The sequence below is a fragment of the Anomaloglossus baeobatrachus genome, chromosome 8 (genome assembly GCF_048569485.1).
Source record: "Anomaloglossus baeobatrachus isolate aAnoBae1 chromosome 8, aAnoBae1.hap1, whole genome shotgun sequence".
NCBI lineage: Eukaryota > Metazoa > Chordata > Amphibia > Anura > Aromobatidae > Anomaloglossus > Anomaloglossus baeobatrachus.
Window position 1 is genome coordinate 57927372 of NC_134360.1, and position 71438 is coordinate 57998809.

Here is a 71438-nt window from a genome sequence, read left to right on the forward strand (position 1 = left end):
CGCTTGGTTCTCGCTGCTCTGTGGAGGAAGAAAGCTTTCTAATCATGCTAAACTTTACATAGAAGTCCAAGAATCCACAGCACAATAATCTGTGAGGTCCTTTACAAGGGTGATTCCATGTCCTGGCACTCCGCAGTTATACTGACCGTCCGCTCCTCTTATATACGGCAGCTTACCTCTATGTAGTGAAGGACGTCCCGAAAGATGGAGCGCTGTTTCCTGCGGTCGGTCTTCGCTCGATATTTGTTGCTGTCAGTGGCTAATTGCTTTAGCATCACACAGAGAGCATCCGTGTCCTCCGAATAAAAATCCTCCTGTGGGAATACAGGGAGATCATGAGATTCACGGGTCTGACATATGTTCTGCCATGTACGCAGCCCAACAGAAGCGACCTACATCCAGATCACGGGCCAGCTCATACAGAAGAGCGAGCGACTCGCCGGCAGCGATACGGAGACTGACGCTCTCACAGGCCAGAACCTCGGACAGGCGGGGAAGATGACTGCGAGACGGGAAGAAAAATCACATATATTACAATAGCATAACATGCCAGGATTATATCGTCATCACAATATAGATGACAACATACCAACTGTACAAATATATACAGGAGATACCCAGGTTATACCTGCTATATATACAGCTAGGTTCACTCACGGTCTGATGAAGCGTGCTACCTCTTACACGCGAAACGCGCGTTACCCTTCCTAGGGGGGTATCCAGACCTCTGTCCTCTGCACCGCTGGCACTTTATTTTGTTACTCTTTGACAAATAGGCTGCACTGGGTATGTTTTTGGATTGAATACGTATTTATGCTGTTACTGTTTTTTATCATCCTAGCTACTCGTGCAGCCTTTTGTATGTATCTTTGTGTATTAACAATCTTTGTGCAATTCATTGTGCCAGCTTGATGTCATGCCTTTCTACCTTCTCCACGATACTTTCTTGTAATGATGTGTTCACCATTTAATAAATACTTGTTATTTTCTGCATACTAGCCACCTTTGTCCTCCTGTCTTTGAATGCTGCCTGTGGTTTGCATCTCTTTCCACGGTTCATTCCTATTGGTTTTTTCCGTGGTTTCCTCCATTTGAGAATATGTTTCGAGCCTAATGGATTGCTATTGTATATATACAGTTAGGTCCAGAGATATTTGGACAGTGACAAGTTTTGGCATTTAGCTGTTTACCAAAACATATTCAAGATCCCAGTATATAATCAATATTGGCTTAAAATGCAGACGCTTAGCTTTAATTCAAGGGTATTCACAACCTAATTGTATTGTAGTAAGGGTTTAGGAATTACAGCTTTAATATGTAGCCGCCTCTTTCAAGGGACCAATTAGACATTTATCTCAAAAGCTCTTTAACGGGTTGCATGGGCTATTCCCTCATTAATCCACCACTAATTAATCCGGTAAAAGGTCTGGAGCTGATTCCAGGTGCGGCATTTGCATTTGGAAGTTGTTGCTGTGAACCCACATGTGGTGAAAGGAAGAAAAACAGGCCATCAATAGGCTAGAAAAAAAAGAAGATGAAATCCATCAGAATGATGGCAGAAATGTTAGGAGTGGCTAAAGCAACAATTTGGTAAATAAAAGGGTGAGTTTGGGAACTCAAAAAGGCCAAGGCATCCACAGAAGAGAACAGTGGTGGATGGTCGCATAATCCTTTCCATGGTGAAGAAAAACCTTCATAACATCCACCCAAGTGAAGAACTATCTCCAGGCAGTCTGTGTTTCAGTATCTAAGTCCTCCATAAAGAGAAGACTTCATGAGAGCAAATACAGAGGGGTCACCACAAGGTGCAAACCATTAACCAGCCTTAAAAGTAGAATGGCCAGATTAGACTTTGCCCAAGATAATTTATAGAAGCCACCTAGTTCTTGAAAAGCAGAAGAGGACAGATGAGACTAAGGTCAACCTGCACCAGAATAAATGGGAAGAAAAAAGTCTGGAGGAGGCTTGGAACAGCTCAAGGTCCACAGCACGTCCTCTGTAACACATGGTGGAGGTGGTGTGATGGCCGGGCATGCAGGGCTTCCAATGGCCCTGGGGCACTAGTGGTTATTGATGTGACTGAAGACAGAAGCAGCCAGATGAATTCTGAAGTGCACAGGGGGAGACTTTCTGCTGATTCAATCAAATGCAGCAAGGTTGTTTGGATGGCGCTTCACAGACAGATGGACAATGACCCAAAACATCCTGCGAAAGCAAAGAAGAGGAATATTCTGCAATGGCCGAGTCATCACCAGATCTCATCCCATTGAGCTGCATCTCACATGATTACGACAAAACTTAATGAAGAGACCCAGAAACAGCAACAACTGAAGTCGCTGCAGCAAAGGCGGCAAAGCCTCACACAGGAGGAAACCAGCGATGGTCACGTCCATATCTTCCAGACTTCAGGCCGTCATTGCTGCAAAGGATTCTCTACAAAGTATTAAAAGTGAACAATTTATGGTAAAGTTAATTTGTCCAATTACTTTTGAGCCCCTGAAATGAGGAGACTTTGCAGAAAAAATGGCTGCAATTTCTAAATGTTTCACAGGATATTTTTGTTCAACGCCTTTAATTAAACCTGAAAGTCTCCACTTCAATTGTATCTTAGTAAATTTTAAATAAAAAAAAAAAAAGTGGCCTGCAGAGCCCCAGGTTATATCAGCTGAACACATACACAATTAGTCATGGCCAATAGTTTTAGCACCCTTGACATTGTTCCAGAAAATGAAACATTTCTCCCAGAAAATTATTGCAATTACACGTTTTGTTATACACATGATAATTGTGTATTGTTTAAACACACAAAAAAAAAAAAATCAATATCGGCCAGACAATTGTTGTCCCCTCGCCTTAATATCTGGTTGCACACCCTTTACCCTTTCAAACAAGTAACTGCAATCAATCGCTTCCTATAACCGTCCACAAGCTTCTTACTCCTCTCACCTGGAATCTCGGACTCTTCTTTATAAACTTCTCCAGGTCTCTCATACTTGAAGGTGTCTTTTCCCCAACAGATCCGGACTCATTGCTGCCACTTCAGAACTCTCCAGAGCTTTGTTTCATTCATTTTTGGGGGCTTCTTGAAGTATATTTGGGGGGTCATTGTCCTGCTGGACGACCCATGACCTAGGATGCAAACCCAGCTTTCTGACACTGGGCACTATATTGCAACCCAAAATCCTTTGGTAATCTTCAGATTTCATGAAGCCTTGCGCGCGCACACAGTGAAAGCCCCCAGTGCTAGAGGCAGCAAAACAACCACAAAACATCTCTGACCTCCACCATATTTGACTGTAGGTGCTATGATCTTTTCTTTGTAGGCCTCATTCCATTTTCGGTAAACAGTAGAATGATGTTCTTTACCAAAAAGCTCTACCTTGGTCTCATCTGTTCAAAAGATGCTTTCCCAGAAGGATTTCTGCTTACCCACGTACATATTGACAAACTGCAGTCTAGCTGTTCTATGTCTCTGTCAGCAGTGGAGTCCTCCATAGTGATTCATCTCTGATGGATAGTTTGTGCTGATACTGACGTACCCTGAGCCTGCAGGACCACTTGAATTTCTTTGGAACTTGAGTGGGACTGCTTATCCACCATTTGGATTATTCTGCGTTGCAACCTTTTATCAATTTTTCTCTGCCATCCACGTCTAGGGAGATTAGCTACAGTGCCATGGGTTATATACTTGATTATGTTGCACACCGTAGTCAAAGGATCATCAAAATCTCTGCCGATGGACTGGTAACCTTGAGACTTGATATTTTTCAACAATTTTGTTTTTCCAAGTCCACAGTTCTCTTTTCCTCTTTCTGTTCTCCATGCTTAGTGTGGCGCACACAGACACAATGCAAAGATTGATTCAACTTCTCCCCTTTCTATCTGGTTTCAGGTGCGATTTTCATATTGCCCACAGCTGTTACTTGCCACAGATGAGTTTGAACGAGCATCACATGCATGAAACAGTTGTTTACCCACAGTTTTGGAAAGGTACCAACAATTTTGTCTGGATCATTTTTGGGGTTGTGTGTGAAATGTCCAATTTGCCTTTTTTTGTTGTTCATATGAGATACAAAGGAAATAAAACATGTGTATGACAAAACATGTGTAATTGCAATATTTGTCTGGAACAACTGCAAGGGTGCCAGCACTTTTGGCCGTGACTAATGAGATGCCCTGGTAATATATATATATATATATATATATATATATATATATATAAAAAAATGTGTATGTATGTCTATATATCTATACACACACACATATACATACATATACACATACATACACATATACACAGGAGATACCCAGGTTATACCCCCATGCGCAATACCACTATATATGGGATGTGTAATATCTTCTTGTCTGTGCCCATTGTTGCCACTCACCTCTCCAGTGTCTTCTGAATCCGGCTGGCAGGACAGATGGTTAGCAGCAATGCCCAGGACTGCATGGCCGCACAGACTAGGGCTTGGTGTGATGGCGGGGTCCCATTGTTCTCGGCGTACAGTACAGTTAAGATTCCCTCTAGGACGCTCAGACATGAGACCAGATCCTGGAAGAGACGCAGCGCCTTCCAGTCACATCATTTTAATAAGTGCATACAAGCAGCGTGAGATCGGGCCCCAAGGGACCGACATATCACCCGAAATAGCAGAACCCCACTGAACTTCAAAATGAAGGGGGCAAACAAGGGCACTGGGCTTAGATTCTCATTATTATCTAAGCTGTATGCATCTTGAGAACCCGCAATTTTACTTAACCCCTTCAACCCTGTAGTAGTGTGTTATATATATATATATAAAAGACGAATGATGTACCTCCACATCCGCAGCAGCGATAAAGCAGCATAGGCCAAGGGCAGAGGCGCACTGCAAGGAGGAAGAGAGCGATGAGGAACTGCATATCTGGGTACGTAATGTTCACCAAAACCTGGTCCCCTACTTACACCCTGCCGAGCCGCCACCCCAGCGCTGGAGTCAGTCAGGATGCTGACGAGGATAGGTTTCATACAATGGAAGACATCTTCCCCCTCCGAACCAGAACCCAGCTGTACACATAGAAGAGAGAGTACAGCGGCTGCCAGAGACTGCTCCTCATCCTTCCCTACAAGGAAAGCAGACAGGAAAGGGTTACAAAGAGCACAAGGTCACCGCTGATCTCTAGTGATGGACAGGCGGCATTCTCAGTGATGTCACCGCTGATCTCTAGTGATGGACAGGCGGCATTCTCAGTGATGTCACCGCTGATCTCTAGTGATGGATAGGCGGCATTCTCAGTGATGTCACCGCTGATCTCTAGTGATGGATAGGCGGCATTCTCAGTGATGTCACCGCTGATCTCTGGTGATGGATAGGCGGCATTCTCAGTGATGTCACCGCTGATCTCTAGTGATGGATAGGCGGCATTCTCAGTGATGTCACCCCTGATCTCTAGTGATGGATAGGCGGCATTCTCAGTGATGTCACCGCTGATCTCTAGTGATGGATAGGCGGCATTCTCAGTGATGTCACCGCTGATCTCTAGTGATGGATAGACGGCATTCTCAGTGATGTCACCGCTGATCTCTGGTGATGGATAGGCGGCATTCTCAGTGATGTCACCGCTGATCTCTGGTGATGGATAGGCGGCATTCTCAGTGATGTCACCGCTGATCTCTGGTGATGGATAGGCGGCATTCTCAGTGATGTCACCGCTGATCTCTAGTGATGGATAGGCGGCATTCTCAGTGATGTCACCGCTGATCTCTAGTGATGGATAGGCGGCATTCTCAGTGATGTCACCGCTGATCTCTAGTGATGGATAGGCGGCATTCTCAGTGATGTCACCGCTGATCTCTAGTGATGGATAGGCGGCATTCTCAGTGATGTCACCGCTGATCTCTAGTGATGGATAGGCAGCATTCTCAGTGATGTCACCGCTGATCTCTGGTGATGGATAGGCAGCATTCTCAGTGATGTCACCGCTGATCTCTAGTGATGGATAGGCAGCATTCTCAGTGATGTCACCGCTGATCTCTGGTGATGGATAGGCGGTATTCTCAGTGATGTCACCGCTGATCTCTAGTGATGGATAGGCGGCATTCTCAGTGATGTCACCGCTGATCTCTAGTGATGGATAGGCGGCATTCTCAGTGATGTCACCGCTGATCTCTAGTGATGGATAGGTGGCATTCTCAGTGATGTCACCGCTGATCTCTAGTGATGGACAGGCGGCATTCTCAGTGATGTCACCGCTGATCTCTAGTGATGGATAGGCGGCATTCTCAGTGATGTCACCGCTGATCTCTAGTGATGGATAGGCGGCATTCTCAGTGATGTCACCGCTGATCTCTAGTGATGGACAGGCGGCATTCTCAGTGATGTCACCGCTGATCTCTAGTGATGGACAGGCGGCATTCTCAGTGATGTCACTGCTTCTCTCTAGTTTCGGGTAGGTGGCGTTCTCAGAATTTCACTACACCTTGGAGTTATTACCTTTTTTCAGACAACGTTCCAAGGCATCGGTCAGGGTGACTCTTCTCTCTGCCAGAAAATCGCTGAGGACCTGAGAGGACAGAGCGAGCCTCAGGCTGCCCAGGGCCGTCACTCTGGTTTTTACGCTGCAAGGAAATAATAGTGATTAGGAGACACGAGAGCCCAGACGCCCCCCTGCACTACAGTCCCGACACCTCACCTCTTATCAGTAAGATTGTCGATGTCTTCCTTCAGCTTGTCTTCTCGCTGCTCCTGAGCCGACAGCAAATCCTGCGCGTCACTGCCTGATGGGGGTTATAATCCATTATATTTCACGCTGTGAGCCAGAGTACGCTGTGTGTAAGGCTGGACCTGCACACTCACCTGACCCATCCTCCGCCACACTAACACACTCACTGGTGCTGCTGCAGTGACTGAGGATATCACTGGCACCTTCATCCTCGCTGGCCTCGGAGTCTGCCCGTGTGCCGGCCCGAGATCCTGAAAATGTAGGAAATAATATCAGGACTGATATGAAATGTGTACATGCAAAGCTACAAACATGAGGGGTGCCCAACACAGAGCCCCCCTCCCCCACACTGCTGCAAGTCAGTGACGGGCTGGACTCTGGCATCAGCTGTTATTTCAGGTGCGCTGTTTCTTTAATATCCATGTTTGCAGATGATTCGCCCCGAGCCTGATCCGAGCTGCAGGCGTCATATGAACCTCGTGACCTCTCTGCAGAGGCACACGGGCCCACGACCTGAGCGGAGGTCACTGAAGCCTTCCCATAATAGCAGGTGGTTATTCTGGAAGCACGGCCGCACCCGGGGGATCAGTACAGACAGCAGTCTGTATGCAGGAACCCTGCAGAGCAATGTGTGCAGCTCTAGGGAACAATCAATAGCTCATGTGTCACTCACCACCCGCTCAGACAGAAAATGGGAACATTCTGGTCCTGCTCACACAGCTGAGCGGCTGCTACAATGTATCAATACTGGTCAATCCTCTTCTGTACTGGACCTAATGATACATAGTAACAAATCTTCAGCTGTGAGCAGGACGAGGTCAGGAGAGATTTTTAACCTCTGGATGTAGATAATTCACTGGCAGTAAGCATAGGTCTCATATGGAGAGGAACTAAAAACCCAAAGGGTACAATTCTATTAAAGCTTTGCGCCACTTCTGAGAAGTGGATGGATATAGAAGGGGCGGGGCTACTATCGGCCTGACGGATTTATTGAACTTATGGCTATAACTGGGGTAAACTACAGTACAAACTGCGCCCGGCTGCGGCTGCTCATCCAATATTAATACTATCTCCCCCAAAGTTATTAAAATGCTGCAAAACACTATTTGGTGACTATTTACAGCAGGAAGGTCTTCAGGCAAAATGTGGCCAGATCCTGCAGGGGCCCCCTGTACCTCCCGATATTAGGGTGCATGTTAGGAAAACTTGTGTCCGGAGGCGCCACAACTGCAGCTCCAAAGTAACAGTCAATGTGTTCCAAGGACGCCACACGTGGGGAGTGAAACAATGGAGACACGGCTGCAAGACCTAACAATGCAATCATATGCCGACGCTGCTCCGATCGGATACTGGATGCAAAGACAGAAGGCAGTGGGATGACACAGGTGGTGGCGACAGACGGCAGGGCAGCCCCCAGGCACCGCAGGGGTGGCGACAGACGGCAGGGCAGCCCCCAGGCACCGCAGGGGTGGCGACAGACGGCAGGGCAGCCCCCAGGCACCGCAGGGGTGGCGACAGACGGCAGGGCAGCCCCCAGGCACCGCAGGGGTGGCGACAGACGGCAGGGCAGCCCCCAGGCACCGCAGGGGTGGCGACAGACGGCAGGGCAGCCCCCAGGCACCGCAGGGGTGGCGACAGACGGCAGGGCAGCCCCCAGGCACCGCAGGGGTGGCGACAGACGGCAGGGCAGCCCCCAGGCACCGCAGGGGTGGCGACAGACGGCAGGGCAGCCCCCAGGCACCGCAGGGGTGGCGACAGACGGCGGGCAGCCCCCAGGCACCGCAGGGGTGGCGACAGACGGCGGGCAGCCCCCAGGCACCGCAGGGGTGGCGACAGACGGCGGGCAGCCCCCAGGCACCGCAGGGGTGGCGACAGACGGCGGGCAGCCCCCAGGGGTGGCGACAGATGGCGGGCAGCCCCCAGGCACTGCGGGGGTGGTGACAGATGGCGGGCAGCCCCATGCACTGCAGGGGTGGGGACAGATGGCGGGCAGCCCCATGCACTGCGGGTGTGGTGACAGATGGCGGGCAGCCCCCATGCACTGCGGGGGTGGTGACAGATGGCGGGCAGCCCCCATGCACTGCGGGGGTGGTGACAGATGGCGGGCAGCCCCATGCACTGCAGGGGTGGGGACAGATGGCGGGCAGCCCCATGCACTGCAGGGGTGGGGACAGATGGCGGGCAGCCCCATGCACTGCGGGGGTGGTGACAGATGGCGGGCAGCCCCCATGCACTGCAGGGGTGGGGACAGATGGCGGGCAGCCCCATGCACCGCAGGGGTGGTGACAGATGGCAGGCAGCCCCCATGCACCGCAGGGGTGGTGACAGATGGCGGGCAGCCCCATGCACTGCAGGGGTGGTGACAGATGGCGGGCAGCCCCATGCACCGCAGGGGTGGTGACAGATGGCAGGCAGCCCCATGCACCGCAGGGGTGGGGACAGATGGCGGGCAGCCCCATGCACTGCGGGGGTGGGGACAGATGGCGGGCAGCCCCCAGGCACCGCAGGGGTGGTACAAGCTGCGGTACCTTTGCTCAGGTTCAGTTTATCAGACACCTTCAGCTGCAGCAGCTCTTGCCTCAGCGACCCTGTGGTGGGGGATGGGTACAAACAAGAGGTCACAGGGAGGACAGGAATGCAGAGACCCCGCATTAATGAAGTACACAATCCTAGAAGGTGACCCCCCCCACCACAGCCATACCCCTGGGCTACAGCTCTCTGTACCCCCCTAAGCCGCCCCATACTGGCTCCACTGACAGGGGGGCTTCTCTTGTCAGAGGACGAGGGGCTTCTGCTGTCGGGGTCATTGAGGGTCTCGCAAGCTCAGGTGTAACACCTGTTACCAGTGAAGCATACAGTGTTAGCGCCGCCCTGCCCCACACACTCCCCGTACTGGGCGCTCGCAGTTCCCGGCTCTCACCGCGGCTGGCGCTGCCCTTCTTCGTGGCCGCTGCACTCCTCCGGGCCCGCGGCATGGTTCTGAGCAGCTGTTAGCGTGTGCCACTCCAGACTGGGGCTCGGCCGCCGCACAGACTCCCGGGAAGTGTAGTTTTCTGAGTGCAACCAGCAGTGACTGAGCCCAGCACAAGAACCACAGTTCCCGGCAGCTCTTGGGACTGCGAGCTGCGGCGCGCAGCCCTCCTCGCCGAGCATGCCGGGAACTGTAGTTGATGTTCGACTGAACTAACTATATCGACCAGAGTGCAACGCGACACCACGGAGCGTCTCCTAGCAACAAAGCGCGGGAAAACTGTAGGAGAAGAAGATATGGGAAGAAGCGTCTTGAGGCGAAAGCAATGTCTGCGCCCTCTGCACGGTCCTGTCCGCTCGTCTTCTGGCAGTCTCATTTTTTTTTATCTCATCTTTTATTTCATTGTCATATAATTTAAATCTATGTTCTTTTCTATTATATAATCACTATGTTAGAGAATTATTGATTGTACGTCAGGGCTTCGGGCATCCGCCCTAGGGCTGTCAGGTGCGCGCGTGGTGTCCACCATGGGAATTGCGTCAGGGGTGGGCGTCCACCATGGGGGTTGCGTCAAGGGGGATGTCCGCCATGGGGCTACGTCAGGGGCACACGTGTGTGTCCGTCATGGGCCTTTGGGCGTCTGCCATGGGGGTTGCATCAGGGGTGGGCGTCTGCCGTGGGGCTACGTCAGGGGTGGGCGTCTGCCGTGGGGCTACGTCAGGGGTGGGCGTCTGCCGTGGGGCTACGTCAGGGGTGGGCGTCTGCGTGGGGCTACGTCAGGGGTGGGTGTGGCGCCCTGGACAACCCAGGGGCCACAGGTAACAACACACCCCCACCCCCAGCAGTTCACAGCAGTCATCCCCAGTGAGACCTGATTTCTTCCCTTGGGTTCAGTCAGACACACCAGGTGGGCAGAGTTAAGCAGATAGACACGCCCACCGAGGAGTCTAGCTGGCCTGAGGCAGGAAACAAGTTCAGACAAGTCCAGGCAGAGGAAGAGAGAGGAGGGCTGCAGAGAGGCAGACGCAGACTGGAGCCTAGGTCCCTCGTGTAGCCAGTGAGGCAGACGGTAGTGGCCGTCTGTGGGAGCCGGGAAGACAGTCTTGGTGGAACCGTAGGTAGCCGGGGTTGGGCGGTGGCCCACCGGTACCGAACCGGGGAGCCAGTTGGAAACCGGAGCGCAGGAGGAGCGTACACGAAGGGGCAGGAAAGGACTTACACTACTCAACTGGGTCAGGGGAAAACCACCACAGCTGCCTGTGGGACCTGTCCATCCAGCCGTTTGTTTTACCGGAGACTTTGCATTCATCGTTGGCTGAGTGAGTACCACCGTGCCGTGCGGCACCGCGCTGCCCCCACGACCATGCACGTCAACAGGCCCCGTAACCCGCCTGCCATCAATAACCCTCACCGGGCCCCGGGACAACCAACCCCCCTACCCACGGAGGGGAAAAACAACATCCAAGCTGCTCCCTGTCATCGCTCCCGGGATCCCCGTCCGGAGCAGCGGTGGTGTCACAACCTCACAACAACCGTGGGTGGCGTCACGGACAATAAATCCCCAAAACCATTCCCCTTTTCACTCACGGGCGAGGAGCGCCGCTCGAGTCCCCGGGATCCGGCCCACCGCTCGAGCCACCGAGCAGCAGCAGCAGCCGGACCCGAGCAGTGGGTGAGCTCAGCGTCCCCTCCCCGCCCGCGACATGGGCGTCTGCCGTGGGTCTACGTCAGGGGTGGGCGTCCGCCGAGGGGGCTACGTCAGGGGCGGGCGTGGGCATCCACCACGGGACTGCCTTAGAGGCGCGTCCGCCATGGGGCTGTGTGGCCTCAGAAAAAACTGACCTTAGGACAGACTTGCAGAGTTTTAAATTGTGTTGTAGATGCTGCTCCTAAATCTACATTAAGGCCCTGTGCGTACACAAAAGTTATGTTTCTTCAGCAAAAAACGCACCTCTAGCCAAAAAACGCATAAAAAAACCCGCATGCGGCTTTACCACGGTTTGGTGCGGTTTTGTCTCTGCGTTTTTTTAACATTGTCATTGGCAAAACACGGGAAAACGCAGGCACCTGCAGAAAAGAAGTGACATGCTGCTTCTTTTTTCCTGCAGCAAAACCTGTAAGGATAAAAGAAGGAACGTGCGCACAACATTTTGGATTTCTCATAGACTTTGCTGGGGAAGGACTGCATGAAGCTTATGAAAAAAAACTGCACCAGTTCTGCAGTAAAAACGCAGTGTGCGCACGGGGCCTTAGGATCGTTTGTTTGTGATTGATTTCTTATCCCTATAGTGCACACAGTGCTGCTTCGTTTAGGGTGTAGAAAGAAGCTGCAAGACAGTTAGGCTATGTGCGCACGTAGCGTTCTGTCCTGCAGAAATTTCTGCAGCGATTTGAACAGCACACGTGCACTTCAAATCGCTGCAGAAAGAGTCCGTAATGGAAATAAAAAAAAGCCGATTCAATGCGCTCTGAGTGCAGCTCCTGCCATAGACAGAGCAGGAGCTGCATGCAGAGCGCAGGATAGAAGTGACATGTCACTTCTTAGAACGCGCGCTTTGGGCAGCAGCCGAAGCGCTGCGCTCTAATACGCCACGTGCGCACTTCTCCTGCATAATCTTCATAGATTGTGCTGGGGACGCAGGACGCATGCAGTTACGCTGCGGTGCAGATCGCAGCGTAATTGCAGGCAAATACCCAGCGTGCGCACATAGCCTTAAGAAGGTTTTGTGTGAAACCCCCCCCCCACACACCAAATTGAGCACTGAGTGATATATAATAACACAAGAAATGCAGTAAAATCCACACTACAAATCAGGCCAAAAACTAGTTTATTTTGCTGTATCTTTTTTTGTTTTGAGAATTTTAAGCTTGTAAAATCCACACCAAATATCTGCGTGAAGATGTCCTTAAAACTCAACAATTTATTTTTGTCATGCTCCATCATTTTAGGGAAAGTAAGTAAATGATTGTAGTAAATCAATCCATGGTGCTCACTATCTCTAGAGTTTATCTGCTCAACACTCGTTTATCTTTGATCTTTATCCTGATCACCACTAGGCGGCGCTGCTGTATTACTATCACAGTCAGCCATGGATGATGATTTAGCGCTATAGATAGATAAAACTTTATTGATCCCACAATTAGGAAATTTTCACATTACTGCTGCTCATTACAGGAAAGGGTAAAAATAGAATTTATACTAGAATACATATTAGCAATGGCTATGTAGTTGAATTATCCATTTAAAGATAACTACAATTTTCACAATTTATTATACAATCTAACTGCAGTCGGAATGAAGGACCTACGAAAGCGCTCTGTCCTGCAGCGCGGATGTATAAGTCTTTGACTGAAGGAGCTATTCAGGCCCTCCACAGTTCCATGCAGAGGGTGGAGGGGGTTTTATATGATAGCTGTCAGCTTTGATAACATCCTCCTCTCACCCACCATAGCCACAGACTCCAGAGGACAACCCAGCACAGAGCTTGACCTCCGTACCAGTTTGTCGATCCTGTTTCTGTCCCTTTCAGTACAACCAACCCCCCCCCCAACAAACCACTCCATAAAAAAAGGAAGATGCTACCACCGTGTCATAGAATGTTCTAGACAGAGTCCTACAGACACCGAAGGACCTTAGCCTTCTCAATAGGTGGAGTCGACTCTGGCCCTTCTTATACAGTGCATCTGTATTCGTAGTCCAGTCCATCCTTTTGTTGAGGTGGACACCCAGGTACTTGTAAGAGTCCACTGTCTCAACGTTTTTTCCCTGGATGTTCACCAGAACTATAGGGGGTGACTTCCTACCAAGGTCAATAACCATCTCCTTCGTCTTGTTGATATTTACTTGTAGAGCATTGGTCTCACATCAGCCAACAAAGTCACTGATGACACCCTTATATTCCTCATCATTTCGTCAGATACGCATCCAATAATTGCCGTATCATCCGAGAACTTGTGAAGATGGCAGTGGTCCGAATTGTACCTAAAGTCTGACGTATAGAGACTAAACAAAAAGGGTGAGAGGACCGTGCCCTGTGGTGCCCCAGTGCTGCAGACCACCACATCAGACACACAGTCGTGGAACCTCACATACTGTGGTCTGTTGGTGAGGTAGTTGGTGAGGATATCCATGTCGTCAATTGATTGTCCACTCCTGCTCCCTCCAACTTCCCTCTCAGCAGAGCAGGCTGGATGGTATTGAAAGCACTGGAGAAGTAAAAAAATATGACCCTCACAGTGTTTCTTGCTTGCTCTAGGTGAGAGAGACATCGATGCTGCAGATAGATGACAGCATCCTCCACCCCAATACCGGGCTGGTAGGCAAACTGCAGGGGGTCCAGCACTGGGCCCACCACAGGACGGAGATGATACAGGATAAGCCTCTCCATGGTCTTCATCAGATGAGAAGTCAGAGCCACAGGTCTATAGTGGTTAGGCTCCCTGAGATGTGAGATCTTCGGCACTGGAACCACACATGACGTCTTCCACAGATCAGGAACCCTCTCCAGACACAAGCTCAGGTTAAAGAAGTGCAGGACCACCTGACAAAGCTGGTCCGCACAATCTCTGAGCAGTCTGGGGCTGATTCCATCCGGTCCTGCTGACTTCCTGATATTCTCCTAAGCTCACTCCTCACCTGATCAACTATGAGGTGAATGTGAGGCCGAGTTTGAGTGTAAGGTAGGTCTAATTCAGTTTGGGGTGAAGGTGAGGAGAGAGCAGAAGTTGTGCAGAAGTTTCCTCATTTTCTTTGACTTTAGTGACTTTGCTTGAGATTTATCTATGTTTTTCTGCCTGGTTTACATAGAGGGGCTCAGTACTGAACAGTGAAGATATCAGAGCGGCCGGTAAAACCTCAGATGCCCAGTATTTGGCACCATGAACTGGGCAAATGATACCTGAAGCTTATTGTGCTGTGACAGGTCTGTGTGACGAGTATTCTCATTCTTGACGTGAGTGCATGTTCTCAGTTATCGCACTGACCCCATTACATGTTCTGTGTTCCTTTCTTTCATCAGATTGAGTTCCTCTGTTACTATGAGCCGTCCTTACACAAGAGGATTACAACACCGGGACGTCTAGAACAACCAGAGGATTTCACCATGGAGTCCTGTTTAGTACTTCTTTCCTCCACCGTTGTATTCGTACTATATATTGATATATGATTAGTCGCCTTTTACATTGCATTTCCTTTATAAATTTCATAACCAGATTTCCTCCTTCCTGCAGAAACAAATGGAAAATAAAATTCCCTATGGCCCAGCAGTGATGACAGTAGATTCGGCTGCTCGCATTCAGGCAATCACATCCTGAAGTTCTTGCTTTTGATGGAAATGCTCTGCTTGGTCACAATGGGCTCGATTAATCAAAACTATTATACCAATATTTTAAAATGATAAGCTTTCAAAAGTCGCATAATTTCGACACAACTCAAGGCTGCAAAAAAATTGAGACTTTTGAAGTTCTAATTTTTGCCCAGTTCCTGGCGAAGGGTGAGCTGGGATGGAGGCATTGCGAGCACCGCTTGTCAAATTTATGATAAGCAGGGCGCTTGTAAATTAAGTGACTTGAGGCTATGTGCGCACGTGTGCGCTCTGCACCGCACCGAAAATATGCGCTTCAGAGCGCAGCTGAAAAGCTGCGTTCTGAAGCGCATGGTGCCGGCAGATTCGTGCGCTCTGCATGCTGCCTCTCCCTATAGACAGCATGCAGAACGCACGAAAGAAGTGACATGTCACTTCTTAGAACGCAGCGATTCGGCAAGCAGCCGAATCGCTGCGTTCTAACATGCCACGTGCGCACGGCCCCTGCACAATCTCCATAGATTGTGCAGGGGACGCAGGACGCATGCAGTTACGCTGCGGTGCAGAACGCAGCGTAACTGCATGTAATACGCACACGTGCGCACATACCCTGAGAGTTTTGTCTGCTACCTGTCTGCAGTTTCCAGGACGTCTTCCTGGCTGTCTGTGGCTTTCACTTCTTGAGCTGCCTATGTGCCTGAGGTTTCCAGTACTTCAGCAGTTTACCTGCCTGTGGTTTACAATTCTTCAACTGCCTATCTGACTGCAGTTTCCAGTTCTTCAGCTGGCTATCTGCCTGTAGTTTCCAGTTCTTCAGCTGCCTACGTGCCTATGGTTTCCAGTTCTTCAGCTGGCTATCTGCCTGCAGTTTCCAGTTCTTCAGCTGGCTATCTGCCTGCAGTGTCCAGTTCTTCAGCTGTCTACGTGCCTGCGGTTTCCAGTTATTCAGCTGCCTACCTGCCTGTGGTTTCCAGTTGTTCAGCTGCCTATCTGCCTGTGGTTTCCAGTTCTTCAGCTGCCTATGTGCCTGCAGTTTCTAGTTCTTCAGCTGCCTACATGCCTGTGGTTTCCAGTTCTCCAGCTGCCTACCTGCCTGATTTTTCCAGTTCTTCAGCTGCCTATCTGCCTGTGGTTTCCAGTTCTTCAGCTGCCTATCTGCCTGCGGCTTCCAGTTCTTCAGCTACCTACCTGCCTGTGGTTTCCAGTTCTTCAGCTGCCTATCTGCCTGTGGTTTCCAGTTCTTCAGATGCCTACCTGCCTGTGGTTCCCAGTTCTTCAGCTGCCTACCTGCCTGCAGCTTCCAGTTCTTCAGCTGCCTATGTGTCTGTGGTTTCCAGTTCAGCAGCCTACCTTACCTGCCTGTGGTTTCCAGTTCTTCAGCTGCCTATCTGCCTGCGGTTTCCAGTTCTTCAGCTGCCTATCTGCCTGCGGTTTCCAGTTCTTCAGCTGCCTATCTGCCTGCGGTTTCCAGTTCTTCAGCTGCCCATCTGCCTGCGGTTTCCAGTTCTTCAGCTGCCTATCTGCCTGCGGTTTCCAGTTCTTCAGCTGCCCATCTGCCTGCGGTTTCCAGTTCTTCAGCTGCCTATCTGCCTGCGGTTTCCAGTTCTTCAGCTGCCCATCTGCCTGCGGTTTCCAGTTCTTCAGCTGCCCATCTGCCTGCGGTTTCCAGTTCTTCAGCTGCCTATCTGCCTGCGGTTTCCAGTTCTTCAGCTGCCCATCTGCCTGCGGTTTCCAGTTCTTCAGCTGCCTATCTGCCTGTGGTTTCCAGTTCTTCAGCTGCCTACCTGCCTGTGGTTTCCAGTTCTTCAGCTGCCTACCTGCCTGCAGCTTCCAGTTCTTCAGCTGCCTATGTGTCTGTGGTTTCCAGTTCAGCTGCCTACCTGCCTGATTTTTCCAGTTCTTCAGCTGCCTATCTGCCTGCAGTTTCCAGTTCTTCAGCTGCCTATGTGCCTGTGGTTTCTAGTTCTTTAGCTGCTTACCTGCCAGCGGTTTCTAGTTTTTCAGCTGCCTATCTGCCTGCGGTTTCCAGTTCTTTAGCTGCGCACATGCCTGCAGTCTCCAGTCCCTCTGCTGTCTGTGTCTGGGTGCTTCACCTGACTGCTGCACGGACACCCATGCCGCCTCACCTAGTGAGCACCTTGACAGATGGGATCTGCACCATGACCTTTACAGCCAGGTGTAGCATATATCACCCAGTAGAAAAGTATGAGTGGCACCATCTGAGCCCAATGAGTCCACGTGGATGTTCCTATCAGCTAATACTCTTGTATGGCACTTTCCTTTGATTGGACACTTGTGTTCGGCACCACCTGTCAGTTTTATGGTAAATCCATAGGAAGCAGATTTGCTGCAGTAATTTCACTTTTTTCTCAGTAGGTCTTGTAGGAATCCATGTAGATTTAGACATTTTAGTAATAGATCTGCCCTGTATGAATATCCGCTAGGCCTCCTTTCATCTTTGTGCTAGTTCTCATTCATGCCTCGTGTTGCTTGTGTGTCGTAGTTCACGTCTTTCTCCATGTTTGTGACACAAAAATTCAGCCGCTTGTGTGGTTATGAAATCCCAATCCAGGCTTCTAAAATCCTAATTAATCCTCTTTTTCTCTTGTTACATTGATTTGGTCATTAGACCTCAATGTTGCCAAAAGAACATTGCACGAGCGTCACAGGGAAGCTGGAGCAAGGTCACAAGTAAGTCATGTTTTCCAGAGCTTCTCCAGCAAATACGATCATACCGTATAGTGCAGACAAGTAATTAAGGTGATCAGATCCGTATCCATTGCACAGCTGTATAGCGCGCGGTGTCCCAGAGTTCATGAACGCAGCACGTCTGTATACACCCCGGCATGTGTCATTCTACAGACCGGTCTCATGCGCTGTGACACACCATAGTCCTCCTGAGAAGCAATACTCGGAAATGAGTGCATTGTAATCACATGCATTGTCACTAGTTCTTTAACCTTGGACCTGAGGATACTGCCACAGGGGAACTCATAACATATTTAATACTCTGAAAGGGGCACGTTCTGTGATGTAATGAACATGATACAGATTTTTCAGTACGCCCGCACGTGGCTGGTACTGAAATCTGCAGCGTTTCTGTCCTGTGTGAATTTACCCTTAGCTTGATGATGATTTTTACTCAGTGGTCATTGAAATAGTAGAGGTCATTGAATTAGAATCAGCAGTCACCGCATCTTACAAGACTGCATGCCAAGACCAGACATGAATTGGGTAAAATCACAGAACATTGACGATTACTTCATTGCCCGGGTCCGTCTCCACCACATATGGCATTACCTATGCAATATGTTTTCACAATCACCTGGTGTACATGTGATGGCACTGAGCCGCTTTCCTCTACGTGTTTGACTGTGCCACACAAACATACATGTTCCTTGGAAGATGTTCTCTGCGTGTCCGGTCCAGAGCGCCCTTTGATGTGAACATAGATGAGTCAGACTTACTTTTGAATCCAGACATTTGTCTTTGAACTGCCTCCAGCTCTTTATTCTGACATGTGCGGACTTTGTGGGCTCCAGACGTCCGTGAAGGAGACATGAAAGCTTTCAGCTCTGAAATATTCTCTGAAATCTGCCATTAAAAAGAACTGAATGTTATCACCAAAGACCTACCTCCAATATCCCTGTATGATCTGGGTCAGGCTCCTCATCAGCTGTTATACCTGCTATGTATAGGAGTGCTGATACTCGTAGCCCTGTAAGGGGTGAGTTCAAGCCTCCGATCCTAAGTGAAAGTGCATTAACTGTGTGGATGACCAACACCTTGCAAGCTTGTAGTGTTTGCTGTGACTTGTGTTTCTCTTACACAGGTTCTTAGTGTAATCATCAAGATACAGCACTTCTTATGCAGCCCGGGTCCATGTAATAGTCTTGTCTGGTTATAACCGTATCCTCATGCTATGTAAGATGTCACCTCTATACAGCACCTGCAAATATTATTGCATGTTGGCCTGCCACAACTTATGCTGCTATCTGACTGCAGTGACCTGAGTTTGTGTCAGTGACAGAAAAAACACAGACTGAGAAAGTCAGGCACGGGGACAAGTGTCCGCGGGACGGCTGCCTTCCGGTTCTCTAAACCTGGCTCATCTGCAGTTTTCTCCCGATTTGCGTCCTTCTCAAATAGTGGTTCCACCTAATTCTACTCAGTGATCAAAGTATTTTAGTGCGCATGCGCAAGCAGTATTTGACCTTTCCCCGCACCTGCGCATTACAGTACTTTGCTCTGCGTGCAGCAGGGTAGATCTAAGTTCAGGAGCGCAATGGAGGCCTCTGTCTGGATTTCGTAGGACGCGCCATCCACACGGAGCAGGGAAGAAGGTCAAAGTATTTCAGTGCCCTTGAGCGGGTGGTCTTTGACCTTTCCCTGTGCGTTACAGTACTTTGCTCTGCCCTCAGCAGGGTAGATCAAGGTTCGTATGTGCAGGAGCGCATTGGAGGCCTCTGTGTGGATGACGTAGGTCGCATCATCCACACGGAGCAGGGAAGGAGGACGACAATGGAAGGAAAATAGGAGGTACCGAAACCAAACTAGCGACGCCCGTCGGACCCAACCGCGCAGCAGGTGAGTATAATAAAACATGGTTTAAAGATTGTACAGAGCGGCCTGGGCTCTTATATACAGTATTCTAGTACACTGTATATAAGGGCTGACTGATGCTGGCCGCAGCTCATAAGGGAAAAACCTGTTGACTGGTTTCCTTTAAACATGACTCACCAGAGACAAAAACCAGTGTGAAAAACTCATGTAAAAAAAAATGCACACAAAAAAACGTAAATATTTAAATAATAGGTGCAGAAATTCTGCAATACCAAAATCTCATTGTGTGAAACGTAGCCTAAGGGGTACTTTGCCGATGCTTGCAATGCCGAGCGCGATAGTACCCGCCCCTGTCGCACATACGATATTGTGTTATAGCTGCCGTAGCGAACATTATGGTTACGGCAGCTTCACACGGACTTACCTGCCCTGCGACGTCGCTCTGGCCGGCGAACCGCCTCCTTCCTAAGGGGACGGGTCGTGCGGCGTCACAGCGACGTCACACGGCAGGCGGCCAATAGAAGCTGAGGGGCAAAGATGAGCGGGACGTAAACATCCCGCCCACCTCTTTCCTTCCGCATAGCCGGCGTGAGCCGCAGGATATGTTCCTCGCTCCTGTGGCTTCACACACAGTGATGTGTGCTGCCACAGGAACGAGGAACAACATTGTAACATCGGTCCTTCTGAAATTATGGAAATGACCGACGCTACACCGATGATACGATTTCGGCGCTTTTGCGCTCGTTAATCGTATCAAAAACGATTTACACACTCCGATATCGACAGCGATGCCGGATGTGCGTCACTTTCGATTTGACCCCACCGACATCGCAGCTGCGATGTCGTAGTGTGCAAAGTACCCCTTGGGCCTTGTGCACACGCTGCGTTTTTTGCTGCGTTTTTGAGCGTTTTTTGGGTGCATTTTTTGGTCTCAAAACTGCATACACTTCCTTCCCCAGCAAAGTGTATGAGATTTCATTTTTGCTATCCGCACAGTGCAGTTTTGTTTTAGGTGCGTTTTTGTGGTGACCACAAAGATGCAACATGTCAATTATTTCTGTGTTTTTGCCAGCGTTTTTCACCCATGCAATGCATTGGAAAAAACGCAGCAAAAAAAATGCACAAAAACGCTGCATCTTTGTGGTCAGAAAAAAAAGGCAGCGTGCACACATAGCCTAAAAGTGTTTATCTTCCATTCATAATATAAAGGATAACGTTCTAATCACTGAGAATACAACCGCTTTTACCCCCCAGTAATCCCGTGAAAGGGCTCTCCATCTGAATGGAGCAGAGGTCGACCTTTGCTGCATTCAGATGAAGCTGTGTGAGCCCCTTTCTCTGGATTGCTGGGGGTTCCAGCTGTCAGACCACCAGTGATCAGTTTGTTGTCACCTACATTACGGATAGAGTAAAACTTTTCATTTTGGGATATCCCTGTAAACTCCATAGCATTTCAGAGGAAAACATAGGTTATTGTAATTAGGTATTCTATCACTATTTCATGTTGTTCTGGTTCCCTTTATGGGGATTTCAAGATAGTTCCTGCACATACAGTGGGTACGAAAAGTATTCAGACCCCTTTAATTTTTTAACTCTTTGTTTCATTGCAGCCATTTGGTAGATTCAAAAAAGTTAAATTTTTTTCTCATTAATGTACACTCTGCACCCCATCCCCCATCTTGACAGAACCCCCCCCCCCCCCCCCCGGAAATGTAGAAATGTTTGCAAATGTATTAAACATGAAAAACTGAAATATCACATGGTCACAAGTATTCAGACCCTTTCCTCAGGCACTCAGTACAGAGAGATCCTGGAAGAAAACTTCTTCCAGAGTGCTCTGGACCTCAGACTTGGCCGAAGGTTCACCTTCCAACAAGACAATGACCCTAAGCACACAGCTAAAATAACAAAGGCGTGGCTTCAGAACAACTCTAATAATATTATTTATTCATTTATATAGCGCTAATAATTCCATAGTGCTTTACATATATCAGCAACACTGTCCCCATTGGGGCTCACAATCTAGAGTCCCTATTTGTATGTCTTTATAGTGTGGGAGGAAACCGGAGAGCCCAGAGGAAACCCACGCAAACACGGGGAGAACATACAAACTCCTTGCAGATGGTGTCCTTGATGGGATTTGAACCCAGGACAACAGCGCTGCAAGCCTGCAGTGCTAACCACTGAGCCACCGTGTGACCATTCTTGACCGGCCCAGCCAGAGCCCTGACCTGAACCCAATTGATCATCTCTAGAGAGACCTGAAAATGGCGTCCACCAACGTTCACCATCCAACCTGACGGAACTGGAGAGGATCTGCAAGGAAGAATGGCCGAGGATCCCCAAATCCAGAATCCATCATTCCCAAGAAGACTCATGGCTGTACTAGCTCAAAAGGGTGCTTCTACTCAATACTGAGCAAAGGGTCTGAATACTTATGACCATGTTACATAGTTACAAGGTTGAAAAAAGACCTAGGTCCATCTAGTTCAACCTTCCTCCATGTGAAATTTAAGTTTTTCTTTTTTAAAAAATTTGCAAAAATTTCTACATTTCTGTTTCTTTTTTGTCAAGATGGGAAGATGTGGTGCAGAGCATACATTAATGAGAAAAAAATGAACTTTTTTGAATTTACCAAATGGCTGCAATGAAAGAGTGAAAACTTTAAAGGGGTCTGAATACTTTCCAAACCCACTGTATGTATTTTAGTGACATAATAATTATATTATTAGTAGCAGGACTGTAAAATTGTGGGCATTAGACACCTGAAGCTTCAATTGCAGCATTTTAAGACCCCTAAAGTTAGACCAGATACTTCCCACTATCCGTAGAAGTGAGCACGGCCCAGAATAATCCACACTTCTCTAAATAATTGCTTTTTATTGTGTTAAGTTAATAGTTCGTCTTTTCTCTCCAGTTCACACACAATATTATCCAATAGTTCTCCAACCGTGCCAATGACCAGCCTGGGCTGGACACTTGGACCTGTAGCAGCAGAAAGGGTTAATTTATATTTCAAGATATTTACACTAATAAAAATAATCTGTACTGGGGGAGGGGCTGGCTGTGGGGGGGGGGAGGGGATGGGGGTCTCGGTAATCTCACTGGATGCTCAAGAGTTGTGTGAAATGTAATGGACCAGTAAGTGTGTATGTGTTTATATGGCCAGTCAGCGGGCACCGTGTGAAGCCATTGGTACAAGATAAATTACTATATTTTACAATAAGAGTTATAGGCTCGTGATGTCTCCAGACCGAACCGTAACAGAGGTGAGCAAGAGCTGGGAGCTTGGACTCTTGCCGACAGACATCATCATTTTATAGGGCAACAGAGGCGACCAGGCACGCAGCCATGTAACAGTCCGAGGATGGTCACCTGCTCATACAGATGCAGCCGGTCAGTATCCAGGAGAACAGACCAGTGCTTGCACCTCATTGTTTTCTTCACGTCGCTTCTCCGCCTCCACAATGGGCATATGTAAAGTTGTCTTCAAATACTTTTTAATTTTTTGAACGGTGGAGAAATTTGCTGTAATCCAAAATATGGAGATATCGGATACAATCTGAGATAATCAGTTCTGTAATGTTAGAAATGTCTTTAATATGGAGGCAGTGAAAATGTTGCGCAACGAGAATAATATTTAGCCAGCTTCCATTTTGTCCCCCGGTCCCAGGCAGTTGGTCCAGTATAGGCATTGGATTGTCAACGGTATCTAGTATATAAAGCATCGGCTTGCTTTGCTGTGTCCGTCGAGTTGTTGCCGCTCTATCGATTGGGTTATGCACCACGGCTGGTTTAGGACTCTCTCTACAGAAATATTTATTTCCCTAATAAACTTGGGTCCGGCCTTGGAATGATCTAAGCGGATGTTTAGCTGTCACATGGATTTTTTTTTTTATTCAACATATGTTGTCCAGGTCGGGGCCAGAGCCCTTCGTCTGCTTACTCAATGACATTGCGGCTTGCTGTACTAAGATGATTGGAGTGCTCATAAATAGGGGGTCTGGAAGGTGACCCAAGGGCTGAGCTTGTGTATCACATGTTTTGTATTTCCACGTTGACCCAGAGTTATGGGGCGATGATCTTTGGTAGGATGCAGGGTTATGGAGAAATGAAGCCTGTATGGTGTTGCATTACTCCTCATAACAGTGATACAACCCACACTCCACCCCTCCACAGGTTACCCCCTACCAGCTCCGGCACCATGTACAATTTAATGGTTCATAGGTCCACGAAATATACCATCTAACTTGGGGCACTTCTGGGTCCACGTTCAGCCCTCTGGTGTTCATGCGTTCGGCGACTCCGCACTTTTATCTTTTCTTCCAGGTGCTTCCATTTTTGTGCTTTTGCTTTCATACTGAGTGGGGGCATGGGCCTTCCGGGACCCTTAAAGGCTGGTGGTACCTGTGGTGCACCCTGGGGCCCGGGAGGGTGGGATGTGCGGCTCCTACGTGCCCATAGCTCCTCACACATTTGCTCTCCTTTGGAGCCTGGCTGCTGAACGAGACGCATAAAGTCATGATACCATCTCATCTGTGATCCACGGTGAGAACCCAGCGACTCCTCTGCCCGAGAAGGTGGAACGACCTCGAGATCCAGCTGAAGTAGAAGCTGTGTAAACCCATGCTCTGAGGAGTGGCACAGATAAACCCCAGCATCGCGCCTCATTACACTGCGCAGGAGGACGCCACGGTCCGTCTTTATGACTCGTTCATCAAACTGCACCTGGAAAGAAGGAAAAATTATATTAGGAGCGGTAGAGAGCAAACCGCTTAATGGGGACATCGGGTCTAAAGCTTTGGAAGTGACCCCAGAAACTGGACGAAAAAGAGCTGTGCTGGCCATGGAGATAGAGAGGACATAGTGCCACTGATCATACTGAAGGTTTTGTCAATTATCTAACTACATGACAGCAATACAAGGGATTGTATTTTTTTACCTCTTTCCTTGGCGTTTCTGGTGCTTTTTGGTGGACCCATGTGACTTGAGCTCGTAAAGATTTGGGGAGACACTCAAGGAAGACCGTGCTCCCCTCTACTCCGTACAGGCGCTTCTTCTGGATGCTGAGCCTCTGCTGCTCTGTATGGAGAAATGGTGATAAAAGAGCAGTCATCAATCAAAAGGTCATCACACACAGTAGAACTAATACTACAGAAGTCCGGGATGACAGAGCCTGAGCGATGACCCACAAAACCAGTGTGGTCACACGTGGAGACATCCGCCCTGTGTACAGCCTCATCCCATGATTACCTAATGATATAGGGTAAATGATTGTCCAAGGGGTGGCCTTGAATTGCCAAAACCAGGTGACATAATACAACTTGACCTGTGTATGGGCCAGATGTAGAGGGGTGCACAAAACTCACCTCCTGAACACAATGTATTGGGGTCTCCATTCCTGACGTCCTGACGACGAGACCTCCTGTGTGAGACATAATGAGCACTTGGTCATTATGGGAGCCCGTCTACCCTGGCAATAATAGTTGCTATACAGGTATGTTCGGGTTGGCAACCTAATCTGGAAAGTGGTATAGTTTTCGCAAGAGTCTTTTACCTCTTGGTGTTGGGCAGATAACGGGTACAGCTGACGCCATCCCAGGCACAATAGGGATCTCTGGCCAAGCAACACTCCGCACAAGCCTTCCCATAGATTCCACAGCGATGCAGGGGCACCTGGGAGATGCCACTCGCTGACCCCACATACAGTTGTTGCTGTGGAGAAAGTAAACGTTATGTTAAGTCAGGAGTAACAAACATTGACTGAGAGATTTGCAGACACGGCAAGGAGCCTTCTTACCCGCTTAGATGAGAGCTGCATGCTTGTTACGGGGGATGCGTTCTGCACGAAGAGAGGAAGATGCAACCATGTCAGGAATAACCAAACACCAGACCTTACCACCTCCCCCAAATTGTCATTTATCCTTCTAGCACCCCCAATATGCAGACCAAGAACGTAAGTCGGACACCCCAAACTTGTGTGATGGTGGTACGTGAGCACTTCTAACCCTTGTGTCTTACCTTAAAGACCTGAAGCTCCTCCAGCACCAGCTCTTCCCGCTCCTCCCCGCTCTGTTTAAGCACAGAAATCACTTTCAGTACGGTGCCCACATCTAGCAGAGCGAGAAAGGACAGTGTCAGAGGTAGAGGGGCAAGGAGACATTACTGATATTAAGAGACGGCGCCCTGATCTTTCACCTGTGCCAATGAACATGACGTCATAATCTCCATCAGCTGCCGTCACTCTGTCCACGGCAAGCTGTGTAGAGGTGAAGTCAGCATGACTGTGCAGGAAGATCGGCTTCCTAGTGCCAGGAGTTACAGGGTTAAACATGAGTGGGTGATTCCGGGCGAACTGAAGCACGTCGTCTGGAAAGTTCTTCGTGGATTCAAAACTCCCGAATGTCTTGCTGGGACACTAGAAGAAGAGACCTTTTAACGTGAGAGCTGTAAAACCTGCATCCCAAAGACCATCAGTCTCCATCGGATGACTTACCATTCCTGGGCGAGGATAGGGCACCCTGCCTTGATATGACACCCACTGGTAGTTGGGTCCTTCTTTGTGTGCAAAGGGCCCCAGGAAAGCTCTGCGGACGTCAGTCATGGTGTAGACACAGATTGCTGAACCACGAAATACAGAACTGAGGGGAAAAATTAAGGATATAACTCAGAACCAGTAATATATGTACACAGTGACTGCACCAGCAGAATAGTGAGTGCAGATGTGAAGCCCCGCCGGTGCTGTATCGGTGCATACCTTCAGGGACTCCACGTAGCTGGTGCTGGTCACAGGTAGGAAATCTTCGGTTTTGATCGTGACGCCACTCTCAGTATTGCGGTCAGTGGGGACCGCCACTGCAGGTTAGGGGACGCCTGGGGCTGATGGTGTGTGCAGTTAGTTGGAATAGCCTCCTGAGAGTGAGGCAAGCCCCAGGGCCCGGTGTAGGTTTGTAGTACCACAAGGCGCAGAATAACTCCACACAGACAGAATTGTCTTTCAAGGGCTTTACTCACATTTGATGGCAGGGTGAGTAGCCCGGGCGTAGCTGAGATGAACCAGATGGGAACCAGGTATCCTTCAGGCTGACTTTATGAGGGTGACTACTGACTCGCCTTCCTTAGCCCTTGGTGGTTTGGGGTGACCCCGACTTTTAGTCCCTATGGGGGTCGCCCAGGGAAGATGCTGCAGCCTCTCTCCCCCTTTTGTTTGCCGTTTGCTTGTTCCCCGGACCAGGCCACTCCAGCTTCTTGCCTCCTGTGACCTATGGGCCCTCACTGCGGTTACGTGGCTGCGGCTTTTGTGGTGTTGTGGTGTGGGCTTTGAGAGCCCCACACCGGCAGGTTTAGCAGAAGAAAGCTGGATCTATCTTCGCTTCGGGATCTGCCGCCCGGTTGGGCCTGGTGCTCTCTAGCAGTCTCCTTACTTCCCACTCCGTGCTTTCTCTCTAGCTGAAGCTGGCTTTCAGGCAGCACTCCTAGTTGACCGTTCTCCCCCGTCAGTAGCCACTGCGCGGGCGCTGTTAGACAGCATCAACCCCACAGGTCTGCTCCTCACTGAGCCCTCTGGAGTTCTCTTCTAACTGACTCACTGCCCCTCCTCTCCTGTTCTTGCCTACGCCACCTAGCAACCAGATTCTCCACCACACCCCTTGAGAGGAGATGGAGGCTTTTGACCCCCTGCCACTATTCCAGTGGAGGTATAGGCTTTGCCCCCTCCTGGGATCCCCAGGGGTCCTCTCATGGGTACATGTGTGAGACCTGATCACTATGCGCCTGTGTTCCACACCCCGGTCAGCCTTCTGGATTACCTGTGTTGTACTGTCCCCAGCATGGGTGCAGTACTCAGTGGTGCCTGACCAGGTCAGGGGCGCCACATTCCCCCTTAGTTATCACCAGCACGTCCTCGGGCTGCAAGACAACATTTTAAAATGCATAAAACATTAAAACATGTAAAACATTTTTAAAAGCACCAGGTACCATACATCACCACCCTCCACCCACAAGTCCGTTAACCCACCCAAAACCCTTTCACGTTGGCCGCGGCTTCAGCCACTTCTGGCAGGATGTAGAGGCGGCCTTCATGGGCTGGTGGTTTTCAGGGTATACCTGGCCTGGTGGATCCGCGCCTTCAGCCTCTTCTGGCAGGATGTAGAGGCGGCCTCCACAGTTGGTGCTGACCAGGTACCCTCTTTGTGGTGGTGAGCCAAGGCCCCATAAACAGGCGTGCTCTCTGGTTGCAGGTGAGCCAAGGCCCTATATACGGACGGGCTCCTCCTGGTTGCAGACGAGCCAGGCCCCTAAACAGGCTGACTCTGGTGGTGGTGGTGCCCTTTTGGTGTAACTATTTACACTGCGAGAGTTTGTGGCTATAGCCAGTTCATAGCCTTAAGGTTTATGGTTTTCTCACAATAGTTTTTGTGGGCACATGCTTAAACTTGAGAACGTTGCAAAACAAACTTTTTCAAAACTTTAACTTCTGTACTTCTTACTTTACTTTACTTTACTCCTCTTTACCAGGGCTTGAGCCTGTATGGCGGTGGCACCTGCTGCTTTCCTGCTCTTTGTCGTCGTCTGTGGTCGTCTCATCTGTAGGTTCTTTGTCTTTTCTTTCTTGTAGCATGGGGTGGCTGTAAGGTTTGCTGGTACATAGTGCTACGTCAAGCGCATACAATCCTCTTTCGCCTTCATGCATAGTAAACTGGACTGAATCTCCCATCTTTAGATTTCTGCCAGGGTGTCCTCTGGGCAGATTAGCTCTGACGTCTCTCCGATTGACAAATATCCCTTCTTTGATACCAGGGGCTACAATGAATCCATATCCACTTCTCAGATTAAAATCCTCCACTACTCCTCTGAAAAGGGGTCCTCTGGCCTGGGCTTTGGACCTTCTCAGGGCTCGTTTTTCTTGCAGGTCTCTGACGGTGACTTCTCTCTGCTCTGGGGATGACGGTGCAGGGGATAGTTGCGTTCTGTTGCGGTGTGTCTTACGGGCTGGATTCTGTAGGGTGCAGCTCACAAACTCCCAGGTAAGGCTTTTGGGCAGTTCTTCTTCTGCAGATGGTGTCAGGTCTTCCTCATCCCAGCGAGAATAGGGCAACATCTCTGGCTCTGGGTATGGCTCTGGAGTCAGCCCCTCAACCTCCTGGCCTCCTCCCCCCCTTAGTTCTTCCTGGCACTCCTTGGGTAGCAGTGCTGGGGATGGACTTCTTTCTGCCGGCCCAGGTGGGGAACTCCTTGCCGTGGTTGCTGCAGGAGCTGTCGGGACACTCTTTGGGGTGTGCGGAGGGAGCAGGTACCGCTCCACCATCTCCCGTGGGAACTTAGCTTCCAGGTCGGCTTTTAGCTGCCAGTATGCGGAGTCCTCACCTACCAGGGATGGCCTAGCAGGGACTTCCTGAACCTGGGGAGCCTTGTCTGCTCTGGCCTTGCGGGCCGGGGTAAATGGTACGTCAGCCTTGTCTTGGCGGGCCGCGCCTGGCATGGCGGCGGCCTGGTCTTGGCGGGCCGCGCCTGGCATGGCGGCGGCCTGGTCTTGGCGGGCCGCGCCCTGTATGGCGGCGGCCTGGTCTTGGCGGGCCGCGCCCTGTATGGCGGCGGCCTGGTCTTGGCGGGCCGCGCCCTGTATGGCGGCGGCCTGGTCTTGGCGGGCCGCGCCCTGTATGGCGGCGGCCTGGATCGGCGTCGCAGCTGCGATGGGGTCTGTGCAGGCTGGGCTGGGCATCGCTGCAGGGACCGGGTCTTGGTGGGCCGAGCAGGGCATCGCTGCGGCGGCCGGGGCTTGGCGGGCCGAGCAGGGCATCGCTGCGGCGGCCTGGGCTTGGCGGGCCGAGCAGGGCATCGCTGCGGCGGCCTGGGCTTGGCGGGCCGAGCAGGGCATCGCTGCGGCGGCCGGGTCTTGGCGGGCCAAGCAGGGCATCGCTGCGGCGGCCGGGTCTTGGCGGGCCGAGCAGGGCATCGCTGCGGCGGCCTGGGCTTGGCGGGCCGCACCTGGCGTGGCTGCGGCTTGGCTCAGCGTCGCCGCGCCGGGCGCCTCTTCAGGGACCGCGGGCGTGGCAGTAGGGGTCGGGGCACTTGCGCTAGCCGGGGCATCACTCGACTCACCCATCGTTGGCAGCATCGGGGTCTGAGTTGTCACCGCCCGATCTGGCACTCGGTGCGCGGCTCTCTCCTCGTAGGCCCGAACCGCCGCGGTCATCCATAGGAACTCCTCGCGTCCCTCTCTGATCAGCCTTCCGACCCTGGCTTCCAGTTGATCGCAGAACTCGGCAAGCTCCCGACACCACCAGGCAGCGGAGCCTGGCTCTGGATCTCTGCTCTCAGACGCCATCTTCATTAGCAAGCTGCTGGCTTCCCTTCTGCTCCGCCGTCTCCGGACGCTTCCGCTCTCTTCGCTGGCAAGCTCAGAACTCTGCAGGGGATCTCTGGGTAGCCACACCTCTTCGTGGGCGGTAACTTCTTCCAGCGCGGGCTGCTGTTGTTTTTCAGCGCGCTTTTCATGGTGGCAATATGGCGGCGCTTCCAATTTTTCAAGCGGACCGCCCAGGCACATGGTCACCTGTCTGAACAGGTCTAGTCCTTATCCTGTTCGTGACGCCAGATGTGAAGCCCCGCCGGTGCTGTATCGGTGCATACCTTCAGGGACTCCACGTAGCTGGTGCTGGTCACAGGTAGGAAATCTTCGGTTTTGATCGTGACGCCACTCTCAGTATTGCGGTCAGTGGGGACCGCCACTGCAGGTTAGGGGACGCCTGGGGCTGATGGTGTGTGCAGTTAGTTGGAATAGCCTCCTGAGAGTGAGGCAAGCCCCAGGGCCCGGTGTAGGTTTGTAGTACCACAAGGCGCAGAATAACTCCACACAGACAGAATTGTCTTTCAAGGGCTTTACTCACATTTGATGGCAGGGTGAGTAGCCCGGGCGTAGCTGAGATGAACCAGATGGGAACCAGGTATCCTTCAGGCTGACTTTATGAGGGTGACTACTGACTCGCCTTCCTTAGCCCTTGGTGGTTTGGGGTGACCCCGACTTTTAGTCCCTATGGGGGTCGCCCAGGGAAGATGCTGCAGCCTCTCTCCCCCTTTTGTTTGCCGTTTGCTTGTTCCCCGGACCAGGCCACTCCAGCTTCTTGCCTCCTGTGACCTATGGGCCCTCACTGCGGTTACGTGGCTGCGGCTTTTGTGGTGTTGTGGTGTGGGCTTTGAGAGCCCCACACCGGCAGGTTTAGCAGAAGAAAGCTGGATCTATCTTCGCTTCGGGATCTGCCGCCCGGTTGGGCCTGGTGCTCTCTAGCAGTCTCCTTACTTCCCACTCCGTGCTTTCTCTCTAGCTGAAGCTGGCTTTCAGGCAGCACTCCTAGTTGACCGTTCTCCCCCGTCAGTAGCCACTGCGCGGGCGCTGTTAGACAGCATCAACCCCACAGGTCTGCTCCTCACTGAGCCCTCTGGAGTTCTCTTCTAACTGACTCACTGCCCCTCCTCTCCTGTTCTTGCCTACGCCACCTAGCAACCAGATTCTCCACCACACCCCTTGAGAGGAGATGGAGGCTTTTGACCCCCTGCCACTATTCCAGTGGAGGTATAGGCTTTGCCCCCTCCTGGGATCCCCAGGGGTCCTCTCATGGGTACATGTGTGAGACCTGATCACTATGCGCCTGTGTTCCACACCCCGGTCAGCCTTCTGGATTACCTGTGTTGTACTGTCCCCAGCATGGGTGCAGTACTCAGTGGTGCCTGACCAGGTCAGGGGCGCCACACAGCTCTGGAGTATAATACAGCATATATAACTCGTACGGGATAAGTATTGTATGCACACAGTGATTCCACAAGCAGAATAGGGAGTTCAACTCTGGAGTATAATACAAGATAAGAAATATGATGTATGTAAACAGTGACTGTCCCAGCAGAAAAGTGATTGCAGCTCTGGAGTATAATACAGGATAAGTAATGTATGTACACAGTGATTCCACCATCAGAATAGCGAGTTCAGCACTGGAGAATAATATCGGATAAGAAATGCGATGTATGTACACAGTGACTGTACCAGCAAAAAAGAGAGTGCAGCTCTGAAGTATAATACAGGATATAACTCAGGATCAGTACAGGATAAGTAATGTATGTACACATGGACTGCACCAGCAGAATAGTGAGTTCAGCTCTAGAGTATAATACAGGATGTAATTCAGGATCAGTACAGCATAAGTAATGTAATGTATGTACACAGTGACTGCACCTGCAAAATAGTGAGTGCAGCTCTGGATATAATACAGAATATAACTCAGGATCAGTACAGCATACGTAATGTAATGTATGTACACAGTGACTGCACCAGCAGAATAGTGAGTGCAGCTCTGGAGTATAAGACAGGAGGTAGCTCAGGATCAGTACAGGATAAGTAATGTAATTTATGTACAGAATGACTGCACCAGCAGAATAGTGAGTGCAGCTCTGGAGTATAAAACAGGATAGAACTCAGGATCAGTACAGGATAAGTAATATATGTACACAGTGATTCCACCATCAGAATAGCGAGTTCAGCACTGGAGTAGAATATAGGATAAGAAATGTGATGTATGTACACAGTGACTGCACCAGCAAAAAAAGGGAGTGCAGCTCTGGAGTAGTAGTAGTTTATCTTGGATTACTTCCCAGGTTTTGCTGGCCCCTTACCTGGAGGTGGAGAATAGGGCATATATCAGTGGGTTCCTCCTGTCCCGCGTTTGCAGCAAGAATACGTCCTCTGTAGGAGATAAGCACAAACCTCAGTCAGTTCTATCACTTTAATATTAATGGCATGGTGAATAATAATTGTACTACAGGCAATCAATGTTTAGCACCGGCTGCATTTTTGGCCTTTTCTCGTGTTGACTTCACATTAAAAATGTATTTAATATCTGTGATTGCAGTTTCTCATCAGCTGAAACTACTGCAGAAAATTCTTCCATGATTTCTTCATATTCCTTCATGGCTATCGCTAAACTACAAGTCCCATCATCACAGCATTGTCAGGTGAGCCGTCTTGTAATCTATTGTTGGCGATGCACTGCAATCGCTGCTGTGGTTATTATATGTGCTCCATAAATAACGTGAGCATGTAAGTAATGTTTAACCGCGGCGTCATAAAACCCATCACCCGCATCCTCGCAACATTGTATTACTTAGTTACTGCCAACAAACCCAAGCAACCAACTCACTGAGCTCATCAAAGTAAGTGTCGCCCCCTGCCTCTTTCCCAGGCACACTGCAAACAAGGCGTGCCTTTAGGAACGTGGTCCATTTGTTCACAAGGGTCCGCTGGCCGCCCATGTCGTTCTGTAAGACACAATGGACTCCATAAATGTCGGCGGCTACATAAGAGCTAGACGGAGCAGGGTGACAAGCCGCGAGGTTACATAGTAGTAATAGATTAGATATAAAGTAATTACCCGGCAGATCTGCCCTATCCGGGCGTAGGACTGTTTGACCCCTCCCAGGCCCTCAACTGGCGTCTCCCGAAAGAAGAAGTAGATTTTATCATCGTCAGGGTTTTCACTCTCCGGAATCCAGAACACTTTTACAAACTTTGGTTCTAGAATAACAATATTACACAGATTGTCTTACAGAACCGTAATGTATATTATGGCATGTAGTATTCACCTGATCACTTCTAGACAGTAACATCCCCTCCCCCATATAGCACTCAGTCAGTTAAGAGCCTCTCCGGCACCCACTCCATAGTGAGGGCGCTCTCCAGTACTGCGTCAGCCACATTCCAGTATACCACCGCCCCTATATGCAACCTGGGGCCACGTTACTCTCCCAGGAGCGTGCTGCATATTCCCTGCAGATATTATCTGTAAACACAGGAGATTAGAGCTCACCATTCAGCCAGCGGGAGTCGTGCTGCTCGGTGCGCAGAGGGGGTCTGCGGCCCAGGCTTCTGAATATGGTGAAATCTCGCCCCATTAGATCAGTGGCAACCCCAGAATACAGCTCATCTCCTATGGGGGACCAAAAGCAGGAGAGAAATGGTTAAATCAGCTGTGAAACTCAGGAATCCAGAAAAGATTAACATTCTCATCGGTATATGTAATATACATTGTATTACTGTACTACATGTATATAGGTAATACACTGCAGAGTATATATGCAGTGCCTAGAAAAATGATTCATACCCACTGAACTTTTTCACATGACACCCACAAAGTTAAATGTATTTTATTGGGATTGTAAGTGATATGCCAACACTAAAGGGGGCTTTACATGCTACGACATCGCTAGCGATTGCTAGCAATGTTGCGAGCGATAGCACCCGCCCCCGTCGTACGTGCGACATGTGGTGATCGCTGCCGTAGCGAACAATATCGCTGCAGCAGCGTCACACGCACATAGCTGGTCAGCGACGTCGCTGTTGCTGCCGAACAATCCCTCCTTCAAGGGGGAGGTGCGTTTTTCGTCACAGCGGCGTCACAAAACGGCCGTCCAATAGAAGAGGAGGGGCGGAGATGAGCGGCCGGAACATGCCGCCCACCTCCTTCCTTCCTTCTTTTCCGGTGGATGCAGTTAGGATGATGTTCGTCGTTCCTGCGGTGTCACACACAGCGATGTGTGGTGCCACAGGAACGACGAACAACCAGCGGCATGCACCACCAACGATATTATAAGGAGCAGCGTGTCAATGATCAACGATTTTTGCCGTTTTTGCGATCGTTGATCGTCACTCCTAGCTGTCACACGCTGCGATGTCGCTAATAACGCCGGATGTGTGTCACAAACACCGTGACCCCGACAATATATCGTTAGCGATGTCTCAGCGTGTAAAGCCCCCTTAAGTACAAGTATTTGTGAAGTGTAAAAGAAATGATACATGGTTTTCAAATATTTTAACTATATCAATTTGAAAATGCATATTCAGCCCCCCTGTAGTCTGATGCCCCTAAGGGGTACTTCACACACAGCGAGATCGCTACTGAGATCGCTGCTGAGTCACGGTTTTTGTGACCTCATTAGCGATCTCGCTGTGTGTGACACTGAGCAGTGATCTGGCCCCTGCTGTGAGATCGCTGCTCGTTACACACAGCCCTGGTTCGTTTTTTTATTGTTGCTCTCCCGCTGATAAGCACACATTGCTGTGTGTGAGAGCGAGAGAGCAACAATCCTGCATGTGCAGGGAGCAGGAGCCGGCATCTGACAGCCTGCGGTAAGCTGTAACCAAGGTAAACATCGGGTAACCAAGGTGGTTACCCGATATTTACCTTCGTTACCAGCTTCCACAGCTCTCACGCTGCCAGTGCCGGCTCCTGCTCTGTGCACACGCTAAGCTAAGCGGTGTGCGCTGGTAACTAAGGTAAACATCGGGTAACCATACCCGATGTTTACCTTAGTTACCAGTGTCCGCAGCTTCCAGACGCCGGCTCCGTGCAAGCGCAGCGTCACTTGCACGTCGCTGCTGGCTGGGGGCTGGTCACTGGTCGCTGGTGAGATCTGCCTGTTTGACAGCTCACCAGCGACCATGTAGCGATGCAGCAGCGATCCTGACCAGGTCAGATCGCTGGTGGAATCGCTGCTGCATCGCTAAAGTGTGACGGTACCCTAAATAAAATGCTGAGTGACCAACTTCCTCCTGACATCACCTAATTAGTAAATTGAGTCTACTTGTATGATTTATTCTCAGTATAACTACAGATGTTCTGTGAGGTTTGTTTGAGAACATTGGAGAGCAAACCGCATCATAAAAACCAAGGAACACACCAGACAGGTCAGGGGTAAAGTTGTGGAGAAGAGTAAAGCAGGGTTAGGTTATAAAAAAAAAATAGTCCAACTCTGAACATATCACAGAGCACTGTTTAATCCATCATCCAAAAATTGGAAGGAGTATGACACAACTGCAAACCTCCCATGACATTGCCATCCACCTACAATGACATCAAGAAGAGCACTAATTAGAGAAGCAGCCAAGAGAACCATGGTCACTCTGGAGGAGCTGCTGAGATCCACAGCTCAGATGGGAAAATCTGTCTACAGGACAACTATTATTAGTATACTCCCAAATCTGTCCTTTATAGCAGAAAGGCAAGAAAAAAAGCCAATTTTTTAAAGCAAGTCATAAGTAGTCCTATTTGCAGTTTGCAAAAAGCCATATAGGGGACACAGCGAGAATGTGGAAAAAGGTGCTCTGGTTAGATGAGAGCAAAGTAGAACGTTTTGGGCCGTTTGCTGTCATAGAAAACTAATCCTGCATATCATCCTGAAAACACCATCCCCACCATCATACATGGTGGTGGCAGTTCATGCTGTGGGGAGACTTTTCTTCAGCAGAGGCAGAGAAGCTGGTTAGAGGTGATGGACAGAAAACCTGTTAGAGGCTGCAAAAGACTTGAGACTGAAGTGTATGGTCACCTTCCAACAGAAAAACTACCCTAAACATCCCACCAGAGCTACAATGGATGGTTTAGATCAGAGCATATTCATGTGTGTGAATGTCACAGTCCAGACCGAAATCCCATAGAGAATCTGTGAGAAGACTTGAAAGTTTCTGATCACAGACGTCTCCATCTAATCTCACTGAGCGAGAGCAAAGAAGAAGGGGCAAAAATGTTACCTCTAGATGTGGAAAGCTGGTAGAGACTTACCCCAAAAGACCTGCAGCAGGAATTGCACCGAAAGGTGGTCCTACAAAGTATTGACTCAGGGGGACTGAATACTAATGCACGTCACAATTTTTCTGATTTATGTTTTTAAAATCTTTAAAAAACCGTGTATCATTTTCTTTACACTTCACAAATACTTGCTCCTTAGTGTTGATATATCACAAAATCCTATTAAAATACATTTATATTTGTGGGTGCAATGGGAAAAAAACGTGGAAAAGCTCACTGGGTAAGAATAATTTTTCAAGACACTGTATAAATGTACACACCATGGTACTGTACTACGCGTGTGTGTATATATGATCTATAGATGATCGGTACAGTTATATATTTGATCATTTGTTCTCACCAGCAAGTATAGTGGCTGCTGCGTGTTTGGGGTCATATGGGCAGCGTCCCTTCCCGTCCTCCAGCCTCTTGGTGTCCAGCTTAAACACAGTGTCCTGCAGAGAACATGACACACGTTATCATTGCACGTTCCTACATCCCCGTAGCTAGGCAGAATGGCGACATTTCTTTGTAGTTGTCCTTTGTTTCATTTCTTTGTGGTGTTAATGCTACAAATCACTGCAGCTCACAATGTTATAGAGCAAAGGTCCCCAACCTTTTGAGCCACATTCAGCTCTGAGAGTGGGTTGCGGGCCACATCCAGCCCCCCTCCTAACAGTAGGGACTCCCAGACCCACCACTAATGGTATAATGACTGACAGCCCAAGCTTTTCCATAGCAATCCCACCGAAGCAGTATACCAAGATCCAGGAATTCCTACAATACCGCCATCCAAGGCTAGACACAAAAGTCACCATCTGAAGACCTGCTCTTCATAGCGGTTTAGATCTGGTACAAATGCACTAAGCTGGCAGAGAGCTGTGAGCCACAAATCACAGGCCCACGAGCCACTTGTGGCTCCCAATCTACAGGTTGAGTACTCCTGTTATAGAGTTACATTTCTGAATTTCCTTTATAGGCGCAGTCGCAAGTTTGGCCACTTACATCGGCTCTCTGTCCCACGTGAAGGAAGCCACAGACTGGGTGAAACGCGCCCGTCCCACAGGTGAACAGGTGAGTGCGGTTATATAGCTGCAGGACTTTTACATAGTTCATACATTCCAGCTGCAAGAGAAGAAATGTAATGAGGCTGCAATGTCACAACATGTACAAAATGACAATTTACAAGCCCAGAGACCCAGCTGGTGCCATATATCCCTCCCCCACGTCTTACACGCAGATAACTGGCATAACTCACAGATGGAAAGGACCCCACTGATTAAGAAGAGGAGGGGGAGTCGCACCTTCAAGCTGGAATGCACTAAATCACAAACACCCCCCATACTTGACCCTGAACGTTCAATTCTGCAGATTAGCAATGTGAGTCTGTGCAGGGAATACAGGATGCTGGGGGCTTCGCTCTACCCCATACTAAATATTAGGGAGGAGGACACCTGACCGCAGCACTGCTATGTCCTGCACATTTTAGTGAGCACTGCCAGGTATGGGGAAGCGGTAGGAACAATTTCCGACTCTCCTTCATCCAGTGTCACCTCTGATATAATATTCAGCGTGTCCTAAATGGGACTTGCATCCCTTCTTCCATCTTCTCCACCTGTATTTAATCGCACTTTAACCCCACTAAACCCATTAGTGGCTCAAAAAGTAAACCGTCTGGGAGCAGGCTGCGGAGCATGCTGGGAAGACGGGGTGTGAGCTGCTCGTTCAGGCCGCGCAGGATGCGATAAACGTCACCGCACCAAACCGCAGAGTCACAGCGGCGTCACCGGCAGAAGTGGAGCAAAGGGGTTAGTCCTGGTTTATGCAATGACAAGATCTGAGACATTGTGTTTGTATTCTCACAAGTGTCAAGATCTCTGCTTGCTGCCAGGTCGTTACCAGAAAACTCATGATCAGGATGGGTTTGTAGCTTTTGGATCTAATCAATCAATTGTTCCTATTTTTGATAAATGGGGAGCCCCCTCCCAAAAGTTTGAGGAAGTTGCAAAACGTTTATATTATCAAATGATTCAGATGCTCGACTACTGATTCACCTCCGCCGGTGGCGATGCCATAACTGATATCTGGGGTGTGTGAAGTGACTGGACGAGCCCTAGTATGATGAAAGGCTCTCTGGGCATGATGGGAGTTGTAGTCCTGAAGCTGCTGGAGAGCCGCCGGGTGGGAACACTGATGTACAGTGCTGAGTAGGGCTGCTTTCACACATCAGTTTTTTGCCATCAGGCACAATCCGGCAAAAACATGAAAAAACGGATCCGGCGTCTGTTGCCGCCGGATCCGTTTTTCCCCCATAGACTTTCATTAGCGCCGGATTGTGTGATTCCATTTTTTGCAGGCAAAATTTACTTGTCCGGCGGCCGGATTAAACGTTGAAGTGAACGTTTTTGTGTCCGGCAAAAAAAATGGATCATGCCGGATCCGGCGCCGTACGGCGTGTTTTATAATGGAAGCCTATGGACGCCAGATCCGGTGTAATGGCGGCAAAAAACGGATCCGGCCGCCGGATCCGTTTTTTGAACTGCGCATGCTCAGAATCACACTGGATCTGTCAAAAAAACTGAAGGAACTGATGGAAGAAACTGATGCAACTGATCTGTTTTTTCGCCAGATCCGTCGCATCAGTTTTTTCGCCGGATTGTGCCTGATGCCAAAAAACTGATGTGTGGAAGCAGCCTTAGAAACTATGCCAAATCTGGTAACCCATAGAATATATCCTGCCAGGAGAGGGCGCCGGCGTTTGCTGACTCACATTAATGTCCTTTCCTGCCCAATTGCACTCTTCCCTCCACTCCACGGGCGCGTGCCACGGAATCTGCAGGGGAGAAGAGACCACGTGACAGTCACATTGTTACATTATTAGGATGTTTACCAAGCATTGGAGGGTTTTATTATTGACAATCGGTATAGCACTTGTACGACTGACAGACAGTACTATGGAGGAGGGAATATACAGGCTGCTTTGGTCATACCACGCTGTCTTCCAATTCATAGAGTAATACATGACACAGCGGCGGATCCGGGATCTATTCCTATGTGGGGGCAACTACACGTGAAAGGATCACTAGTAATAATGAGGCAAGTGGATCTTACCACCAAGTCGTTGTGTGTGATGTTATCCAGACTCAGCGACAGCAGGTAATTCTTACCGCCCACGAACAGGCGGCTGCGCTCCTCATCCAGTAACAGGGCATCGAAGCAGCAAGAGCGATTAATTGTGTAGGTGCGCAGCCCGTGGAGAGACAGATCTGGGGGACACAGACAGAAAAATCACAAGTTTCATGAAATCTGTGTACTGGGACATCATGACTATTGTTCTGAGGGAATTCATCATATTAATATACTCCAGTCACCTCCAGAGCTGCACTTCTGTGTTACATTGTGTGAGATGAGGCACCATCGGTAGTCGTCACCATTACTGATTTATGTCGATGTTGTATTTGCTAAAACAGTGCTGCAGTCCGGGATGTGACTGGAGTATCAGACATAATGTAACAGCAGGATAGTGACTGCAGCTCTGGAGGTGACTGGAGAATAAGACATGAGGTAACAGGAGAATAGTGAGTACAGCTCTAGAGGAGAAGACCTGATGTAACAGCAGAATAGTGACTGCAGCTCTGGAGGTGACTGGAGAATAAGACATGAGGTAACAGGAGAATAGTGAGTACAGCTCTGGAGGATAGGACATGTAACAACAGAATAAAGACTGCAGCTAGGAATGTGACTGAAGGATAAAACACAATATAAAACAGTAGAATAACGAGTACAGCTCTGGAGGTGACTGGAGAATAAGACATGTTATAACAGTAGAATAGTGACTGCAGCTCTAGAGGTGACTGAAGTATAAGACATGATGTAACAGCAGAATAGCGACTGCAGCTCTGGATGTGTTGTATGTCTGGAAAGATCCTGATGAACACAACATTTCCATAGGGCTGCATTGTCAGGTGGAGGCCAAGAGCGTGTCCATCCTCCTCCGTCCTGGCTCATACACAGCAGAATAACACAAAATAAGGAAAGAAGTAGCGCAGCAGTCTCCTGTATTGTAGTATTAGTATTATTTATTATTATTATAGCCCTTTAATTTCATGGCACTTTACATGTGAAAGAGGTATACGTAATAGGGACAAGTACAATAATCATAAACAATACAAGGCACAGACTGGTACAGGAGGATAGAGGTCCCTGCCCGCGAGGGCTCACAGTCTACAAGAGACAGGTGAGTATATTTTCCACACCGGTGTCATCACCGCCTCCATGTAATGTATACACCGGGAGATCTTCCATGTACATTTAATGAAGTAAGAAGCATGGCTGTACCTGTCATTATTGCATCTGACATATTGAGAATGGTTTTCTTGCATTGTGTATGTTGGTCCCCGCTTGTCCCCAGAGTCAGTGCCAACATAACAGTCAAGTGGTTTTTTTTTTCTCCTCCCAATAAGAGTAATTTAAAAGGTCAGAGGTTAAGTGTGTGCGGGCTGCGGAGCCGAGTGTCATTCATGATGTCGCTTTATATCCCCCCTATTACAGCATCAACGCTCTCAATGCGATGAATGATGGCCGCCTCCCCCCAATGCCGCGACTCGCCTGAAGAGCAAACAGACCTACGTGATCAGCCAAGAAGGGTCGTAAAAGAGGAAAACTAGAAGGAAACGTAAGTCCTGATGTGGTCCTCGTCTGTCACACTGCTGAACATTGGCAGGGCTGAGTGACGCCCGCTGCGGGCAGCATTGGTCCTATCACTGTCACCCAGCTTTCCCAGGGATAACAAGTTACTGAAAGGAACGATGCATGGATTCTGTTATTTACAGCGGTCACCGTACTCACCGTGATAGGACAGCTTCAGACGAGGGGTAATCGTACTGTTCCCTTTGACTCCCCAACACAGTAAAACACTGATCAGCAAGTGACTGCGGAAAACTTTCATCTTAAAGGCACAGGTGACCCTCCAATCTGCAAGAAGCAAGATGCCAATCATAAATCGGTATAGTAGAAAAACACTTTATGATTTCATGTAAGGCCTGTGATCAGACATACGCCTCCCCCAGTATTAGACCACACTGTCTCCAGCACGAGCCGCTCGGATCTACTGCGTGGCCCCGAGCCAGCATACTCCTCAACACAATACATCCTTGGACGCTCTCCAGTCAGGATTCCCCCGCAGGAGGCGTTCGTGTTCTCATAGTCTTATCGGGGGGATCACCTGCTTATTTCCAGGACTGGATGACAAGGACATCCCAACATACACAGATGTGCAACGCCCATATATACAGTGATTACTAACCAGGAGTCCAATGATTCCACCAACAGTGATATGTTATATCGTTCCCGTCACCCCTAGTCTATACGACATATCCTCATGTATACACACTCGAGATATCATCATGTATACACACGCTACATAACATGGAAGCTGCATTACTAAATAACTGAAACAAGCAAGTAGCACAGCTAAAACTACCAGAAGCACAAGCAGTTTGCATCCAAGTTAATTTCTCAGACATTTTGATCACGGAATCATCATCCCTATTACCTCTTTATTAATGCAATTTTTTAACCCAATTTTAAAAGTGTCTTTTTTTTTCCTGCTTCCTCGACATGGTGATTATTATCCAAATGTTTTGGCTAATTTATCATTAAAAACTCCCTGAAATATTGCACATTTTTGCACAGTGGTTCTCTAAATCTATTTGTTTTTTTTTGTTTTTTTACAATGTTGAAGTTTAATTTGCAGGATATTAAAATGAATTTAAAGTTTTAGCAGCATTTTATTCTAAGGTTCCAAGGAGAAAAAAACCTTGTTGATTTGCTGCAAATTAGTCAAATGTTGCGCACTATTTTAATGACTTTGGTACAAAGTTCCCGAAGCAATAAACAAAGTAACACAGAAGATCAGCTTTGGATGCAATATGACCACATGTAGGATGACTATAGTTGGATAAATATCATAGTTAGCTGAGTTACGTCAGTACACCAGATGGAAAAAAAGAAAATATTTTGTGTTTTCTTTTTATTTCTTTACTAGCAACTCATGCAGGACAGACAATCACCGACGTTGCGATTGTACTCAGCCTTTATCAAGATGTCCCTAAATACAAGCAGAAAGTCTAAATAACATATGTTTAAAAATGAATTGTACATGGTTTGTTTAAAAAACAAAAATGAAGTATATACAGTATAACAGCAAAGGTTTTCACATTTACATACATAATCCAGAGGATATAATTATCTTGTATACTGTATTTATAAGCACATTTATAATAAGCTGGATGTTATATACAGTTGAAGCCAGAAGTTTCCATCCATTAAAACGACACATCTGCAGGTTTTTCCCTTCCGCTCTCTAAAGACACATCTGCAGGTTTTTCTCACTATCTGACATGAAATCAGGATAAACCTTTCCCGTTTTAGGTCAATTAGGACCAAAATTATTTATATTTGCCAAATGACACAGAAAAATGAGAGAGAAAAGGTTTTAAGGCATTTTTATTACTTTCTGCAAAGTCAAACGTTTACATACATTTCATTAGTATTTGATGCCATTGCCCTTATACTGTGTGACTTGGGTCAAACATTTTGGATATCCTTCCACAAGCTTCTCACAATAGTTGGTAGGAATTTGTGCCCATTCCTCCTGACAGAACTGGTGTAACTGAGCCATGTTTGTAGGTCACTGCTCGCACCGGCCTTTTCAGCTTTGCCCATAAATTTTCAATATGATTGAGATCAGGGCTTTGTGATGGCCACTCCAAAACATTGATTTCATTATCATTAAGCCACTTTGTAACCAGTTTGGCAGTATGCTTCGAGTCATTGTCCATTTGGAAGAACCATTTCCGCCTAATGTTTAAGTTCCTGTCTGATGTCTTGAGATGTTGCTTCAGTGTTGCTACATAATCTTCTTTCCTCATGATGCCATCTATTTTGTGAAGTGCACCAGTCACTCCTGCAGTAAAGCAACCCCACACCATGATGCTGCCTCCCGTGTTTCATAGTTGGGATGGTGTTCTTAGGCTTCAAAGCTTCTCCCTTTTGCCTCCAAATGTAACGATGGTCATTATGGCCAAACAGTTCAATTTTAGTTTCATCAGACCAAAGGACATGTCACCAAAATTTAAAGTCTTTGTTCCTGTGTGCATTTGCAAACATTAATCTGGCTTTTTTATGTTTCTTTTGGAGTAATGGCTTCTTCCTGGCAGAGTGGTCTTTCAGCCCATGTCGATACAGTACTCATTTCACTGTGGATAATGACACAATCTTACCAGCTTCCACCAGCATCTTCACAAGGTCTTTTGCTTTTATTCTTGGGTTGATATGCACATGTCTGACCAAAGCACGTTCATCTCTGGCACACAGAACCCGTCTTCTTCGTGAGTGGTATGATGGTTGGACATTCCCCTCTTGTTTGTACTTGCGTATAATTGTTTATACAGATGAACAAGACAGCTTCAGGTATCTGGAAATTGCACCCAAGGATGAACCAGACTTGTGCAAGTCCACAATTTTCTTCCTGAGATTTTGGCTGATTTATTTTGACTTTCCCATGATGCTACATAAAGAAGCAGTGTGTTTCAGGTGTGCATTACAATACATCCATGTTGTGTTTGTAATTAACTCAGATGTTGCCAATAAACCTATCAGAAGCTTCCAAAGACATGACATCATCATATGGGCTGTCCCATATTGTTTAAAGGCATAGTACTTAGTGTATGTAAACTTTTCACTTTGCGAAAAGTAATAAAAATGTCTTAAAACATTCTCTCTCATTATTCTTGCATTTGGTAAATATAAATAATTTTGGTTCCTAATTGACCTAAAATGGGAAAGGTTTATTCTGATTTCATGTGAGATAGTGAGAAAAACCTGCAGATGTGTCTTTATAGAGAGTGAAGGGAAACTTCTGGTTTCAACTGTAACTGCAGGGGAGTAGTCCCATGTGGTAGGGTAGCTCAATGGAAAGGTGACTTTTGTTACTTTACTCCAAATAGCACCATCTAAAGACACTATAACAAGTTGAATACATTGTCCTAATGTATGTTTTTTTGATTTATTTCAGTGTATATTACCTTTCCATTCAGCTACCCTACCATATGGGATTTCTCCCCTACATTTATGTAATATGTAGATCATTATAAATGTCCTTAAAAATATACAAGATAATTATGTCCTCTTGATTATGTATATAAATGTGAAACCCTTTGCTGTTATACTGTATATACTTTATTTTTGTTTTTTCAACAAAGCATGTACATTTCATTTTTGAACATATATTATTTAGACTCTCTTGTATTTAGGGACACCTCGATAAAGGGTAGGTGCATCGAAATGTTGGTCACATGTCCATGGGCCGTCAGAGATGGGTATAGGGTGTAATGGACAAGATGAGCAGTGAAGTCTGGATTTGGGATTAATAGGACGACAATGATAACGGTGCCAACTACCACATGATGCCGGCCATAACCAAAGGGCTCATAATAACCCATTGCATATTATATACCACAAGAAAGGCCAGGGAAGCTGTCCTATCCTGAAGGTAGCCTAGACAGGTGGGAAACAGCGCTGAGATCATAGGGATAAGGTGACCCCCTGAAGCGAGCGGGGGAGGGGGAGATAGCCCTCCTACATTTGGGATCCAGTAACATGAGGAGCGAGACCATTATTTACTCCGCCACTTCCAGATAACAAGGGAGGGGGGTAGATGGAGAACTGCGGCTTTTGAAGAAATCTCAATATAAGTTTCAAAGAGCGATTCCCCTTTTGATGTCCTCGTGAAGTATGATGGGCGCCTGGCGGCCATCCAGCCATAATTTTAACCCTTCTTTATTAGCACAATATAAAACACGATAATAGAAAACGAGAGATTAATGCAGAACAGAGAGAGCATAGCCAGCGGATGGGTGCCCTAATTAATGACAGGCGGAGGGGTGAGCGTCACCGAAAAGACTTATCAGTACCAGTGATCGCTGGAGATTAAGGATGATTGCGTGCTGACAGTGAGCACGCTAATGGGGCCATGAGTGGGGACATTTATAGGTCATGGGGGGATACAAGATAACAAGGTCCTGAGTCGCCACACTTACAGGTCTAGGGAGGATAGAGGATTACAGGGTCCTGAGTGGCCACCCTTGTAGGTCTAGGGGAATAGAGGATTACGGGGTCTGGAATGGCCATGCTTATAGGTCTAGGGGGATAAAGGATTACGGGATCCTGTGTGGCAAAGCTTACATTTTTACGGGGGACTAAAGGATAACGGGGTTGTAAGTGGCCACCCTTACAGGTCTAGGGAGATAGAGGATTACGGGGTCCTGAGTAGCCACCCTTACCGGTCTACGTGGATAGAGTATTACAGGGTCCTGAGTGGCCACCCTTACAGGTTTAGGGGGATAGAGCTTTGCGTGGTCCTGAGTGGCCATGCTTACAGATCTACAGGGATAGAGGATTACGGGGTCCTGAGTGGCCATCATTACAGGCCTACGCGGATAGAGGATTACGGGGTCCAGAGTAGCCATGCTTACAGATTTAGAGGAACAGAGGCTAACTGGTTCCTGGGTGATCACCCTTAGAGTCTAGAGGCATAGGGGATAATGGGGTCCTGAGTAGTCACCCTTACAAGTGTAGGGCGAGAGAGGATTACAGGGTCCTGAGTGGCCATGTTTATAGGTCTAGTGGAATAGTTGATAACAGGATTGTGAGTGACCACTTTTACAGGTCTAGAGCCACTTAATCTTGGGCACATTGATTGTACCATAATTTGTACAGCAAATCTGCATAAACATCAGTCTTATAAATGCAGATTATTTTGTGGATTTGCTTCAAATATTACTTTATATATTATGAAGAGTGAAATATGCTGCAAAATTATCTAGAAACAACTGATCTGACCTCTTTCCTGGCCGCAGGTGACTATTCACGTTGATTTTTTTCTGCGGCGTACGGATAAGATTTTAGGATCTCCTGCACTTTTCCGCTTCAGTGATGTCACTGTGGATTCTGTGTCTGTAAAACCTTTAGCGTTCCCCCTATGTAGAAGAGGCCTGTGCACTTTTCTGTAGCATCTGATAATCTAGCACATTCGTCCTGTCCTATTGAAGGGCTTTTATACTGTAATGTGCGCACTGCCGACTCTGCTACATACACTGCTACAATGATTGTAACGCAGCATCATTGCTGACATAATCCCCCGTGTGATCCGGTGCCGATTTCCGGATGATGCACGGAGCTTTTATAATAACTCTGAAACTTTTATGTTTAGTAATTAATGGCTATAATGAGCTATTGTTGGCCGACGTCACGTACAACAACAGGGTCTTTATGAGGACGAAATGGTGGTCACACAGCTTTTTTGTGACTCCATGACCGCACATGCTTGGGGGCGCTGAGATCAGGAGAACAGTATTAGCTGCTAATTCCTACATCTCCATTATTTCAAGATTAGCATTTTCCAAGAATGTTTTTTTTTCTTCTTTGCTCGTAGCTCCACGGTTATGAAAATTCCAGAGATTGTAAAACCTGCTCGGCGGATTAAAATCTCGAACGCCTGGAAGTGGCCCCTCCACGTCACCGCACCTGAGAGGTCAGGACGCAAGAGGGGACGAATCCGAGAGCAGGAGCGGCAGAGACAGAGCCGTACAGGTAAACATCCCAAGCAACAGGCATGGGGGGGCACACATCACATGGCACGGGGACCGCCAATAACAATAGCGCAAATGTCCAGTGATTAATAAAAGATCGGGTGCTTGGCTCAAACAATAGGCACGTTTGTAAACCTTTTTTTTTCGCGTGCCTAATATTTTGTAAAGCAGTTGCTCGTGATGCGAGATGGTGAGGATCTGACCACACGTATGTGAGCGCCGTTTGTTAGCAAGAATTCCCACGGTGCGGAATAAAAGCCACATTTTGGAATTGACTTTTATGTTTTTTTCGGACGCAGTTTTTCCTAAAAACATGAATTTGTTGCAAAAGTATAAAAGTCAACTAAACATAGCTTTTCGGCTGTATAGATGAACTGCCAATCATTACAGAATTTCCCATCATTTAGACACTGATTTTTTCCAAAACCGCACAAAGGGGCACATCTGCGACAACCATATTCATAAATGGCACACAATCTGTGCGTCAAATCTGGAAGTGAGAACGGACCGCTGATATCAAAAAGTTTATTTTCCCCCCTTTGAATGGTAAATGTTGCATGTGCTCCATAAATCCGGAGGCGTTCTCCGTACAGCACACCTGCTGAGTATTTACAGAACGACTGCAGGTTGCGGCACGAACACCGGATCATTCACGCGGTGCCGCCCGTGACGTCCACAACAAGAGCGCAACATGACAAACAAACTCCTACAGATGTGCGGAGGAGAATGACACGTCGTAAAGGACACATTATATAATGTAACGTTACAGGGCCAGCCGTGCTCCTGTGTGATACAAAGTGTACAGCTTTTACTGCTCTACGTGAAAGCACCACACACCGTGTATATGATGGGGGTAGTGGTGCTCCCAGCTCTATAGACATAATCACATAGACCAGTGTAAACCACCACCAAGTCTCCTCACACTTTACCGCTCTGCTCACATGTAAAGCAAAGGTCACGTTATACGCCCAGCGCTGTATACAGCTGTATACAGCTCCACAGTATACGACACCCACTGCACCTGCAGACCAAGCTCCCTCCATGTCCACAGAACCGGCTTCACTACACTACTCTGCCCCCAAGAGCTGACAATCTCAGTATGGAAGTCTTCACAACCTTGTCATCCCATAGCACAACTTACCTGCTCCCACTATTCCAGGGAAAAAAGCTGCAAGAAAGGCTAAGGAGCAGAAGGGGAGAGGACAGGTCCTGCGCCTGCTGTGCCTGGTGCTGTGGGGTCTGCCAGCCCTGAGGTGAGCACTTCTTCATCTGCGGAGTCTCCCCCTCCCCTCCTGTACCATTCCCAGCCCAGCGAGAGAGGGAGGAGAGACAGCAGCGAGGAGAAGGAGACATCGCCACTGTCCCAGCTCCCGAGCCCACCTCCTCCTGGGGTTACAAGGTTTATATAAATGGAGCATGATCGCTATATAATATCACTTTATGCAACTTTCTCAAAGAGATTTCAGGATCTCTGCTTGCTACCAGTGACTGGGAACTCTTCGGTTTACACCAGAGACTGGAAACCAGCGCAGACCTCGTACTTCTCACAGCTGAGGTTGTTGACAGTTTCACACCATTGTAATAGGCACAATTGTGCCTGTATCATAGATGACTGTCAGTGCCAGCCCAACCGCAGGTCTAAGGACTAGTGATGAGCGAGCACTACCATGCTTAGGTGCTTGGTACCCGTTAAGATGCTCGGAGGGGCGCAACTCGTTTACCAAATATAATGGAAGTCAATGGGGAACTCGAGCATTTTTCCCGGAAGATTTTCTGTAAAAATGCCCAAGCTCCCAATTGCCTTCCATTATGCTAAGTAAACAAGTCGAGCCCATCTGAGCGAGTACCAAGCACCCGAGCATGGTAGTGCCCACTCATCACTAGTTACGAGAACTGAGCGCCCGTGTATTGTAGTGCTCACTCATCAATAGTTACGAGTACCAAGCATGGTAGTGCCCGCTCATCACTAGTTACGAATATCGAGCTCCCGAGCATGGTAATGCCCGCTCATCACTAGTTACAAGTACTGAGCACCCGAGCATGGTAGTGCCCGCTCATCACTAGTTACGAATATCGAGCTCCCGAGCATGGTAGTGCCCGCTCATCACTAGTTACGAATATCGAGCTCCCGAGCATGGTAGTGCCCGCTCATCACTAGTTACAAGTACTGAGCACCTGAGCATGGTAGTGCCTGCTCATCACTAGTTACAAGTACTGAGCACCCGAGCATGGTAGTGCCCGCTCATCACTAGTTACAAGTACTGAGCACCCGAGCATGGTAGTGCCCGCTCATCACTAGTTACGAGTACTGAGCATCTAATCAAGGTAGTGCTCACTCATCACTAGTTACGAGTACTGAGCACCCGAGCATGGTAGTGCCCGCTCATCACTAGTTACGTGTACCGAGCAACCGACCATGGTAGTGCCCACTCATCACTAGTTACGAGTACTGAGCATCTGATCATGATAGTGCTCACTCATCACTAGTTACTAGTACCGAGCACCCGAGCATGGTAGTGCCCGCTGATCAACAGTTACGTGTACTGAGCACCTGAGCATGGTAGTGCCCGCTGATCAACAGTTACGTGTACCGAGCACCTGAGCATGGTAGAGCCCACTCATCACTAATTACGAGTACAGAGCACCTGAGCATGGTAGTGCCCGCTCATCACTAATTACGAGTGCAGAGCACCTGAGCATGGTAGTGCCCGCTCATCACTAATTACGAGTACAGAGCACCTGAGCATGGTAGTGCCCGTTCATCACTTATTACGAGTACAGAGCACCTGAGCATGGTAGTGCCCGCTCATCACTAATTACGAGTGCAGAGCACCTGAGCATGGTAGTGCCCGCTCATCACTAATTACGAGTACAGAGCACCTGAGCATGGTAGTGCCCGTTCATCACTTATTACGAGTACAGAGCACCTGAGCATGGTAGTGCCCGCTCATCACTAATTACGAGTACAGAGCACCTGAGCATGGTAGTGTCCGCTCATCACTAGTTACGAGTACAGAGCACCTGAGCATGGTAGTGTCCGCTCATCACTAATTACGAGTGCAGAGCACCTGAGCATGGTAGTGCCCGCTCATCACTAATTACGAGTACAGAGCACCTGAGCATGGTAGTGCCCGTTCATCACTTATTACGAGTACAGAGCACCTGAGCATGGTAGTGCCCGCTCATCACTAATTACGAGTACAGAGCACCTGAGCATGGTAGTGTCCGCTCATCACTAGTTACGAGTACAGAGCACCTGAGCATGGTAGTGTCCGCTCATCACTAATTACGAGTGCAGAGCACCTGAGCATGGTAGTGCCCGCTCATCACTAATTACGAGTACAGAGCACCTGAGCATGGTAGTGCCCGTTCATCACTTATTACGAGTACAGAGCACCTGAGCATGGTAGTGCCCGCTCATCACTAATTACGAGTACAGAGCACCTGAGCATGGTAGTGTCCGCTCATCACTAGTTACGAGTACAGAGCACCTGAGCATGGTAGTGCCCGCTCATCACTAATTACGAGTACAGAGCACCTGAGCATGGTAGTGTCCGCTCATCACTAGTTACGAGTACAGAGCACCTGAGCATGGTAGTGCCCGCTCATCACTAGTTACGAGTACTGAGCATGGTAGTGCCCACTCATCACTAGTTACGAGTACAGAGCACCTGAGCATGGTAGTGGTTCACTCAAGTCATTTTTGTAACTTTTTTTGCCGCCAAAATCCAGAGTGTTGGCAGGAAAATTGCTGTGTGCAATATTGTATTTGTCACATTTTCACCCTTTCATTTTAAAGGGTGAAAAGTAGTGAAAAAAACCTGTAGGAATTGTCATGTAGTGTCATGGTAAAAATACCGTAAGGGTAAAATATCGGACATAAAAAAAACGCAGAGTGTGCATGAGATTTCAGAAATCCCATTGACTATTCTGGTGCTATAAAATGCTCTGTACGTTACACAAGAAATAAACACTAGATGTGAACATTCCCCATCAGTGCCGGCGGAAAGGAGAAAACCGCACAGATCCGTGCTGTCCGGAGGTGTCACTGCGTGTCAGTGCAGGTAGTCTGGGATCCAGCCTGTTGGCCTCAGTAATTAATGCCTGGACTGGATATACTGTAACAGACCCTCAGCTGTGAGAGGTAATGGGTCAGGGAAGTCCCTGTGTTTGGATGGTTTGACAAGTCCGCTATACTGATGGGGCACAGGGGGAGATACGGGCTCATCACTCGCACGCTGTGACACTATGACTCTCTCGCAGTATATACTCTGCTAAATGATGAAGCCTGCAAATGTGGAAATATAACCTGTGACTTCTGAGCCCCTGGAGAGGAGTCTCATTTGTCCCTTCTCTTCCCTCCGACATCCAGGCTGTGCACAAGCCTCAAACCAGCTGTGCCGGACACATGGCCACCAGCCACAAATTCTCAGCATGCCCTCCATTCTCACAACGCCCACCGACTGGCAGCAAATATGACGGCAGATGTATACACATTGCACAAACAGATCATACAGAAGAGAGGTGCTGAATTGTGGAGGCCGAGCCCCCCAATGTGCTACAGGGCCCCCATCCAGAGCACCGCGCCGATACCCATACTCCCCCCGGTACCTGTGTGCCTGGGCTCCGAACAGGGCAGGATGGTATTAATTATTGACAGAGAACATACATTCATAATCGGGGTGCAGCCCACAGACCCCCCCACCCACCCCACGCCCCAATGTGATGAGCATTCCTACAAGCCCGTGAGGGTGTAACATTAGAGACGGCAGCGTCCGGAGTCACACACTGCACAGAAAGAGGCGCATTCCTGCAAGTGACAAGTGTGGGCCCCACTCACCCCGAAACAAAGGGACAGTGCCAAAGGGGACAAGTAATGAGAGGAGCCGACACTTACAATGAAGGCTGGGAAAATGGAGGGGGGTAGGAAGCAATTAATGTGGAAGGTAAAACTAGAGAGAAAGCCAAAATCAACAACAGGGGCGATAATTAGTAATAGACGAGGAGAACGGAAAGAAGAAGAGATTCTAAGAGCGGGGGAAGGGATCTCTACTAAAGATGGGGGTAATTGATGTGTACAGATTGTCGCTTTAGATGCAGGTTTCATTAGTACGTTCTGTGATTAATCAGTCCTCGCGTTAGTAATGTATACGGGACGCGGCTGCCCGACTCCCACCGTATACTGCTATAGCGAGAGGGAGCGCACTATGCGCAGGACGCGGTTAGTGCAAGCGGCCAAATAGCATAGGGTTAAACTAGAACAAAAGTATCAGCCAGCCTGAGAGGAGCCCACAGGACACGAAAACATGTCACCCCACCTCCAGCCCACCGATGTACATAGAGGGGCGCAGAGAGCGCACGGAAAGTGGCATTATGGGAAAAATACAGAAAATGGGAATGATGATTGTTCTCTGTTATCATCCATTACCAAGAAGAGATAACTGAAGGACAGGAGATTAAAATCTATTGCTCCCTGTTATCAGCCATTACTGGGACAGGTGACTGTAGGTTAGGTGAATGCAATCTATTACCCCCTGTTATTAGCCATTACTGGGACAGATGACTACAATCTATTACTCTCTGTTGTCAGCCATTACTAGGGAGAGGAGACTGTAGGACAGGTATTTATAATCTATTACTCCCTGTTATCAGCCGTTACCGAGATGACATGACTGTAGGACAGGTGAGTACAATCTATTACTTCCTGTTATCGGCCATTACTAGGGAGAGGTGACTATAGGACAGGTGACCACAAGGTATTACTCCCTGTTAGCAGCCATTACTTGGGAGAGGAGACTGTAAGGCGGATGACTACATATTACTCCCTGTTATCAGCCATTACTGGGGAGAGGAGACTGTATGGCAGGTAACTATAATCTATTACTCCCTGTTATCATCCCTTACTGAGCTGATGTGACTGTAGGACAGGTGATTACAAGCTATTATTTCCTGTTATCAACCATTACTAGGGAGAGGTGACTGTAGGACAGGTAACTAATCTTTTACTCCCTGTTATCAGCCATTCCTGGGGACAAGTGACTGTAGGACAGATGAATACAATCTATTATTCCCTATTATCAGCCATTACTGGGCGGAGGCTGACTGCTAATTTAGTATCTCTGCTTGCTGTCAGTGAACAGTGACATTGATGGAATCCAGAGGATGAAGCCGCATCTTGTCCTAAACACTAGTAGTGGTGTTTGGCTGGGTCCGGCGGTGGCTTACATCCCTGTCACCATTAGGGCACACATTCGCCCTCAGCCCAGCGGACGTGATATCTTGGGTATGGCTGGGTACAGAGCGCAGTCATCAGGCGGGGGGGGGGAGATGAAGAATAAGCAGGTGCATTAGGATGGGGGAGGGGAGCAGTTCCCTGCTGGTTGGAAAGGACACAGGAGATATTAAGTGTCGCTCCTGAGTCTCAGGTCATTTGTTGCACATTTACCACATTGTCACCTCGGTGACCCGCAGCGGTGAGTGGGGTCAGAGGTCGCGGCTCCCAGTGACCCGGCTCACTCTCCATCCGCAGGGAATGCTCTTAGTGCAGGAGGTCAGCCGGCGCCTATTCTTTGCTGGGACATGAAGAGAGGCATGAACACATTAAGGTGACACTAATACCCGCGCCGGCTCCGCAGGTACCGCTACCCCTCCTAAGCCGCTTGCTCACACATTGTATTTTTCATCTTTCCCCTGCAGCTGCCGCACATATGCCTGGATCTCCCCCAGCAACTTACAAAGAACATTCTTTTGATGCCTTGGATTTTCCAGCCCCTTTTTCCAACAAGTGCAAGGCCAGAAACACCCCGAGTGCACTCCATTTCCAGAAAGTGACAACACTGTGACTTCCCCGTGAGTACCATCAGCCCTTAGGCATCGCCCTTGTGTGCGGGGGTAAAGTTCAACCTTAGTGACACCAATTATTGAAGAAAGTGGGGGAGGCGGAAATGATGATGTCATGATGATGTCACTGACTGAGCGACCTGTGACCTTGCTCCCTGGATGAGGATGAGTGATGGTCGAGGAGCCAAGGTCGGCCCCATCCATCCTATTGTGTTAAGTGCTGCAGAATACATTGGCGCTATAGAAATATAATTATTTTTATGCCCTCTCTCCTATAATATATGTGAGGTGATGGCCAGGATTGGGGCGGGGGAGGGGGCAGCACCCATCAGACTACTTCACAGAAATGAGGGGGTATGACTAAAACGAGATCCGTCTCGTAACGTGATAATAGACTGATAGCGGCTTATAAACCCAAATACTAGGCAGCGGTAGACGGACGCGGGGCGGCGGCTTCTCCTTGACATATACTTGTATATATAAAACAATCTGTCCTCGGCCCGTCTGCACCCGCTCAGGGTTACACTGCATTAACTCCTTCCCTGCTCACGTTTACTGTATATCCGCGGGTGCCCAGCAAGGCAGAATTATATCCAGGGGATAATACGGCGCTGCGGAATATGCTGGCGCTATAGAAAGAAGCAATATGAATATCCAGCATCCTGATGGTTAACAATACCGCTAAAGTCCAGGTATGGATGGGGTTAACCTGTCAGCAGTTCTTACTCACGCCATTGGCAGGTCTGTCAATGAGTCTATGGGTGCAAACAAGAATATTTTCAGTCATTGATCGCAAGCGGATATCCAGATATCTTGAAAATGGGGAACGCACAAACAGAAAAGGTCAGATTTACTATAACAGATGCGACAGTATTTGTGAGTCGTGCACCAGATTTGTTTTGCAGTTTCAGAATTTTGCCCCAAAATCAATGAGAAAGTTGCCGGAGTTTCCCTTCTGACGCAGCTTCGTACACGGGGTTGTGCCTGTGCCAGATCGGCCATGTTTCTGTGGTTTGAGGTTTTCGGTTGTCAGGCTGATTGCCTGGATCCGTGCTCTGGTGTCACTCGCCGCCTCCCTGCGCTCATCATCACGCGGTTTTCCCCAGACGTCTAACATCAGTTACACATTAATAAAATTAACTGCTAATTCAAACTGCAATCAATTACACCCGTCTCCTACAGAACCAGATCCTGCGAGCCGTGTAAACCACAGATCAGAACCCGCAATCCTTCCTGTCCAATCCATAAACACAAAATGCGGAGGGGAGGACCGTCTGGGACACCCTGCCGCCTGATCATATCACTACCTGGTGACACGGTCACATTAGTGGCACCTTCTCCATTCACCGAGCATTCACCTTCACCGAGGGAGGGACACAGACTGGAATGTGCCTTAAACAGAAAGTGCAAACACATTCAGGGAGCATGAAAAAGGCCTCTCCCTGGCCTGAGACAGCTGATAACAGGGAGCAATAGACTGTAGTCACCTATCCTACAGTCGCCACTCCCTAGTAATAGCTATTAACAGTGACTAACAGTTTGTACTCGCCTGTCCTACAGTCACCTCTCGGCTGGTAACAGAGAGGTATAATATATAATATAATTATTTTTATGCCCTCTCTCCTATAATATTTGGGAGATGACGGCTGATAGCGGAGTAATAGATTATAGCCATCTGTCCTGCAGTCACCTCTCCCCACTAATGGCTGATAATAGGGAGTAACAGATCGTGGCCTTCTGTCCTACAGTCGCAACTCCCCGGTAATAGCTGGTAACAGGGACTAACAGATTGTACTCACCTGTCCTACAGTTGCCGCTCACCAGAAATGGCTGATAACAGAGAGGTAATGGCTGATAACAGAGTGATTAATTATAGCCACCTGTCCTGCAGTTGCCTTTCCTCAGTAATGGCTGATAACAGGGAGTAATAGACTCCATTTGTGAAGCCCCGCAGGTGTTGTGTCGGTGTCGGTGCATTACCTTCAGGGACTCCACGTTGCTGGATCTCCGTCACTGGTAGGAAATCTTCTGTTTTTGATCGTGACGCCACTCTCAGTATTGCGGTCAGTGGGGACCGCCACTGCAGGTTGAGGGTCGCCTGGGGCTGATGGTGTGTGCAGTTAGATGTAGTAGCCTCCTGAGAGTGAGGCAAGCCCCAGGGCCCTGTGTAGGTTTGTAGTACCACAAGTCGCAGAATGACCACACAGGCAGGATGTCTTTCAGGGTTTTTACTCACTTCAGGTGGCAGGGTGAGTAACCCGGGCGTAGCTGGGATGAACCAGGTGGGAACCAGGTATCCTTCAGGCTGACTTTATGAGGGTGACTACTGACTCGCCTTCCTTAGCCCTTGGTGGTTTGGGGTAACCCCGACTTTGAGTCCCTATGGGGGTCACCCAGGGAAGATGCTCCAAGCCTCTCTCCCCTTCTTGTTTTGCCGTGTGCTTGTTCCCCGGACCAGGCCACTCCAGCCTCTTGCCTCCTATGACCTATGGGCCCTAACTTGTGGTTACGTGGCTGCGGCTTTTGTAGTGTTGTGGTGTGGGCTTTAAGAGCCCCACACCGGCAGGTTTAGCAGAAGAAAGTTGAATCTATCCCCGCTTCGGGATCTGCCGCCCGGTTGGGCCTGGTGCTCTCTAGCAGTCTCCTTACTTCCCACTCCGTTGCACTCTCTAGCTGAAGCTGGCTTTCAGGCAGCACTCCTAGTTGACCGTTCTCCCCCGTCAGTAGCCACTGCGCGGGCGCTGTTAGACAGCAACAGCCCCACAGGTCTGCTCCTCACTGAGCCCTATGGAGTTCTGCCCTAACTGACTCACTGCCCCTCCTCTCCTGTTCTTGCCTACGCCACCTAGCAACCAGACTCTCCACCACACCCCTTGAGAGGAGATGGAGGCTCTACCCCCTCCACTATTCCAGTGAAGGTGAAGGCTTGCCCCCTCCTGGGATCCCCAGGGGTCCTCTCATGGGTACATGTGTGAGACCTGATCACTATGCGCCTGTGTTCCACACCCCAGTCAGCCTTCTGGATTACCTGTGTTGTACTGTCCCCGGCATGGGTGCAGTACTCAGTGGTGCCTGACCAGGTCAGGGGCGCCACATTCCCCCTTAGTTATCACCAGCACGTCCTCGGGCTGCAAGACAACATTTTAAAATGCATAAAACATTAAAACATGTAAAACATTTTTAAAAGCACCAGGTATCAGACATCACCACCCTCCACCCACAAGTCCGTTAACCCACCCAAAACCCTCTCAGGAGGCAGGTCACCGGTCCTGTTGGTAACCAGGTCTGGGCCATCCGTTTCCCCAGACCTTTCCTCCAATCTTCCTCTCCCGTTGGCCGCGGCTTCAGCCACTTCTGGCAGGATGTAGAGGCGGCTTTCATGGGCTGGTGGTTTCAGGGTATACCTGGCCTGGTGGATCCGCGCCTTCAGCCTCTTCTGGCAGGATGCAGAGGCGGCCTCCACAGTTGGTGCTGACCAGGTACCCTCCTTGTGGTGGTGAGCCAAGGCCCCATAAACAGGCGTGCTCTCTGGTCGCAGGTGAGCCAAGGCCCTTTTCTACGGACGGGCCCCCCTGGTTGCAGACGAGCCAAGCCCCTAAACAGGCTGGCCCTGGTGGTGGTGCCACTGGTGTAACTATTTACACTGCGAGAGTTTGTGGCTATAGCAAGTTCATAGCCTTAAGGTTTATGGTTTTCTCACAATAGTTTTTGTGGGCGCATTTCTTAAACGTTGCAAACAAAACTTGTCAAAACTTCAACTGGTAACTTGCTGTATTTCTTTACTTTACTCCTCCATTTCACCAGGGCGTGGGCATGTAGGGCACCGGCACCTGTGACTTTCTTGCTCTCCGTCGTCGTCCGTGGTTGTTTCATCTGTAGGTTCTTTATCTTTCCTTTCTTGGTCTTCGTCTGTTTCTACATTTGGTTCTTCATCTCTGTCTTTTCTTTCTTGTTTGGGACATGGTGCTACATCAAGCGCATACAATCCTCTTTCGCCTTCATGCATGGTGAACTGTACTACGTCTCCAATTTTCAAATTTCTGCCTGAATGTCCTCTGGGCAGGTGGGCTTGAACATCTCTCCGATTCACAAATATGCCCTCTTTTATTCCTTTTACTACAATAAAGCCGTATCCGCTTTTCAAGTTGAAGTCCTCTACTATTCCTCTGTAAAGGGGTCCTCTGGTCTGGGCTTTAGACCTTCTTAGGCACCTTTTCTCCTCCAGGTCTCTGGCTGTGACCTCTCTCTGCTCTGGGGATTGTGGTGTTGGAGGATACTTTGCTCTGCTGCGCCGTGTCTTGCGGGCTGGGTTCATGCCTGCAGGCTCCCAGGTGAGGTCTTTGGGTTGATCTTCATCTGCTGACGGTGTCAAGTCTTCCTCCTCCCAGCGGGAATAGGGCAGCATCTCCGGCTCTGGGTAGGGGTCTGCTGCGGTTGGCGTCGGAGTCAGCCCTTCTGCTTCCTGGCCTCCTCTCCCCCTTAGTTCTTCTTGGCACTCCGTCGGTGGCAGCGCCGGGGAGGGATGCTCTTCGGCAGGCCCAGGTGGGGGGCTCTTTGGCGCGGCTGCAGGGATTGCCTGAATCTCCTTGGGGGTGCGCGGGGGGCGCACGTACTGATCCACCAACCACTTCGGAAACTTGGCCTCCATGTCAGCCCTCAGCTGCCAGTAGGTGGAGTCCTCTCCCAGCATAGGCTTCCTATCAGGGACCTCCGTGGACTGGGGAGCAATGTCTGCTCTGGCCTTGCAGGCCGGGGAAAATGATGAGGTAGTCTTCTCTTCTTGGCGGGCCGCGCCTGGCATGGCGGCGGCCTGGTCTTGGCGGGCCGGGCAGGGCATCGCTGCGGCGGCCTGGTCTTGGCGGGCCGGGCAGGGCATCGCTGCGGCGGCCTGGTCTTGGCGGGCCGGGCAGGGCATCGCTGCGGCGGCCTGGTCTTGGCGGGCCGCGCCTGGCATGGCGGCGGCCTGAATTGGCGTTTCTGTCGCGGCCGGTTCCTGGCGGGCCGGACTGGACACTGCAGCCGCGGTCTCACTTGGCGTCGCAGCCTCGATGGGGTCCGTGCAGGCTGAGCCGGGCGTCGCTGCAGTGATCGGAGCTTGGCGGGCCGCACCCGGCGGGGCTGCGGCCTGGTTCAGCATATCACTTGCGGCGCGGACGAGCGTCGCTGCTGCGTTGGGGTCTTGGCGGACCGGGTTCAGCAGGGTGGCAGCCTGGGTCAGCGTCACACCTGCAGCACGGATGAGCACTGCCGTGGTGGTCGGAGCCCTGCGGGACAGGCGGGGCATCGCTGCAGCGGCCTGGGCTTGGCGGGCCGCACCTAGCGTGGCTGCGGCCTCACTCAGCGTCGCCGCACCGGGCGCCTCCTCTGGGACCGCGGTCGTAGCAGCTAGGGTCGGGGCACTTGTTCTAGCCGGGGCAACACCGGACTCACCCATCGGGGTCTGAATCGTCGTCGCCGCTCGATCCGGCAGGCTCCGCGCGGCTCTCTCCTCATAGATCCGGACCGCTGCAGCCTTCTCTAGAAGCTCCTTGCGTTCCTCATAGAGCCGTCGCATAATCCTGGCCTCCAGCTGATCACAGAAGAGGGCAAGCTCCCGGCACCACCAGGCAGCAGAGCCTGGTTCTGGGTATCCGCGTCTGGATTCCATTTCTGCTCTCCGCAGCAGCAGGTTTGTGGCTTCCCTTCTCTCTCGCCGTTTCTGGACGCTTCCGCTCTCATAGCCGGCAAGGTCAGAACTCTGCAGGGGATCTCTGGGTAGCCACACCTCTTCGTGGGCGGTAACTTCTTCCAGCGCGGGCTGCTGTTGTTTTTCAGCGCGCTTTTCATGGTGGCAATATGGCGGCGCTTCCAATTTTTCAAGCGGACCGCCCAGGCACATGGTCACCTGTCTGAACAGGTCTAGTCCTTATCCTGTTCGTGACGCCAGATGTGAAGCCCCGCAGGTGTTGTGTCGGTGTCGGTGCATTACCTTCAGGGACTCCACGTTGCTGGATCTCCGTCACTGGTAGGAAATCTTCTGTTTTTGATCGTGACGCCACTCTCAGTATTGCGGTCAGTGGGGACCGCCACTGCAGGTTGAGGGTCGCCTGGGGCTGATGGTGTGTGCAGTTAGATGTAGTAGCCTCCTGAGAGTGAGGCAAGCCCCAGGGCCCTGTGTAGGTTTGTAGTACCACAAGTCGCAGAATGACCACACAGGCAGGATGTCTTTCAGGGTTTTTACTCACTTCAGGTGGCAGGGTGAGTAACCCGGGCGTAGCTGGGATGAACCAGGTGGGAACCAGGTATCCTTCAGGCTGACTTTATGAGGGTGACTACTGACTCGCCTTCCTTAGCCCTTGGTGGTTTGGGGTAACCCCGACTTTGAGTCCCTATGGGGGTCACCCAGGGAAGATGCTCCAAGCCTCTCTCCCCTTCTTGTTTTGCCGTGTGCTTGTTCCCCGGACCAGGCCACTCCAGCCTCTTGCCTCCTATGACCTATGGGCCCTAACTTGTGGTTACGTGGCTGCGGCTTTTGTAGTGTTGTGGTGTGGGCTTTAAGAGCCCCACACCGGCAGGTTTAGCAGAAGAAAGTTGAATCTATCCCCGCTTCGGGATCTGCCGCCCGGTTGGGCCTGGTGCTCTCTAGCAGTCTCCTTACTTCCCACTCCGTTGCACTCTCTAGCTGAAGCTGGCTTTCAGGCAGCACTCCTAGTTGACCGTTCTCCCCCGTCAGTAGCCACTGCGCGGGCGCTGTTAGACAGCAACAGCCCCACAGGTCTGCTCCTCACTGAGCCCTATGGAGTTCTGCCCTAACTGACTCACTGCCCCTCCTCTCCTGTTCTTGCCTACGCCACCTAGCAACCAGACTCTCCACCACACCCCTTGAGAGGAGATGGAGGCTCTACCCCCTCCACTATTCCAGTGAAGGTGAAGGCTTGCCCCCTCCTGGGATCCCCAGGGGTCCTCTCATGGGTACATGTGTGAGACCTGATCACTATGCGCCTGTGTTCCACACCCCAGTCAGCCTTCTGGATTACCTGTGTTGTACTGTCCCCGGCATGGGTGCAGTACTCAGTGGTGCCTGACCAGGTCAGGGGCGCCACACATTCACCTGTCCTACAGTCGCCTCTCCCCAGTAATGGCTGATAACAGGGAGTAATAGATTGTAGTCACCTTTCCTACAGTCTCTTCTCTGTAGTAATGGCTGATAAAACAGAGTAATTGTAATCCCCTGTCCCAGGGTCGACTCTTCACAGTAATGGCTGATAACAGGAAGGAATAGATTGTAGTAACCTGTCCTACAGTCTCTTCTCCATAGTAATGGCTGATAAAAGAGAGTAATAGACTTTATTCATCTGTCCTACCGTACAGTTGCCCCTCCCTAGTAATGGCTGATAACAGGGAGTAATAGATTGTAGTCACCTGTCCTACAGTTACTTCTCCCCAGTAATGGCTGATAACAGAGAGTAATAGATTGTAGTCACCTGTCCTACAGTCTCTTCTCCCCAGTAATGGCTGATAACAGAGAGTAATAGATTATAGTCACCCATCCTACAGTCACCTCTCCCCAGTAATAGATTGTATCCATCTATCCTGCAGTCTCTTCTCCCCAGTAATGGCTGATAACAGAGAGTAATAGATTGTAGTCACCTGTCCTACAGTCTCTTCTCCCCAGTAATGGCTGATAACAGGGAGTAATAGATTATAGTCACCCATCCTACAGTCACCTCTCCCCAGTAATACATTGTATCCACCTGTCCTGCAGTCTCTTCTCCCCAGTAATGGCTGATAACTGGGAGTAATAGATTATAGTCACCCATCCTACAGTCACCTCTCCCCAGTAATATATTGTATCCATCTATCCTGCAGTCTCTTCTCCCCAGTAATGGCTGATAACAGAGAGTAATAGATTGTAGAGATTGTAGTCACCTGTCCTACAGTCTCTTCTCCCCAGTAATGGCTGATAACAGGGAGTAATAGTTTATAGTCACCCATCCTACAGTCACCTCTCCCCAGTAATAGATTGTATCCATCTATCCTGCAGTCTCTTCTCCCCAGTAATGGCTGATAACAGAGAGTAATAGATTGTAGTCACCTGTCCTACAGTCTCTTCTCCCCAGTAATGGCTGATAACAGGGAGTAATAGATTATAGTCACCCATCCTACAGTCACCTCTCCCCAGTAATACATTGTATCCACCTGTCCTGCAGTCTCTTCTCCCCAGTAATGGCTGATAAGGCCCCTCTCACACATCATTTTTTTCCCATCGGTCACAATCCGCTATGTGACTGATGTGACGGATCTCTGTAAAAACTGGATCCATGGTGGCACATTTTTGATGCCAAAGGTTATGAGAGAGAGAAAAAACGAAACGTGAGGCAATCCATTGTTAAAACAAGTCAAGGAGAAAAAACTGATCCAGCGCTGGATCCGATTTTTATAAATCCAACGGATTGTGACAGATGGTAAAAACCATGCAGCTTCAGTAAAAGGTGGGAGAATGAGGCGCGATGTCGGATCATTGGGGTCTGGATACGAGGATCGTACAGCATTGTCACAATGTGAGTGATGGCTGTGTCACTACCACTGCTACCTACACGATGTGACAGACACAGCCAGACACATGCCTGGGTTTCGGCATGGTTGTAGATCAGTCCTCAGCGCTCGTTCCTGGGTTTCGGCATGGTTGTAGATCAGTGCTCAGCGCTCGTTCCTGGGTTTTGGCATGGTTGTAGATCAGTGCTCAGCGCTCGTTCCTGGGTTTTGGCATGGTTGTAGATCAGTCCTCAGCGCTCGTTCCTGGGTTTCGGCATGGTTGTAGATCAGTCCTCAGCGCTCGTTCCTGGGTTTCGGCATAGTTGTAGATCAGTCCTCAGCGCTCGTTCCTGGGTTTCGGCATAGTTGTAGATCAGTGCTCAGCGCTCGTTCCTGGGTTTCGGTATAGTTGTAGATCAGTCCTCAGCGCTCGTTCCTCGGTTTCGGCATAGCTATAGATAAGTTCTCAGCGCTCGTTCCTGGGTTTTGGCATGGTTGTAGATCAGTCCTCAGCGCTCGTTCCTGGGTTTCGCCATAGTTGTAGATCAGTGCTCAGCGCTTGTTCCTGGGTTTCGCCATAGTTGCAGATCAGTCCTCAGCGCTCGTTCCTGGGTTTTGCCATAGTTGTAGATCAGTCCTCAGCACTCGTTCCTGGGTTTCGGCATAGTTGTAGATCAGTCCTTAGCGCTCGTTCCTCGGTTTCGGCATAGCTATAGATCAGTCCTCAGCGCTCGTTCCTGGGTTTCGGCATAGTTGTAGATCAGTCCTCAGCGCTCGTTCCTGGGTTTCGGCATAGCTATAGATAAGTCCTCAGCGCTCGTTCCTGGGTTTCGCCATAGTTGTAGATCAGTCCTCAGCGCTCATTCCTGGGTTTCGGCATAGTTGTAGATCAGTCCTCAGCGCTCGTTCCTGGGTTTCGGCATAGTTGTAGATCAGTCCTCAGCGCTCGTTCCTGGGTTTCGGCATAGTTGTAGATCAGTCCTCAGCGCTCGTTCCTGGGTTTCGCCATAATTGTAGATCAGTCCTCAGCGCTTGTTCCTGGGTTTCGGCATGGTTGTAGATCAGTCCTCAGCGCTCGTTCCTGGGTTTTGGCATAGCTATAGATAAGTCCTCAGCGCTTGTTCCTGGGTTTCGGCATGGTTGTAGATCAGTCCTCAGCGCTCGTTCCCGGGTTTTGGCATAGTTGTAGATCAGTCCTCAGCGCTCGTTCCTGGGTTTTGGCATGGTTGTAGATCAGTCCTCAGCGCTCGTTCCTGGGTTTCGCCATAGTTGCAGATCAGTCCTCAGCGCTCGTTCCTGGGTTTTGGCATAGTTGCAGATCAGTCCTCAGCGCTCGTTCCTGGGTTTCGCCATAGTTGTAGATCAGTCCTCAGCGCTCGTTCCTGGGTTTCGGCATAGTTGTAGATCAGTCCTCAGCACTCGTTCCTGGGTTTCGCCATAGTTGTAGATCAGTCCTCAGCGCTTGTTCCTGGGTTTCGGCATGGTTGTAGATCAGTCCTCAGCGCTCGTTCCTGGGTTTCGGCATAGTTATAGATCAGTCCTCGGCGCGCGTTCCTGGGTTTCGGCATAGTTGTAGATCAGTCCTCAGTGCTTGTTCCTGGGTTTCGGCATGGTTGTAGATCAGTCCTCAGCGCTCGTTCCTGGGTTTCGCCATAGTTGTAGATCAGTCCTCAGCGCTTGTTCCTGGGTTTCGGCATGGTTGTAGATCAGTCCTCAGTGCTTGTTCCTGGGTTTCGGCATAGTTGTAGATCAGTCCTCAGCGCTCGTTCCTGGGTTTCGCCATAGTTGTAGATCAGTCCTCAGCGCTCGTTCCTGGGTTTCGCCATAGTTGTAGATCAGTCCTCAGCGCTTGTTCCTGGGTTTCGGCATAGTTGTAGATCAGTCCTCAGTGCTTGTTCCTGGGTTTCGGCATAGTTGTAGATCAGTCCTCAGCGCTCGTTCCTGGGTTTCGCCATAGTTGTAGATCAGTCCTCAGCGCTCGTTCCTGGGTTTCGCCATAGTTGTAGATCAGTCCTCAGCGCTTGTTCCTGGGTTTCGGCATGGTTGTAGATCAGTCCTCAGCGCTCGTTCCTGGGTTTCGCCATAGTTGTAGATCAGTCCTCAGCGCTTGTTCCTGGGTTTCGGCATGGTTGTAGATCAGTCCTCAGCGCTCGTTCCCGGGTTTTGGCATAGTTGTAGATCAGTCCTCAGCGCTCGTTCCTGGGTTTCGGCATAGTTGTAGATCAGTCCTCAGCGCTCGTTCCTGGGTTTTGGCATGGTTGTAGATCAGTCCTCAGCGCTCGTTCCTGGGTTTCGCCATAGTTGCAGATCAGTCCTCAGCGCTCGTTCCTGGGTTTCGCCATAGTTGTAGATCAGTCCTCAGCGCTCGTTCCTGGGTTTCGGCATAGTTGTAGATCAGTCCTCAGCGCTCGTTCCTGGGTTTCGCCATAGTTGTAGATCAGTCCTCAGCGCTCGTTCCTGGGTTTCGGCATAGTTGTAGATCAGTCCTCAGCGCTCGTTCCTGGGTTTCGGCATAGTTGTAGATGAGTCCTCAGCGCTCGTTCCTGGGTTTCGCCATAGTTGTAGATCAGTCCTCAGCGCTCGTTCCTGGGTTTCGGCATAGTTGTAGATCAGTCCTCAGCGCTCGTTCCTGGGTTTCGGCATAGTTGTAGATGAGTCCTCAGCGCTCGCTCCTGGGTGCACACAGATTTCCCAGGGATCGGACCCGTCTGACAGATGCTGATATTGGCCGGGTACACAGACTCAATTCTCATCTCATTATTAGTGTTGAGCGGACCCGGATCTGAATAATCCGGATCCGTACGGTTCGAGGTTCTGATCCGAGTCTGACCAGTACCCGGGATCCGGGGTGCACGATCCGGATCCGTTTTTTTTTTTCTCACTCTCACTCTCACTCTCACTCGTCCCGGATCCGACTCCCCATTCATTTACATAGCCGCGGATTCCGGATCGGATCCGGACTCCGGCGGCAACCCGATCCGGATCCGTCGGACCCGGATTATGGCCGATCCGCTCAACCCTACTCATTATTATACAATTGTCCTTAAGTGATGCACCTACATAACGATCCCTTACACGCCGGAAACACATCAGAACCACGATGCTCAGCAGAAAGATTTATAATTACACAAATCCATTTTCTGGCGGATGATAATTCAATCAGATCAATTAACCATTTACTCTTCAATTGCGATGGTTACTGATCTGTTTGTATCGAAATTATCTTTATCTTTACATCAAAAATGCCCAACAATGATTGGCCAGTCATAAAACCGCATCTACATTCATAGTGTATGGTATGTGGCCGCAGCACAACCATCCCATGTCTGACACATGGAGTCGCCCCCTCGTTCAGTAGGTGAAGGTCTGATGGAAACGATAAATCTGCAGTTTTGTGCCAGGGAATGGAAACATCTATACACACTAATATATTGTATCATCAGATCAGGATTTCTTCCCTTCACTGACAGGAAGCAGAGATCTTTCCCATGACTAGGCGCTACAAGTGATATAAATAATTGGTGACGAGCTCTGTAAGTGATGCCCCCTTATTATAGGGGTGCCCTTTTGCTATATTTGCACATGCAGCAGAGCTGAGCGTGTGACCCCCTCCTTTGTGCGCTGTGTCACATGCTCGGCTGTAATTCAGCACATACCTGGTGCTGGCGTGACCGCGGCCATCCCAGCAGAGAGGTGACATGTGAAGGTTGGCGCAGGTGACCTCACTGTGGTCGCTGGCTGTGACCTCTGCTCACGTGGCTCTGCTGCCCAGGTCTCAGATCGCAGGCTACGCAGGTGTGGGGGGGGGGCAGTATCTGGACCGAGGGGTCCTGGTGTTGTCCCTGCTTGTTTGCCCCTAGGGAGGGACATCTTGTGATTTCCTAACGAGAGAGGCGGGAATAATGCTCTTCTCCTTCCCCCAGACTCTCACATGAATTTACCTGCAAGGTAAAAACACAGCAGATAAGATTCCCAGACACTGAAGCACGCAATGCGGACACTGCTTAACCTGTGCCGTGCCAGCACACCTGAGTGTAATACACGCCGGTGTCCGAAATACCAGAAGCCCAACACCTGGGGGCACAGTGACACCCGGGGGGGGGGGTTATAAAGCAAAAGTGACAGGTGGGAAATAGCGCCCAGATTGTAATACTGACCTGCCTCCATACAAACTATAGGAACCCAAAAAGCGCACAGGATCACACATCATAGGCTTAGATATAGCAGCTAAATAACACATAAAAAGTCATGTAATATAATGCACACAGCGATCTCAACATCAGAATTGTGAGTGCAGCTCTGGAGTGTAATATAGGATGTAACCAATGATCAGTACAAGATAAGTAATGGATATACACAGTTATTGCACCAGCAGAATAGTGAGTGCAGCTCTGGTGTATAATACAGGATATAACACAGGATCAGTAATGTTATATATATACACAGTGACTGCACCAGCAGAATAGTGAGTGCAGCTCTGGACTATAATATAGGAAGTAACTCAGGATCAGTAATGTAATATAATGTACACAGCGATCCCAACATCACAATTGTGAGTACAGATCTGGAGTGTAATATAGGATGTAACTAATGATCAGTACAGGATAAGTAATGTAATGTATGTACACAGTGACTGCACCAGCAGAATAGTGAGTGCAGCTCTGGAGTATAATACAGAATGTAACTCAGGATCAGTACAGGATAAGTAATGTAATGTATGTACACAGTGACTGCACCAGCAGAATAGTGAGTGCAGCTCTGGAGTATAATACAGGAGGTAACTCAGGATCAGTACAGGATAAGTAATGTAATGTATGTACACAGTGACTGCACAAGCAGAATAGTGAGTGCAGCTCTGGAGTATAATACAGGCTGTAAATCAGGATCAGTACAGGATAAGTAATGTAATGTATGTACACAGTGACTGCACCAGCAGAATAGTGAGTACAGCTCTGGAGTATAATACAAAATGTAACTCAGGATTAGTACAAGAGAATTAATGTAATGTATGTACACAGTGACCCAACCAGCAGAATAGTGAGTGCAGCTCTGGAATATAATACAGGAGGTAACTCAGAATCCTTACATGATAAGTAATGTAATGTGTGTACACACTGACTAGTAGGATAGTGAATGCAGCTCTGGAGTATAATACATGATGTAATTAAAGAGTACTGCAGGATAAGTAATATAAAGTATGTACACAGTAACTTCAATATAGTGAGTGCAGCTCTGCAGTATAATATACAGTTAGGTCCAGAAATATTTGGACAGTGACACAATTTGGTGGAGTTGGGCTCTGCATGCCACCACATTGGATTTGAAATGAAACCTCTACAACAGAATTCAAGTGCAGATTGTAACGTTTAATTTGAAGGTTTGAACAAAAATATCTGATAGAAATTGTAGGAATTGTCACATTTCTTTACAAACACTCCACATTTTAGGAGGTCAAAAGTAATTGGACAAATAAACCAAACCCAAACAAAATATTTTTATTTTCAATATTTTGTTGCGAATCCTTTGGAGGCAATCACTGCCTTAAGTCTGGAACCCATGGACATCACCAAACGCTGGGTTTCCTCCTTCTTAATGCTTTTCCAGGCCTTTACAGCCGCAGCCTTCAGGTCTTGCTTGTTTGTTTGTCTTTCTGTCTTAAGTCTGGATTTGAGCAAGTGAAATGCATGCTCAATTGGGTTAAGATCTGGTGATTGACTTGGCCATTGCAGAAGGTTCCACTTTTTTGCACTCACAAACTCAAGGGTAGCTTTGGCTGTATGCTTGGGGTCATTGTCCATCTGTACTATGAAGCGCCGTCCGATCAACTTTGCGGCATTTGACTGAATCTGGGCTGAAAGTATATCCCGGTACACTTCAGAATTCATCCGGCTACTCTTGTCTGCTGTTATGTCATCAATAAACACAAGTGACCCAGTGCCATTGAAAGCCATGCATGCCCATGCCATCACGTTGCCTCCACCATGTTTTACAGAGGATGTGGTGTGCCTTGGATCATGTGCCGTTCCCTTTCTTCTCCAAACCTTTTTCTTCCCATCATTCTGGTACAGGTTGATCTTGGTCTCATCTGTCCATAGAATACTTTTCCAGAACTGAGCTGGCTTCATGAGGTGTTTTTCAGCAAATTTAACTCTGGCCTGTCTATTTTTGGAATTGATGAATGGTTTGCATCTAGATGTGAACCCTTTGTATTTACTTTCATGGAGTCTTCTCTTTACTGTTGACTTAGAGACAGATACACCTACTTCACTGAGAGTGTTCTGGACTTCAGTTGATGTTGTGAACGGGTTCTTCTTCACCAAAGAAAGTATGCGGCGATCATCCACCACTGTTGTCATCCGTGGACGCCCAGGCCTTTTTGAGTTCCCAAGCTCACCAGTCAATTCCTTTTTTCTCAGAATGTACCCGACTGTTGATTTTGCTACTCCAAGCATGTCTGCTATCTCTCTGATGGATTATTTCTTTTTTTCTTTTTTTTCAGCCTCAGGATGTTCTGCTTCACCTCAATTGAGAGTCACAGCAACAGCTTCCAAATGCAAAACCACACACCTGTAATCAACCCCAGACCTTTTAACTACTTAATTGATTACAGGTTAACGAGGGAGACGCCTTCAGAGTTAATTGCATCCCTTAGAGTCCCTTGTCCAATTAGTTTTGGTCCCTTGAAAAAGAGGAGGCTATGCATTACAGAGCTATGATTCCTAAACCCTTTCTCCGATTTGGATGTGAAAACTCTCATATTGCAGCTGGGAGTGTGCACTTTCAGCCCATATTATATATATAATTGCATTTCTGAACATGTTTTTGTAAACAGCTAAAATAACAAAACTTGTGTCACTGTTCAAATATTTCTGGACCTAACTGTATGATGCAACTCAAGATCAGTACAGAATAAGTAATGTATGTACACAGTGACTCCAGCAGAATAGAGAGAGCAGCTCTGGACTATAATACAGGAGGTAACTCAGGATCAGTACAGGATAAGTAATGTAATGTATGTACACAGTGACTGCACCAGCAGAATAGTGAGTGCCGCTCTGGAGTGTAATACAGGACCAGTGTTGTATGTACACGGTGACTCATGTTTGTGATGATGAATTGTAGATATTATCTGTGATGTGATGATTAGAGTTGAGCAGATAATTTATTGTGTGCGGTTGTTGTGGCACTACAGCTCCCAGCATGTTGTGCACACGTAGGGCTCCATGTCCGTGGTGTAGATGTAATATTTGGGGTCTGTGATGGGGGTGTAGAGGAATGTTCTGACACGAGTGGAACAGCAGGGGATCATCCAGAGGCTGCAGATCTGCTATAGTCATCACATGTCCAGGTCAGTGACCGGCCGCTGCCAGCCTCCTCGCCCTCCTCCGTCTCTTCTCTCGAGCTGTTTTCCTCCTTTTTTTTTTTCGTTCCTTCTTTCTTCCTGAATATTTAACACAGATTGAAAAGTCATCACTGGCGTGTTTCTGACATCAGTGTACAAGTATGTGTGCTCCCTGCAGAGTATTACTCCTTTGTGCACACTATCCCTTCACACGCCATGTGTACACTGCCGGTGCCAACCTCCGCCTCGCCAACAAGCCCGGCATCAGCAGGGAGAATGGAAATGTGGCTTCCTGGTAAACACTGAGCGAGAAGGGAATGTATGCCATATCTTCCTGCACAGGACACGCCGTGTACAAGTATCCACGTATACGTCTCGTGGTGCCAGCACCTCCGACCCTTCCTGGAGCCGGCACTGGGCACTATTACAGGACCAGCTCAATATAGTCATCAGTGTAAAGATCCAATGTTATGTATGATGAGCACGAGCATGAAGAGCGAGGGAGGGCAGAGGGACAATATATGGACGGGGCCCTGACTAAGCAGGACAGGTTCCTTTCACTGACAGCAAGCAGAGATCTATTAGAAGGTTTCAGCATTTTGCTATGGATGATGATGAAGCATTTTTCGTTGGATGTGCGCTGCCGCTGAGTGATGACTTGTTTTAGATTTTTGTGTGCAGAGAGGATACTGGGATGAACCACTCCGTGAGTCTCTTTATAGATTGTAAGCTTCTGGGCTCAGGGTTAAAATAGTGACTCACCTGTGAGGAACGGCGCCCCCAGGGATCCTCCACCAGTCACTTCTTGCACAGCGGCGTGGGGTGAAAAGTGCACCTGAAAAGTCTCACCTGCGGGGACAGAATTCCGAGCGGAACGCCATCAATCACACGCGTGACAGCGCCCACAACAGATAACTGGAGCTACCGTATACCCCCGCCCCCCCGCCGTATACTGCTGAAGTGCGCCCCTGACGTATATCGTGCCCCGGGATTAATCCATATATTCCATTATATAAAGCAGATTGAGGGGGGATTATCATCTATGGAGTAACCCTTTCACTGCTGGAGCACGGCCCCCTCTGACTTCTGCAGTGAGCAGGTGCCAGTGGGATAGGCACATGGAGGGCGATGGAAGATAATACACATGGCAGCAGACCACACAATGACACTCTGCCCGCAGTCTGAGGAGCAACACATATGGCTGAACACCTGCACTGACACAACTGAGGGCTTTGGGCGGCACAGTGGCTCAGTGGTTAGCACTGCAGCCTTGGAGCACTGGGGTCCTGGGTTCAAATCCCACCAAGGACACCATCTGCAAGGAGTTTGTGTGTTCTCCCCGTGTTTGCGTGGGTTTCCTCCAGGTTCTCCGGTTTCCTCCCTCACTCTAAAGACATACAGATAGGGACTCTAGATTGTGAGCCCCAATGGGGACAGTGTTGCCAATGTATGTAAAGCGCTGTGGAATTAACAGCGCTATATAAATGAATAAATATTATTATTATTGTTACAGTGTGTCAGTGTGGGCAGTTCTACAGCAGCAGAACACATTGCGCTCCTGAGAGTCTGTTACAATGTGTCAGGACAGGTAAAATGTATCAGTCGGGACTTCACAGCATTACATAGACTGGATACAATTGTAACAAAGCCTCAGCTGTGTGAGCAGGACTTGGTCGGGATGAGTTTTCAATCACTAAACAGTTGGGCTATGTGCCCACGTTGCTTTTTTGTGTGCTCCTTTTCTGCACACAAAAAGCATGTTTTGTCAGGAAAAAAGCAGCTGAAAATAACGTGCAATTTTTTTTATTGCGTTTGTGTGTTTTTTCCTGCTATTTTGGGGCTTTTTTTTTAGTCAAGGCAATTGCTGGGGTTCAGGCGCTGTAACCTCGCGATCGCCGCCAGGTCTCCGGCTGATGTTACAGCCAGGACCTGGCATTC

At 49.1% G+C, this 71438-nt stretch overlaps 2 protein-coding genes across 3 annotated transcripts in view; both read right to left on the reverse strand.

Moving 5' to 3' along the window:
- Positions 1–9753, reverse strand: part of IFRD2 (interferon related developmental regulator 2) — a 22359-nt gene extending 12606 nt beyond the window's left edge. Inside the window, exons 1-11 of one of the 2 annotated variants that reach the window (XM_075321675.1) lie at positions 9626–9753; positions 9234–9293; positions 6840–6956; positions 6676–6760; positions 6477–6601; positions 4949–5106; positions 4821–4871; positions 4389–4555; positions 397–502; positions 177–314; positions 1–18 (exon numbers count right to left, since the gene is read on the reverse strand). The exon at positions 1–18 is cut by the window's left edge and continues 111 nt beyond it. In XM_075321675.1, coding sequence (XP_075177790.1) covers positions 1–18; positions 177–314; positions 397–502; positions 4389–4555; positions 4821–4871; positions 4949–5106; positions 6477–6601; positions 6676–6760; positions 6840–6956; positions 9234–9293; positions 9626–9680 — 1080 coding nt within the window. In that variant the 5' untranslated portion in view covers positions 9681–9753. The remainder of the gene's footprint in view (positions 19–176; positions 315–396; positions 503–4388; positions 4556–4820; positions 4872–4948; positions 5107–6476; positions 6602–6675; positions 6761–6839; positions 6957–9233; positions 9294–9625) is intronic. The other variant, XM_075321676.1, reaches the window with a different exon arrangement.
- An 11790-nt stretch (positions 9754–21543) lies between these two features.
- SEMA3B (semaphorin 3B) lies at positions 21544–48089 on the reverse strand. The gene is made up of 18 exons (XM_075321677.1): positions 47946–48089; positions 41001–41126; positions 39264–39418; positions 38923–38985; positions 37158–37277; positions 36514–36607; positions 33396–33515; positions 32961–33103; positions 32730–32847; positions 32206–32275; positions 26039–26183; positions 25741–25960; positions 25564–25655; positions 25343–25384; positions 25100–25257; positions 24912–24967; positions 24485–24624; positions 21544–24270 (listed from the first exon to the last, which is right to left on the reverse strand). The coding sequence occupies exons 2-18, from the start codon at positions 41098–41100 to the stop codon at positions 23788–23790; spliced, it is 2319 nt and encodes a 772-aa protein (XP_075177792.1). The 5' UTR covers positions 41101–41126; positions 47946–48089; the 3' UTR covers positions 21544–23787.
- Positions 48090–71438: the final 23349 nt, after the last annotated feature.

Bases quoted from the DNA above. Each gene is read 5' to 3' on its own strand.
- SEMA3B (XM_075321677.1), bottom strand. From the start codon at position 41,100: ATGAAAGTTTTCCGCAGTCACTTGCTGATCAGTGTTTTACTGTGTTGG. The intron at 32,848-32,960 runs GTAATTACTTTA...TGTGTCTTACAG, and splicing joins GGATAGGGCAGATCTGCCGG to AACGACATGGGCGGCCAGCG. The intron at 25,961-26,038 runs GTAAGTCATCCG...CTCTTCTTCTAG, and splicing joins CCTATCCTCGCCCAGGAATG to TGTCCCAGCAAGACATTCGG.